A 59,972-nucleotide genomic window follows, 5' to 3' on the forward strand; every position below is an offset into this window, starting at 1 on the left:
GTCATGGGGGCACATGCCTGTAATCACAGCACTTGGGAGATAGTAGCAAGAGAATCAGAAGTTCACGATCCTTCTTGGCCACACAGTGAATTTGAGCTCAACTTGGGCTACATGAGACTCTGTCTCCAAAACTTAAAAAACAAACAAACAAGAAAATCATGTCACAAGTATACAAAGCATGTGTCACCTCCCCTCTAGCCTCAGACCTTATGAAGTGGGCTGATCATGGTGGTCCATCTGATCCTGTCCCTTGTACCTGGGGACAAGCACTCCACAGGCTCCCTTTAATAGCAATGATGACATTGTCGGTTTATACCCCCCAGGGTCACCAAAAGCAAGGTGTAGTCGGTAGTAGTTGTTCCTTTATAAGTCACAGTTGTCACTAGGTCTCCCTGGCATGCTCTTATCATTTAAGATGATACCAGAAAGGGATTGTGAGGTCCTAGGACTGGCAAGGGTTAGTGTGTGTATGTGTCTGTGTGTCTGAGTGTGTACATGAGTGCTATGGTTTTGCTATAGGAAGAGAAGTTCTGCACAGAACCTTTCTAGAATCAGAAGGTGGCAGGTTCAAGACAAAAAGTACTTAATAGGCACCAACCTAAGTACTCCTCAGAGAGACGGGATGCTGAGGTCAGAGAAGAGGTGGAATAAGACTGTCAGCAGCCCCTGGCTCCTGGCTGGCTGCCCTTCTTACAAGTGTCTGGCATCCTGAGACAGGTTTGGCTCCTTCAGTGTCCCGTGCCCTCAAATTGTTGTGTTTCTTCTGAGCATCAAAATTTATACTTAAAATTCCAGAGACTGAGTCAGCAGGATTGCTGTGAGTTCAAGGCCAAGCTGGGTCACATAGTTCTAAGCTGTCATGGCCTGCAGAGTGAACCACTATCTCAAGAAAACTAACAGCCAGGTGTGTGAGCTGGTGAGCTGGCTCAGTGGGGAAGGGTGCTTGCCGCCAAGCCTGATGACTTGAGTTTGATCTCCAGGTCTCACATGGTAGAAGAAAAGAATTGACTCCTACAAGAGGTTCTGTGACCTTCACACATGTGCTGTAGCAGGCACTTAGTACATACTAAATAAATAGCTAGGTATGGCGGCACACACCTATAATTCCAGTATTCAGGAGGTAGAGGCAGGAGAATTGCTGCAAGTTCAAGGCCAATGTGTGCTACATAAGGAATTCCAAGGCAGCCTGAGCTACACACAAAACAAAACACATTGGGCATGGTAGCACAAACCTTTAATCTGAGCATTTGGGAAGCAGAGACTATCCACTGTGAGTTGGAAGCTAACCTTGGGTACATAGTTCCAGCCAGCCAGAGCTACAAAGTAAGACTGTCTCAAAACAAAACAAAACACCAAGCCACTGCTAGAGGAAGAGACAAGAGGATCAGCAGGTCCAGGTCATTCTCAGCTAGGCAGGCAGATGGAGGTCTGTTTACACACAGCTCAGAAAGTAAACACATTGCAGTTGTTGGCCATTTTTCCATGCCTGAGTTGGGTAAAGTGAGAGCTGCAGTGAGGTAGAAGGAGCGTGGCTGAGGGCTGATTCAGCTGAAGAACTGAGGAGGAGTGGGGTTGGGGCACAGGCTGGTTTCCTGTGAGCGAGCTACTCCCTTCCCTGCAGGTGCTAAGGTACTGTTCCGCGTGGGGCTGACACTGATGCGCCTGGCACTGGGCACTGTAGAACAGCGCAGAGCGTGCCCAGGGCTCCTGGAAACACTGGGAGCCCTACGATCCATCCCCCCTACCCAGCTGCAGGAAGAGGTCTTCATGTCCCAGGTGGGTATCTCTGTTAGCAATCCTCAGTGGCCTTGCCCCATGCATAGCTGGGAAGACTAAGCCTGGGTGAGCGTAACACACAGTTCCTGTGCTCTGAGCTGCAGAAACAGTGAGAGCCCCAGGCCTCAACTGTCTTCCTTTAGGTCTCAGCAAAGCTGTGTCTCAGCCCTGAGCCACTTCCTGGGGTTGTGTACTGCCTGCCCCATGGGGACCTCAAAGCTTCCTGCTCCCTGACACACCAGTCCAGGCAAAGTTAGCATCAACTGTTCCCCACAGGTGCACAACGTAGCCCTGTCTGAGCGAGACCTGCAACGGGAAATCAGGATCCAGCTGGCCCAGCTGCCAAAGTCATCACCTGGGCCAGCCCCTCTGCCACAGGCCCGCCTTCCTGGGGCCCAAGCCATCTTTGAGTCCCAGCAGCTGGCCGGGGTGCGAGGAGACACCAAACCTGAGATACCTCGAATTGTGGTGCAGCCCCCAGAGGAGCCAAGCCCACCACGGCGGAAGCCACAGACCCGCGGCAAGACTTTCCATGGGCTCCTGATAAGGGCCAGGGGACCCCCTATTGAGGGTCCCTCCAGGTCCCACCGAGGCTCTGCCTCTTTCCTGGACACCCGATTCTAAGTGCACCATGCACTTAGTGCCACCAAATCTCAGTCATCTGAACAGTGATGCCAGCCTTAGAAATGTGTACTGTACTTTACTGCTGGGCTGTATGACCGCTGTTTCCAGCAAGGACCACCTCGGGAAGTGGAGTATCTCCCCACTTTAAGGACTGTGTCAGGCACAAATATAAAGGAAGGATACTGAGTGGAGCTTGTGGGGAGCTGTTTGGTGCCAACCATTGCCACCATCAAAACCAGTGCTGAAGGATTGTGGGAATAAAACTTCTGGCTGAGATATGGTACCCCATGGGCTTCTTGCAAGGGAATCCTCAAATAAAGCCTGACTGAGAAGATACTGGATAAAGCTGGATCAAATACTCTTCTACCCTCCACCCTGGACTTATTGCTCTCTCCTGCCTGCATCCACCCTTTCTGTCCTAGTCCCACATGGGACACACTAAGGCTGCCCATTGGCTGCCGGGTAAGGTGTTTACAGGGAAAGAGAGCTCATAGTAAGCCAGCTTGCCCCAGCCTCTAGGGTACAGGCCAGACTTTTCTACCTGCCAGAGGAAGGCTCCCCAGTGACAGCTGGGCCCCAGAGGGGCACCCTAGCCTCCCTTTGCCTCCCCTAGATGGCTCAGGGCTCCCTTCGGTGGGGGACTCTAAACCATGTTGGCCTCCCTAACCATATTCCTGCTCCCATCTGTCAAAGGGAGCCAGAGAAGAACAAAGGCCTAGTGTGCTCGGGACAAAGGAGAAAGGTCCTGCTGGCCCTCCTCCTTCCCTAAGCCCTGATGTACTCCCTTGGGACCGCCACCATAGAAACCCTCTTCCACATTCACTAATTGCCCCTGTGGGTGCCTAAGGTGCCTGGGACATGAGCCATTGTCAAGACAACAGGTCTGGATCTGATGCTGGCTTGTCTCCACCGAATTGAGTCCTAATTGCCCTGGCTCTCTGACTCCCTGGGTAGCTTCCCAGCGCTGAAGGTGGGAGCAAGGCAGGAGTTGAGAAGGAGAATGTGGAGGCCCTCTTTCCATGCAAACCGTGCGCTGGCTGTGGTGGAGGCAAGGAAGTGAGACTGAGCAGAGGAAAGGTGAAGAAGGAGATGCTCCCCTCGAGGAGAAAGGGACAGTGCTGAGTCAGAGAGGAACCAGCAACCCCACTCCTGTCTCGAATGAAGGAAGGGGCAAAGGTTACGATGTTCTGAGACAATGGGCTAAGACCTGCTATTCTTCAGGTCTCACGGGTGTGTTTTGTTTGTTTGGTTTTTTTTTTTTTTTAATAAGATTTTCCCTGTGTAAGATTTGGATCAGAGGTCAGTGTATCCTTGCAGGTATGATTACACAGCCCTGCTCAGGACACATCCCTGGTATCAGTTCCTTGAGAGACAATGTTGGGAAAGAGCCGGTGTGCAAAGGGGAAGCCACATGCCAGCATACACACTTAGCCATAATAGATGTGGGTCCTTGGTAGGAGAGTTCGATCAGCTGTGCGGGGACTTTGGCATGGTCCCCTTTCAGAATCTGGAACTGGAACGTTCTAGCCATGGGGCTATAGGAATGCATTCTGTGAGCCCAGCCAGAGGACACACATCTGCAATCCAAGCGCCCAGCAACTGGAGGTAGGAGGATCAGGAGTAGTTTGTCAAGAGCTTGTTTTGGAGGAAAGAGTTATAGGAGACCAGGCCCTTACCTGTAATTTCCCTAGGGAAATGGAGGCTTGGAAGGAGAAAAAACTTGGCCAAATTCTTACCACCACCGCAGACCAAAGGTTTACTCTCACCTCCACTCTTGGCATCCCATGAACCACTAGCACCCGACCTTGACCACCACAACCCTGGACATGCACTTTGGCCTACTCTCCTGGAGTACTCCTATGTTAAATACTTAGAAAAGCCAGGCCTGGTGCTGCATGCCTGTATTCCAAGCTACACTGGAGACCGAGCCAGGAGAGTCACAAGTTTGCCTGACCTACTAAGTTCAAGGCCAGCCTGGGTAACTTAGGGATACTGTGTCCCAAAACAAGAAAGGAAACAGGGATAGGGAATGTAGCTTAGTGGAGGAGCGCTTGTCTAGCTTGTGTGAGGCCTTGAATTCCATCCCCACTACAGAAGGAGAAGGAAAAAGACACATGAGGTCCCTGGGGCCTCCCTCCCTTCATCGTCTTCACTCACTGGGGTACCTGCAGCTTAATCATCTTTTCATTTGGGGTTCATAAGGCTGTTCCTCAGATTCCCTGCCCAGTGTCTGCACAGGTCCCAACAGCCTTACTAGAGAAAAGTTGCTTGGGAGGCTGAGCATGCAGCCCAAGGCGACAATGGGAGGCAGAGGCAGCTAGGATTGCCATGATATAATCTCAGAGGCTCTAGTCAGTGCCCAAGCCCTGGTAGGCAAAAGTGGGGAATCTTGCTAGTGGTGATGGTGCACACTCTTAATGTCAGCACTGGGGAGGCAGAGGCAGATAAATCTCTGCAAGTTCCAGGAAAGCTAGGGCTACACAGAGAAATCCTGTCTCAAACAAACACACAAAAAAGTGGGGATCTCTGGCATGCAATAGGTAGAGGAGGCCGCCCACACGCTGATTTCCCTCTACAGATAAGCTCTTCTAGGAGACCATGGGGATGGCACAAGCGTTGCTGAGCCACACACTCAGCCGGTTTCTGAAGCAGTGTCTCACTGGTAGTAGGTGCTTTCCAGCAGGACCCTGGCTGCAGCAGAGTCACTGTCATTCCTCCTCTGGGAAGCATTCTCTGGGCAGCTCTTGAGCAGGTCCTGTTGCTAGCCATCTCCATGGTAACTCTGAGAAGGCAGAGAGAGAAATAGGTTCCTCCTTGTGCAAGCACAGTTGTTTTGTTTTGTGATAGTTTCTTTATATACAGCCCAGGCTGCCCTGGAGTTTGTGAACCAGGTTAGACTCAAACTGGTAGTGATTTACCTGCCTCTACCTTCCAAGTCTGGGATTACAAGTGTGCTTGGTTTATGTGAATGGCTGCTTTTGTTTGTTTGTTTTTGTTTTGAGACAGGATCTCACTGTGTGGACGAGGCTAGCCTCAAACTCACAGAGATCCAAATGTCTCTGGTTCTGCTGGGATCAAAGGCATGTGCCTCCTTGCCCGGCTTTAATGTGAACACTTGTAGTCACACATTCTGAAGGGCCCTCATCCACAAAGTGGTGCCAATCCTTCTACACTTCTCTACTAGCTGTGAAAAGACAGCCTGCTCTAGGCAACATGGACCCATGCAATCCTGTTGGGAGATATGGTGTGAAGCAGTGGCAAGTGACTCCTCAACCAGGTGCCTTTATGCCATAAGCAACTGAGCAACTATTTCCTGTGAGCCTAGCAGCTCCTTCAGAAGCTGCCTAGGAAGGGGCTTAGAGTCAGGAAGCACGTCTAGGGCGTTCAACAGTGGACACGGAAGCTGGGACAGTGGTGTCTGCCAACCTGTATTGTCCCAAAAGATATGAGTTGAGACAGGAGAGCTCACACAGGTGAGTGGGAGTCTACATGAATCCCTACCCTAGGATGGGGGAAAGAGTACTTTTTTTTCCTTTTCTTTTCAAGACAAGAGTTTCTCTGTGTAGCCCTGGAATTTGCTTTGTAGGTCAGGCTGGCCTTGAACTCAAGAGACCCACCTGCCTCTGCCTCCTGAGTGCTAGGATTATAAGCCCACCACCCCCAGCTGGAAAGGGAGCTCTTGATCTCTATCTTTTAGTGTCTTCCACAACAAAAGTTTCCCCACAGCCTCCCAGGTTCAGAGCCAAGATGTGCTCCCCCTGCCAAGTTCTTGAATTCAAAAGACTTTCAAGATCTTTTAGACCCTCCGTTTTACCCTACAGATAATGGGCAGATTACCACTCGTATCCCAGATTTCCTCTTGGTCTCCCTGCCCATCTCACTGTCATCATAGTGACATCTGGGCAGAGTCACCTTATCTCAACCTATCCTAACTTGGCCCAGCTCAGCCTTGGGTGACATTATCTCTTTCCTGACAGAGACATTGAGTCAGCTCTGCCACATGCCTGCCCCACATCTCAGGGACCTGAGCACAAACTGAAGTTGCCCAACTTGGATTGGTCACCCATTTCACAACTCTTGAGACAGAGATTTTCATGAAATTGAACCATCACGATGATACTGGCCAGAAGACTGGACCAGTCCCGGCACCACCCAGCAGCAAAGCTGAAGAGCACCTAGAAAAATGGCTCCAGAATCTACAAAGCCAGAGTGCCTTTATCATAAAAACTGAGTGAAAGAAAGTATAAATGATTTAACTGACTATGGCTACAAAGGACTGGGCTATATATAATGGGCAAAGTCTGGGGTAAGGGAGGTCAAATGCAAAGAGACACCGACTGATGTTTTTATGTTGTTTGGGTGCATGTGTCTGTCTGTGTGTGTAGCGTCTGTGTAGAGGTCAGAGGACAACCTGCAGGGGTTGGCTCTATGGCTTCCAGGGGTTGAACTCAGGTTCTCAGGTTTGATCTCAGCCTGGCAGCAAATGTGTTTAGCAACTGAACCATCTTATCAGCCATTTTTATTTGTTTGTTTATAAGTGTTTTGCTTTTTTGTATATGTGTGCCCTGTGCTTGCCTGACATTCAAGGAGGTTAGAAGAGGATGTCAGATATCCTGGAACTGGAATTGCAGACAGTTAAGAGCTACTGTGTAGCTGGGCGGTGGTGGCGCACGCCTTTAATCCCAGCACTTGGGAGGCAGAGGCAGGTGGATTTCTGAGTTCAAGAGTTCGAGGCTAGCCTGGTCTACAGAGTGAGTTCCAGGTCAGCCAGGGCTACACAGAGAAACCCTGTCTCTAAAAAGCCAAAAAAAAAAAAAAAAGAGCTACTGTGTAGGTGCTGAGAATCGAACCTGGGGTCCTGTGGAAGAACTTAACTATTAAGCCATCTCTTCACGCATTTCACCTGTTCTGTTTTTCTTTTTCTTTTTTCTTTTTTTGAAACACGTTCTCAAATAGCTCAGGCTAATCTTGAACTTGCTATGAATCCAAGGCTGGCCTTGAGCTTCTGATTCCTGTTCCTGCCTCCATCTTTCATGTGGTAGGATTACATGTGTTTATACTATACTTGGCTCTTTTTTTTTTTTTTTCTCTTTTTCTAGAAAGGATCTTGATAGGTAGCCTAAGCTGGGCTGAAACTTGCTGTGTAGAAAAACCTAGCCACAAATATGGTGATTTTACTGCCTCAGCCTCCTGAGTGCTAGGATTACAGGTGAATGCCACCATGACTAGCTGGTTGTTTTATCAAGACAACACCTTGTCTGCTTGTGTTTTGAAACAAAATCTCTCATGTTTCAGTGTTAAGAACTGAGATACTGCATGCTCTCATACAGTGCCTGTTACAAGAATAAACATTTATAGGCCAGATGTGATGGCACATGACTTTAATCCCAGCACTTGGGAGGCAGAGGCAGACAGATTTCTGAGTTCGAGGCCAGCCTGGTCTACAGAGTGAGTTCCAGGACAGCCAGGGCTACACAGAGAAACTCTGTCTCGAAAAACAAAAAACAAAAAACAAAACAAACAAACAAAAAAAAGTGAAAATGAGAAGCCAAATCTTCAAAAGCTGCATAAGCCATCTGTACTCCACCTTGTCCTCACAGTAGGACCCCTCTGTTGCTTAGGATACACATGTGGCCAAGAAGTGGGGTTCCTGGCCTGTGCCCCTCATTGTAGGAATCAGTTAGGGTAGGGACCTCAGTTAGGGTTTTTACCTGAGGCATATGTAAACCTGGGGCAGGGGAGTCCACAGAAACTCTGGAAAGTCCAGTGGGGGTGGGGGACATGGAGAACTAGGGAACCCTAGATAAGTCACCTTCCCTTCTGAGTGGTAGAGACAGAAGTGGTCCTCTTAGACTTCTATGCATGCACTTTCCGGGAAACTATGAAAGCTGCTACCTCTGTTTTCAAGGAGTGCTTCTGGCTCCTCAATACTCTTCTTGCCTAAGATGCTCTTGAGAACAGTGGAGGTCCTGGGGAGCAAGCAGGGGGAAGGGAGGGTCAGAGCATTTGGTACATATGGGGCTAGGCGCTATGGCCGAGGGCAGAAGGAAAGTGAGCTTCAGTATTGAGACCTTAGCCCGCCAGATCCTGTAGCCCAGAGCCAGGATTGGAACCTACTAGTGTGATACACACTGGCAGACTGCATGAGCCTCCAGGTATGATTGTGTGGTTCTCAGGGAGATTGTGGGTGTAATTGCACTTACACAAATCAGGTATGCGGGCTTCTGGAAGCCCTGCTCCTGGATATTGGCCTTGCCGTTGCAAGGAGTATGTATATATTGCTGGCTTCACGCCAGCATTTTAATCAGCTGTCCTCATACTATCTAACTGGCTCTGGAAGGACACTGAGAGACTGCCTTGTAGCCAGGGGCTCCTGACTAGGACTGACAGCTGCCTGGCTGGGAGCACTGGGAGCTTTGCACCATCTAAGGGGAGGGTGGAGCCAGTGCCCCAGGCGGCTCCAGTAACATGCTGGGCACGCTCTCCCCACGATGCCTCTCCTCCCAGTCCATAGCTTTTCCTCTATTTTCCCCTGTGAATCTCACTGTAGATTTGTCTGGATAGTCCTAGGCTCTGGCTCAGGGTTGTGTCTGTTCTGTGGATTGCCTCTGTGTCGCTTATCAGATCCCAACACCCTCTGGATCACAAGTCCCTTGTCCTAAGCCTGGGTTGCGGAGGAGGCAGCCGCTGGGGAAAGGGGAAGGCGGGGCTCTGGCATGAGTCTAAGCGGCCCCGCCTGGGGCATGGCCAGGCTCACTATATAAGGACAAGCCACTTGCCATAGTGTGTTGTGCCTCCACCACTGCAGAACGCCCTTGTTCTTTGCTCACCTGCCCACCTGCCTAGCCTGGTCCAGTTGCTGCCAATAGCAGGTACCCCTGTTCCTGCCCTACCCCATGGGAGCCAGGGAGCGGGGCTGAGTGGGGACATGGGTTGGGGACCCTGTGAGCTTGTAGAACTTAACACTAATCTTACACATTCACGGGAACCCTGGTCACCCCACCTTCAACCACCACCACTGCAGGGGCTGAGCCAACACCCCAGTCCCTAGCATAGCTGGTGTAACCAGGGGTTGGAGGGCTCAGAGATGCATGGCTCTTGGGGTCCACGGAGCAAAAAATTCCTCTTTTCCCTTGAGGGTGGGGGTGGGGCAGGGATAGGACACAGGATGTATGGGCTCCTTGAAGTCTTAAGGGCTGAAAGGTCAGACAGGGACCAGGTTGCTCTGATCCCTGTTTTGTCTCTCTGTCCCCTAGTCTCTCTGCCTCTCTACCTCCAAGATGGTGAGTCTCTTGTGGTCCCTTCCCACAAAGGTCCAAGTCCCTGGATAGAGGGAGGGCAAGGACTGGCACCCAGAAACCTAGCCCTGAGGACTGTCAGCTTACACCCCATAACCGGCTCCATCACTTGACCCCCTACCCAGTGTACCAGGCACTCACCTGTGCCACATTATCCCCCAGGAGGTAGGTGCTGTCAGCCTGATAACAGTTCCTCATTCCTATGGAATACCGCCTACCTGCCCAGCACTGGGACACAAAGATGAGCCGTGAGTCCATGGCATCAGAGTACTTTCCTAGGAAAGGACACAAAGAATTCAGCCCTGGTGTCCCAAGATGCAAGTGAAGGTCTGAAGTCCAGACCTTGAATAACTGGACCATAGCTTACAGTTTTTGAGCCAACAGATGATTTCCTCTAGGCAAGATGGAACCCACGAGGTGGGACTAAGACAGGCATCAGGTAGCCAGAGAGAACTAGCAACCTGTTCAAAGTGGATGGCTCAGCCTATCTCCTGAAAGACAGGCCCAGCTGCCAGACTAGTATAGGCCGAGGCACTGACTCGAGTAATGTCCTCATTTCTATGATCCTGAGGCTCCCCACCTCAGACAGGGGACAGAGGTGTCCTCTTCCTGCAGACTTCCTGCAAAGAAAATAGTGCCAGAACTCCATACACTTGTAGACATGTTGAACCAGGTGTGGTGACACATGCTTTCAATCCGGCATTTAGGAGTCTGAAGCATAAAGACTGCCAGTTCAAGGCCACCCTCAGCCATATAGCAAACTGATCAACCAACCAAGCAGAGAGACTAATTTGTTTAGAGAATGCTTGCCTAGCATGTAGTGGGCCCTGGGTTCAATTCCCAGCTCCCTCTGAAATCAGATGTAGTGGTGCACACCTGTCATCTCATTGCTTGGGAGGTGGAATGTCTAGAGTCTGAGGTCAGCCTGATCTAAAAAGCAAAAACCTGTCTCAAAAAAGAAAAGGAAAAATGAAGAAGAAAAAGGAACAAAAGGAGGGACTGGGGTTACAAGACAGTTGGTAAAGTGCGGGCTCAGTCTACCCGGGGCTGAGTTCTCTCCCCAGCACCATGTAAACCTGCAGTGGTGGAACATGCTGATGACCCAGCACTCAGGAGATACGTGGATCAGTTCAAGGTCATTCTCTACTACACAGACGTTGGAGGCCAGCCTCAACTCATAAAACAAAACACCAATAATAAAAAGGATGCCAGCCCTCACCAGGAGGTGTTACATTGGGGTGATGAGGAAATAAAAGTCTCCTAATAAGTAACAGCAAACTCCATGATGGTAGAAGAGTCGGAGTCCCAGAGAGAACAGGGCTAGACAATGGTTGAAGTATTTCAGTTCGGAAACATCTGTGGACCAGTTACTGTGTGTCAGCACTGTGTGGAGCTGGGATTGCAGTGATAAACCCCAGGCTCCTATGATTCTAGCTAGGACCGACCCTAGGTGTGATGGGGTCAGGAGTTCAATGGAGAGTATGTCCCTTCCCATTCGCTGGCCCAAGACTGGTGTCATTTATCAGTGTACTGTACCTAGCCACAGTTCCCACTTGGTAAGCCTTCCCTCCCCTCAACTCCTTCCTCTTCTGGTCCTTTTAACTTGACCCAGGTGGGAAGACTGGGAGGCTGGCTCATACCATTGAGTGATTTAAGATACTCCTTTGCCAATCCTGCCCAAGGTGTACTGTTTCTGCCCTCTGCTCAGCTCTGCCTGGATCCACTGAGTACAGAGTCCGACTATCCCCTGGGCTCCAAGGACCTGGATGGAAAGGAAGAACCATGGAAAGGAGGTGCTGGCCTGCCACCCACAGGCTGCTTCCCTGGGCCCTGGCGCCAGGATGTTAGCCTCGATTGCAAGGGCTCCCCGGAAGAGGCTGAGGCTCGGGCCTGGACTGTGTACTACTACGGTCTCCTTCAGAGCTGTCTACAGCAAGCTGGCCTTCCTGAGACCCAGGATCGCAGCCAGGCACCCCGTACAGGTGCCTCAGGGCTCTGCAAAATGGGTCTCCCAGAGACAGGGAGGGACCTTAAGTTCAGTTGCTTCCCCTTGTCTGTCCAGGCTGGCTCCTCCCTCAGGCTCTGGTTCCATCTAAAGGCAAAACCAGAGGGCCTAGGGCAGGCAGGTCATGTCTCCAAGGACATCAGGTCAGGGCTCCCCACCATGTCCCACCCTACCCATCCTGCTCCCTGGAAATCCACGCTATCATTTGCATATTCTATGGAGCTGAAACTTCTAGAGCGATGTCTTAGGAGATGCTATGGATGCAGCTGAGCAGTTGCGATCCCAAGATGCCTCCTTGTTTCATAGATCAGGTGGGTCATGAATAATTTTGTGTGGACCAAATGATCTTCAGCTAGAATACATGAGAATCACAGACTTGTTCCCATCACAGACTGGAAAACTGAGGCTTAGAGAAACAGTGGCCTTTCTGAGGTCATGTGCAAAATCCAAACTCAGGTTAGATTCATCTTCCAGTGCCTTCTAGATCAGATGCAGATAAAACAGAGCCAGTCTCAAGGCAGGGATGTCGGGCATCTCCCCTTTCATACTCAGCTCCCTCTGTCTTCTTCTCATTTGACCCCTAAGAAGGACCTGGGAGGCCTAAGGGTGAGGGTGGTAAAGTGGAGGTAGGGAAAAGTGGGCAGAAGGGCAGCAAGAGGAGGACCCCTGGTGAACATGACAACATTCTCTTCCCCCAGGCTGCCCTGGGGCAGAGGTGACCTTGTGCATTCTGGGTTCCCCCAGCACCTTCCTATCTCTGTTGCTGGAGGGTGGGGTCCAGAGCCCTGGTGAGTGTGTGCCCAAGTTCCCCAGCCTCTCCTACAGAAAGGGCAGCCCTGCCCTAGCCCAGCCACATCCCAAAATACCCACCAACCTTGGCAACTGCCTGCATTCCACAGGACCAGCTGCCATGCTCTGAGTAGGGGTGGGTTCCGGGAGTCACTGACCCCCATGACACAGAAGCCGGGGCAGGGGGTGGAGGGTGTCGGCACTACTCCGCATTCCCTGGCCAGCCACCTTCCTCCCTTTGCCCACAGGAAACATGCTCCTTTGCCTGTCCCCTGCCTGGCTGATGAAGGTGGAAACTCCAGGCCAAGAGGGTGAGGCGGCCCTGTCCGTCTCCAAGGCTGTGAGCTTCTATCCAGGGGGCCTGACATTCCTGGATGATTTTGACCCCCCTCGGCATGCTACCTACTTCCTGGCAGGCCTGGGGCCAGAGTCCGGCCATGGCAAGGAGGCAGCAGAGCTGGCTCGGAACCTCACTTGTCCCACAGGAGCCTCATCGGAGCTGGCACGGCTGCTGGAGGACCGGCTGCTGATGAGGTGGTTGCTGTCCCAGCAGAGTGGTGTGGCCGTGCCAGCTACCCTGGCTTTCACTTATAGGCCTCCAGGGCTGCTTCGGGGAGGGGATGGCAGCCCTGGACTACGGCTGGTGGAGCTCAGTGGGAAGGAAAGCCAGGAAGCACTGGTGAAAGAGGAAGTAGAGGCCTTTGTGCACTCCGAGGCTTTGGGTGATGCTTCACAGGTAACAAGAGGCCCTTTCTGCACTGAGGTCTATGTGGGCACCTGCAGGAGGGAACCCATGCTGTGATTACCAAGTCCTGCTGGGAAATAAACCCCAACTCTTAGCTCTGCCACTGTCCCATTTCTCCATAACAGTGCCCCGTGCCTTCCTACCTCAGTGTACTTACTGGCACCTGTGGCATGAGCATCCTACCTTTCAGGCTCATGAGGTAGTGGTGGTGAGGAAGGTCCTCTCCCTTTTCTGCTGTAGGTGGCTGTGAGGCTCAGTGGCTGGCGCTGGCGGGGACAGCAGGTATTGCCTCTGCACCTGCGGGCAGAGCCATCCACAGTGGTGAGCACAGTGCTGGGATTGCTGGAGAAGCTGGAGGAGGAGGAGAGTGTCCTTGTGGAGGCCATGTGCCCACCTGTCCGGCTGCCCTTACCAGGTTCTCACCTGAGCCAGCCAGAAATTGGGGGCAGAGACTGACCTCTAGACCGCTTCTGGGCTTAGACTTCTCATGTTCCCCCAGGCAGTCCTGCACCTGGCCCTGAGCTGGCTGTGCGGATCTGTGCAGTGGTGTGTCGAATTCAGGGTGACAGGCCCCTACTGAGTAAGGTGAGAATGGCTCAGGTCTAGGACACAGTTCTGTCCACCCCAGTTCTGCCTAACCCCACTGCTCTGATGAGGGCCTTCCTGGTGCAGAGAGGATATAATTTGGGGTAGGAGGTTCTGGTTACTTCCAAGGGGACTCCTAGGGTTGACACTTTTTTCTTCCTCTTCAACCTTCCTTAACCCTTCTATATCAGGAGCCCGAGCTCTTGTGCTTAACCCCTCTTCCTTGTCCTGAGGGCCTGATTCCTTTTCCAGAATGCTTCTCCTTACAGAAGAAACTAACTCAGGGTCAGTCCCATAGGAAGGTGCCATGCTGAGGGACCCAGGAAGGCTTGGGGGGCCTCCTGGATACTCAGCAGAACTCCAGGGGAGATGATGAGAGTTTTCCAAGAGACATGCTAAGGCTAGGAAAAACCAGGGTAGCTAGAGCAGGTTAGAGCAAGCATGCGTGGAATTTTCGAGCTGGGCCTGGAAGCCAGCATAACCCTGAGGGATCTGGGCACCAGATGGCCAGTGAAGCTGAGAGTGATTTGTAAAGTTTAGGTCTGGATGGAAGAAAGGGGTTCTTGAAGTGCAGGGAAGGTGGGGCCTGGTTCTCGATGTAGGGAAGATGCACAGGCGTCAAAGGGGTACTTAGAAAGGTAAGCTTTGAGCTGGACAGTGGTGGCGCACGCCTTTAATCCCAGCACTTGGGACTGGGAGGCAGAGGCAGGCGGGTTTCTGAGTTCGAGGCTAGCCTGGTCTACAGAGTGAGTTCCAGAACAGCCAGGGCTACACAGAGAAACCCTGTCTCGAAAAAACAAACCAAAAAGAAAAAAAAAAAAAAAAAAAAAAGAAAGGTGAGCTTTGACGGGACTTCTCCCAGGCCAGCCCCTTCTGAACTGCACTGTGGTCAGGTGGTGTGTGGCGTGGGCCGTGGGGATCGACCCGTGCGGCACCACTATACCCTGCCGAGGACACTGGGGGTGGCGCTGGCCCAGTGCGGCCTGGAAGAGGAGGCGCAGGTGGCGCTTCTGGGACAGGGCATCAAAGAAGCAGCTGAAGCCGCGCTGGCCGCAGTACTGGCCCTGGAGGCCGGACTGAGTGTGGAGCAGCGTGGTGGACGCCAAGTGCACACCGACTTCCTCGGTGAGCATGGACGGCGCAGCTCGGGCTGGGCGGCTTGGGCGGTGTGGGAACCGGGTTGAGGGAAGCTCAATCCGCGCATTCTCGCCCGGCCCAGGCGTGGACTTCGTTCTCACAGTGGTCGGACGCACGCTGACTCCCGTGCTTCTTAAGCTGAACAGTGGCCTGTGTCTGGAGGCATGCGGCGCGCTTGAGGGGATGTGGGCTGCGCCACGCCTGGTACACTCAGCTGAGGAGGCAGCCGCAGCACCGCTGGTGGAGACTATGCTGCGGCGCTCAGGGCGCCACCTCATGGACGGCAAGCAGCTGCTGGTGATCGGCGCCGGCGGAGTCAGCAAGAAGTTCGTGTGGGAGGCGGCGCGGGACTACGGACTGAAGGTGGGCGGGGCAAGGCAAATACTGTTCTGATTGGTGAGGGCGGGCTATGAATGGGCGGGACTAGTTCTTCAGAAGAGAGTGGTCGCTTTCCGGAGGCGGGCCTTCCTGGCGAGGGGCGGGCCTCGCTGCCGTGAGAGAGGCCCCTCAGAAAAAACAAAGGAAAGACGAGGTGGAATAAATAGGCTGGGATGATGGGCAGGAGACTGGCGGTGTTTCACGGCAATAGAGGAGCTGACTTCTCTGTTTTATTTATTTTTGAGAAAGAGTCTCACTATATAGTCCTGATTGACTGGAATTCGCAATGTAAATCAGGCTAGCCTCAAACTCCCAGAAATCTTCTTGCCTCTTCTACCCTGGTCTAGAATTGAAGCCACACCACCACGGTCAGATTTTTTTTCTTGCTATTTTAGGGATCGAATTATGGCCTTGCACATACTATGGGGACAAGCTCTCTATCCCTGAGCTAGAGACCTGGATGCCATTATTTTTATTTATTTATTTTTAATTGTATGTATATGGGTATTTTGCCTGCAACTATGTTTGTGCACCATGTACGAGCCTGGTGTCCACAGAGGCCAGAAAAGGGCATCGATCCCCCCTAGAACCAGAATTGCAGGCTGCTGTGAGTTGCTATGTTGGTGCTGAGAATCAAACCTGGTCCTATGGAAGAGCAGCTGGGGCTCGTCACTGCTGAGCTGTCTCTCCAGCCACAATTTATTTTATTTTTTAAATTTTATGTGTTTGGCTCTGAAGTATGTATATGTACAGGTGCATGCAGGTGTCACTAGAGACCAGAAGAGGGTATTATCAGATCCAGAGTCACCTGATGTGGGTGCGAACACTCTGGTCCTCTGCAAATACAGCAAGTGCTCTTAATGCCTGAGCCATTTCTCTAGCCCTCAGTGTTTGGGGATCTTTGAGATATGTTCTCATATAACTCATGATGGCTTCAAACTCCTTATATAGCTGAAGCTTGCTTTGAATTAATCCTCCTACCTCCACCTCCAGATTCTGGGATTTCAGGAGTGTTATTTTATATTTTTTTGTTTATTTTAGTGGTTATTTATTTGTGCCAGACATGGTCTTACTCTGTGGCTCAGCCTGACCTGAAATAGAAAAATCAGGCTAGCCTTGAACTTTCTGCGCTCCTTCTGCCTCTGTCTCCTAGTGCTGGGATGGCCCTCTTGAGCTCTCACGCCACACCTTCTTCCCCAGACAGATTTTTCACTATGTAGCCCAGACTTGACATTCATAACACAATCCTCCTACTTCAGCCTCCCAGATGTTGGAAATATGTACCACCAAACCTAGTAGCTACTAGGTATTGAACATCTGGGTGAAGAAGTTTAGTCTGCCTTGGGGGAAAGATCTTTGAAGCTGAAGTTCTACAGCTTGGCACATAGGATCCTCCAGGAGTGAAATGAACACTTCATAGATTTCAAGTTAAGTTTATTGTTGGAAGAAGGCAGGGACTCATATTGTAGGATCTGGAGTTAGCCAGGCAACAGACATTACCACTCCTATTGAAACAGATAAGGACGCTGAGTCTTTCTCAGGCTGGCTCTAGTCCACCACAGTGACCTCCTTGCCTGGTTTCCACCATGCACGGTCCCTGGGGAATTCTCAACAGCCTTGGCATCACAATTCCTACCTGACAGTGTGTGTGCCAGCTGAAGGACTGACAGACTCCTGAGTTACCTGACACACAGCCACTTCTCCTCCCTCATCAGGGGCTGCTTCTGCCTTGAGTAGCAGCTGCCTTGTGTCTCTGTTCACCTGGCAAACACAAGCTTTGGGGACATGGGGCCCCTCAGGAGTCCTGCTCATCACACTGCAGTGTTAGGACATGTGGGAGGAATGATAAGCAAGCCACCTGTCTGCTGCAGCCCCGACCCTGAGGGCTGGTCTCCAAGCCCTTCGGGAAGCCACTTGTGAGCATGCTCTGATGAGCCGTCTGGTGGACTCTTCGTGCACCCTGTCCCTCTCACTCAGCTCGCCCTTTCCTCCTGAAGGTTTTTTCTGATTTTCCTCCTATCCAGGCTGACGTAGGTGTCTCACCTCTCCACGTTTATTCAAATCATCAATAAACATATATTGAGCACCTGGTGTCTACCCTGTAGAAATCCATCCTGTGTCTTCCGTGACCCAAGCCTGCTCACATGAGTGTCCCTCGGTTCGTTTCAGTTGCACTTGGTGGAATCAGACCCCAACCACTTCGCATCCCAGCTGGTGCAGACCTTTATCCACTTTGATGTGACTGAGCACCGGAGGGACGAGGAGAACGCACGGCTGCTGGCTGAGCTGGTGCGGACACGGAACCTGAGGCTAGATGGCTGTTTTTCCTTCTGGGATGACTGCTTGGTGCTTACTGCTCTGCTCTGCCGTGAGCTGGGTCTGCCCTGCAGCCCCCCAGCTGCCATGTGTTTGGCAAAGCAGAAGAGCCGCACCCAACTACATCTGTTGCGATGTCAGGGCCCACCCTGGCCTTCAACTTCCCTCCATGCCGTGGCCTGCTGCCCATTGGAGAGCGAGGCTGATGTGGAGAGGGCCATTTATCAGGTACCTCTACCAGGTGTGATGAAGCTGGAATTTGGGTCAGGAGCAGTAGGCGTGCAGCTGGTAAAGGATGGGCCACAGTGCCATGAGCACTTTTCCCGGATCCTCCATGACTTGCAGGGTGAGGCTGACCACCCAGGCATTGGGCTGGGCTGGGGCAATGCTATGTTGCTGATGGAGTTTGTTGAGGGCACAGAGCATGATGTGGACCTGGTGGTGTTCGGTGGACGATTGCTGGCTGCTTTTGTCTCTGATAATGGCCCCACAAGGCTGCCTGGCTTCACAGAGACTGCAGCCTGCATGCCCACTGGGCTAGCACCAGAGCAGGAGGCCCAGATGGTGCAGGCAGCTTTTCGCTGCTGCCTGGGCTGTGGGCTGCTGGATGGGGTTTTCAATGTGGAGCTCAAGATGACTGGGGCTGGGCCACGGCTCATCGAGATCAATCCTCGCATGGGAGGGTTCTACCTTCGAGACTGGATCCTGGAACTCTATGGTGTGGATTTGCTTCTGGCTTCTACAATGGTGGCCTGTGGCCTGCAGCCTGCCTTGCCTGCCCACCCTCGTGCCCGTGGCTACCTAGTGGGTGTCATGTGCCTGGTGTCCCAGCACCTACAGCTGCTGAGTTCCCCTAGCAGTCGGGAGACCCTTCAAGCCCTCCATGACCAGGGTCAATTGCGACTCAACCTGCTGGAGGAGGCCCTGATACCTGGCCAGTATGAGGAGCCCTACTGCAGTGTGGCTTGTGCTGGGCCCAGCCCTGCTGAGGCCCGTCACCGCCTGCTAGGCATCTGTCAGGGCTTAGGCATTGACAGGCCCAACTACCCAGTTGCTCATTTCCTGTCTCATTTCAAATAGCACTGGAGTCAAGGAGCAGCAGGGATGACGTGCTAGGGGCAGGGGCTGTGGCGCTCTGTTTTCCTGCTCCTCTCTCTGTCACTTTGCCCCAAACCTGGTTCAGCACACTCCCATGGCTCAAGTCTATTCCAGAACAGTAGAGTAATTTTGACATCAAAGTCTTCTAGATTCAAGGACCATAAACAAAGTGTCTGGAATTTGCTGGGTCCTCTTGCCTTCCTGAAAGCCTCCATATAGCCCCAGGCATCCCCAGGACTCTTAACCTTTAAAGAACTAACAAATAACAGCTTCATCACCACAGTCAGTGCCCAGGCCAGATGGGAGTGGGTGAAACCCAGGCTCCTCCTCCTTCACTCCTCCTACTCTCCAGGTCCTTTTCTTCTTGTGCCCTATACAGGAGAGAACTTCCACCGATCCCTAGCCTTGGACAAAGGCCATGAAATCTGAGATAGGCACACCAGTCTTTTGTTTTGTTTGTTTTTTTGTTTTTTCGAGACAGGGTTTCTCTGTATAGCCCTCCTGGCTGTCCTGGAACTTACTCTGTAGACCAGGCTGGGCTCGAACTCAGAAATCCACCTGCCTCTACCTCCCAAGTGCTGGGATTAAAGGTGTGTGCCACCACTGCCCAGCGGCACACCAGTCTTTACACAAGGTCCAGGACAGTTGTAGAACCTGCTGAAAATGTCTGGCAGTGTGTCACTGTGTCTGTTGGCCTGAGCAGTAAAAGCAAATGTCTGTGATCAGCACTAGGAGTAACCATTTCCCTTCACACTTTCAGGCAAACTCTAGTGCCCCCATGCTACAGATGAGGAAGCAGGCTCAGAGAGAAAAAAAATGACTGCTTCCACAGTCCTATCACAGTGGATGTGGACAGGATGCAAAGACCAGCCTTCTCTGTTTATGGTTTTACATGCTCGGTCAGCCTCCAGGTCCTCTCTTACTTTCTATCTTCATTCATAAGCAGCAGTCAGACTCCTGAACAACTCCCTCCATATACCATACATGTTCTCTACCCATTTGGTTGCTTTGGCCTCTGGCGTATCTAACTGGCTTGGCCCTTAGACTTCTGTGTACACACCTTTCCTCATTGTAGGAAGCTAGCTACTCTGAAAACACCTGCCTCTGTCCAGCACAGGAGCCATGGACAGCTCCCGAAAACATGCCTACCCAAATAAAGTCTTGTGAACTAGCGAAGTATCTGGAATCCAGTTTGTTTTAGATAGTGGCCCCACTCGGGTTCAGTAGATGGGGAGCTGGGGAGTGGGAGGAGAGGTGGAAAAGCACCCTATTGGCTGGCCCCTAGGGTTGACCTTTGCCAGGGGCTTACCTTATACCTACATGTATGTTTGAGGATTTTTTTTTTTTTTTTGGGTTTTCGAGACAGGGTTTCTCTGTATAGCCCTGGCTGTCCTAGAACTCACTCTGTAGACCAGGCTGGCCTCAAACTCAGAAATTCACCTGCCTCTGCCTCCCAAGTGTTGGGATTAAAGGAGTGCACCACCACTGCCCGGCGAGGATTTTTTTTTTTTTCTTGAATTACAATCCTAGGTCACATTCAGGTAGTGATCCCTCTGCTGACCTGGATACCCCTAAATTTTGCTCATCTGAGTTCACACTGTGCATCCAGTGGGCATCCATCCCCTATGCAATGGAAAGGCCATTCAGACAGACTCCAATTAAAATGCACAGGCTTAGTTTGGGATAGAACTCCAGCAGTCAGGTTTATGTGACAAGTGATTTTACTCCCTGCACTATCTCGCCAGTTCTCATCCATCCTTTCAACCATATTCTATTAAAGTATTTATTCTGAACTAGGCAGCAGGAATACTCGGTATGCTTAAATTAGCAAAAGTCCATATTTAGGTGTGTTGAGCCCTTCAGAACGGGAGCCTTGTAACAAAGCCCAGGCAGTCGCCCAGAAAATGTCAGACCTGCAGGGTCTGTGAGCTTCAGGGAGGTTGTAAGGAGTGTCCCTAATATAGCCTACTGTTCCCTAATACATTAGAACAGACACAGTTTTTCTTTCTAGGCAACTCACAGCTAGCTCTAAGAAGGGCTGAGGAGTTGCCATTTAAACTTAAACCTTCACGCACCTGTAATTTCTGCCCATTAAATCTTGAACTTGCCCCAGAGTCAAAATGGGAGCCTCTGTGCATGCTGCTCGGGTCGAGAGCTGACCCAGGAGAAACCGACGAGGACGATGGTCTAGTAAAGCCTATTCATAATGCTGCAGGATGGGCGGTCAAGATCTCTGGAACTACGACTCCCGAGAGGCTTTCCGACAGGCGCCATCTTTTCTTCCCACCCGACTTGAGAGTGGGTTAGGCTAGCTTGCGTCATCAGAGCGCGCGGCTACTGCTGTCGCGGAGAGATGATGTAACCCAAGTTTGGCGCTGTCAGTCAGAGCTCCGCCTGGTCGGGGCCGAGGGTCCCGCGGGACCGACGGGGCCATGGCAGCCGTGTTTGATTTAGACTTGGAGACTGAGGAAGGAAGCGAGGGCGAAGGCGAACCGGAGTTCAGCCCTGCGGTGAGTGTTTTCTTCCGGGTGCGACTGGACCCAGGAGCCCAGCTGGATAACCAAAGTCCTTGCGCTCCCCACTCTGAGTGGTTTGTGACCCCTACAAACCCAGATCCAGCCCCAGCCCCAACCCCAACCCTAGCCCCAACTCTAGCCCCTGGACCGGATCTTCCCTTTTCTATCCTTGGTCTCTCCTTCCCAAACTTTCCCCATCCCTGCTGCTGAATTCCTATCCTTGGTTCTCTCCCCTGGGCCAAGCAGTTCAGCCTAGGTTGGGAGGAGATATTCTGGCACCTTCCGTGGTTCTTATCACTTGGTTTCTCACAGGACGTGTGTCCCCTTGGCGAGTTAAGGGCTGCTGGCCTGGAGTGAGTGAGGGTCTTGCTTGGGGGATGAGGGCATGGAGTAGGGGATGGGACTTGGGGTACACTAGAGCCTTTCCCTCATTAACTTATTATGTCTTTAGGACAGTGGGACACTATGAGGAAGTGGAGCTGACAGAGAGCAGCGTGAATCTGGGTCCTGAGCGCATCGGGCCCCACTGCTTTGAGCTACTGAGTGTACTGGGCAAGGGGGGCTATGGCAAGGTACTAGCATCCCTTCCCCTCCTGGTGACCTCAGCTCTAGCCTGAAACAGCATACCATCCTTCACACCCAAGAGGCCTGTAAATCTCCTGAGTCTCTGATGGGATTCAGAGCTGAAAATCAGAGGGAGGAAAGGGCAGATCCTTTCAAAATCTGATGGAGATCTTTACAGTTCCACTCTTAAGCTGAGCTTAGACCTTTTGGTCCCAATACTAGAGCTTTAGGGTGGGGCACCTTGAAGATAGGATGTGGTCAGGGAAGTTAATCCTGTCTCCCCTGCCCTACAGGTGTTCCAGGTGAGAAAAGTGCAAGGCACCAACTTGGGCAAAATATATGCCATGAAAGTCTTGAGGAAGGTGAGTCATTTGCTCAGCCAGCAAAGACAGAGTAGCTGCCATCCCCAGCAACCTGTACCAGGTCTTGGAAAGACAGCCAGAAACAGGATGGAGATAGCCCTTAACTTGGCACTTGCTGACTTAGTATCTATTGTCATATATGCTATTTTGGAGTAATTCTTAAATGGAAACAACTTGCCTGCTAAGGCACATATGGCAAGTTTTGATTGTCAGACTCTGAGGGCAGGCAGAACTGTTGGCATTCAGTGAACAGAAGCCCAGGACGCAGCTCAGCAGGAACCCAGAACAAAGAACTGTCCGGTTCAGTGTGTCAGTAGCTTCAAGTTTAGCTGAACTTGGTAGGATACACCTATTGTCTCAGGACTTGGTGGGGTAAAGCAGGAGGATCTGAGTGGTAGCCCACCCTGGGCTACATAATGATACCTTGTCTCAACAAAACAAACGGAAAAGTATCAAGGGTGAGAAACTGAGAGGATAAACCAGTTCCAGAAAAGTTTACTGCTTTTACTATCGCTTACTCTCATGAGACAAAGTCTCACTGAGCCTGAAACTAGGCTGGTGGCTAGCAAGCCCCAGTGATTCTTCTGTCCTGGGTACAGGCTCACACAACCATCCTTGGCTTTTTATATTGGTACTGGAGATTTGAACTCGTATCTTTATGCTTTCATAGCATGCGCTTTTAACCTACGAGTCTAGTGCCGAGTCCTCCCATTGTCTTTGTCATGATCAGATCTTGTGGAGGGCAGACTGGAGAAGCTTCTAGAAAAGGGGCTATTGTGATAGTTTGGCCCTTGGTACCCTGACTCTGTGGGTTGGTTACTAGTGGGATGACAGCGATGGTCTACACAGACCTAGAGTCTAGACACTTATATACCCAAATTGTGTTTCAATGTTTACTTGAAACAAGAGTCATGACTTCCCCTTAGCTCCTCCTTTGTATAGTTGAATATTGAGGTTGAACATTCTGCGACAGTAAATCAGCAGAGCAAAAAGGAAAGCACTCTGGGTGCCTCACCTTCTAACAAACTCCTGCCATCTCTAGGCCAAGATTGTATGCAGTGCCAAGGACACAGCACATACCCGGGCTGAGCGGAACATTCTAGAATCTGTGAAGCATCCCTTCATTGTAGAACTGGCCTATGCTTTCCAGACAGGTGGCAAACTCTACCTCATCCTGGAGTGCCTCAGTGGTAGGTGTGTGGGCTAGGCCGAGTAGTGTGTGGCAGGAAGCCAGCCCAGGAGCACTGGGTGGGGACTTAGGGAATCCTGAGAGGTATGACTGGAGGATGGCTAGGAGGCTCACGCACCATGCCTGGCCATGTGTTCATCTGTCTGTCTCTCCATTTGTTCATTCATTCAGCAAACATCCATCCAGTGCCTAGTGTTTGTGGGGTGGGTGGGGCTGGTGGGAGTTTGTGTAGATGTGATGTCCAGGGAGAATTTTGTCCACTTTTGCTACCTTTCCTCCCTGTCCCCTGTGTACCAGGCACCCAGTCAGGTCTTATCTAGCTGCACCCTTCTTCTTGGAAGTCTCATGGGTGTTTACTGTTTCTATAAGGTTTTTTGGTTGTTGTTTTGTGGGGTTTTGTTTTTTTTTTTTTGAGACAGGGTCTGCTTCTGTAGCTCTAGCCTGCCTGGAACTTACTATATAGACCGTGCTGGCCTTGAACTCAGGAGATCTGCCTGTCTTTGCAGACTGAGTATGCTGCTATTAAAGGCGTGTGATATACACCTTGTTTTGTCTTTCTGAGACAGGACCTCACTATATAGCATTGGCTGGCATGGAACTCACTACATAGAACTCAAAAAACATTCCCTGCCCCTCTCTGGGATTAAAAGCATGTGCCACTACACCCAGCAGGTCCATTTCTAGACTAGCTGAGATTCTAGCTTCTCTGGGTTCTTGTATCACCTCCACTAACTGCAAAGGTCATCTTCCTAGAGCACGCATCTCTAAACACCTAAGCAAAGCCTTGATCACCAAGAGTGATTGGGACCCATTCCTTCTGCCTGTCTGCCCAGTACCAGCCAAGCCCTACAGCTTCTTCCTGCATGCTTGGCATCCTTTTCCCACCCTATCAAGACAGAGAAAGCCACACCTTCCATCATTGTATTGAGATTAGCTTCTTCTGCCCTCTATCTTGAGGCTCTGTGAAGTTCCCAGAGCTATGCCCTGCACCTGGCATTTAGAGCAGTGTCCACATGTCTGTCTTCCCATTAGACTGAGCATCCTGAGGGCAATGGCTGGGTCTTCTCAACTCTGCCCCAGCTTCACGCAGCACAGGGCCAGGCACCGAGTGAGTAGGCGCCGGTAGATGTTTGCTGATTGAATTGAGTCCCCACGGCAGCTCTGGGAGGCAGGTAGGGAGGGATCTATAAGTCCCATTTTTCTCTAGAAGAAACTGATGCTCAGACAGTAATGGGGCTGGGCCCAAGTGCACAGCTGCTAATGTGCTTATGTCACAGGTGGTGAGCTCTTCACACATCTTGAGCGAGAAGGCATCTTCCTGGAAGACACAGCCTGGTGGGTGTCTGGGGGTGCTTGTCCTCGCCTTCACTCCAGCCTTTGCCCTGCCTTTACCTTGTCCTGTCTTTGCAGCTTCTACCTGGCAGAGATCACTCTAGCCCTGGGCCATCTGCATTCCCAAGGCATCATCTACCGAGATCTCAAGCCTGAGAACATCATGCTCAACAGCCAGGGTGAGCATGTCGCATGCATTCACAGGCATTACACCCCTTGTCTGGTCAGGTCTGCAGGGCAGGGCTGAGGAGCCCACAAGTAGACCTGGCTATATGTCATCCCATGGCATCTCTTTCAACATTCTTCCTCAGGCCACATCAAACTGACAGATTTTGGACTCTGCAAAGAGTCCATTCATGAGGGTGCTATCACTCACACCTTCTGTGGCACCATTGAGTACATGTAAGTAGCACCTGGCTGGCCTGGGTCTGGGAGAATAACCAGAGAGGGCCTGCCCTTCCTGACAATTCCTCCTGCCTCCCAGGGCCCCAGAGATTCTAGTGCGCATTGGTCACAACCGGGCAGTGGACTGGTGGAGCCTGGGAGCCCTGATGTATGACATGCTCACTGGATCGGCAAGTCCAGCTTTCTTGGGAGCAGGGTGGGTGTTGGGGAGATCCCTTCCAGGTTGGGGCAAGACTGGGTGGGAGGACCCCTAGGCTGCCCTCACCTTCTGCCTTCTCCAGCCGCCCTTCACCGCAGAGAATCGGAAGAAAACTATGGATAAAATCATTAAAGGGAAGCTGGTGCTGCCCCCCTACCTCACCCCGGATGCCCGAGACCTTGCCAAAAAGGTGGGCCTCTTTCCATCCAGGGGTATGTTTCCATCTCTTCCCTAAGCCCTGTCAGAAACTCTGCACATATGATTGACTATCCCTAGGCTCTGGGGAAGGCCACTCCCCAACCCTGCCTGCCTGTCCAGTTTGTCTCTGGGGATGGCAGAAACATTGGCTTTGGGATTCAGAGCCCCAAGTGTTGGCCTGGGCTCTGAGAGCCTGCCCACTGCCCCTGAGCAGTACTGGATCTGTGTCTTTATCAGCAGGGTGTTCTTGTGGTAACGTTAGCCCTGTTCCATCAGAAAGGGAAGGGGAATACATACCATCAAGGCTTCATGAAGAAGGCACTGTTGCCCCAACTCTGAAAGTATTGAGGGGTTCAGTGGTCAGAGGCCATGGTATAGATCTTATATCCTCTTTCTGCTTGCCTTCTCCCCATTCGGGGCTGTGCAGACACCTCAGCTTCTCTCCACCCTTACCTTTTCCCTGTACAGTTTCTGAAGCGGAATCCCATTCAACGGATTGGGGGTGGCCCAGGAGATGCTGCTGATGTCCAGGTGAATCTAGTTTTGTCTCAAGGAATTGGGGCCAGAGGATGAAGTGGATTATAGCAGGGAGCTAGGCAAGGTGAATAATTGACATATTCCTGGGCACCCTCTGCCCTCAGAGGCACCCCTTCTTCAGGCACATCAATTGGGATGACCTCTTGGCCCGCCGTGTAGACCCTCCCTTCAGGCCAAGTCTGGTGAGTATATGGGGTCTTTTTGGCCACGTGGCACGTAGAGGCCCTACACTTTGGATTCCTTTAACTCCCCACTTGGATCTTCCCACAGCAATCAGAAGAGGACGTGAGCCAGTTTGACGCACGATTCACACGGCAGACACCAGTAGACAGTCCAGATGACACAGCCCTCAGTGAGAGTGCCAACCAAGCCTTCCTGGTGAGGTCCTGGGGGTTATGGGGACCAGAACAAGGATTGTAGCTAGGAATTGGAGATGCCAGCATCACCTGGCCTGGCCTCTCTCCACAGGGCTTCACATATGTGGCACCTTCTGTCCTGGACAGCATCAAAGAGGGCTTCTCCTTCCAGCCCAAGCTGCGCTCCCCCAGACGTCTTAACAGCAGTCCCCGCACCCCCATCAGGTACCTAGGTTCAGGGCAGACATGTGGCTGGGGCAGGGTTCCCTGACATAGACCAGTTCCTGTGGGCTACTCTGGCCAAGCTTTTCTTTTGTTAAAGGCTAGCCTCAGGCTCCTGCTCACTGTGGGACCTCAGTCCCTGTACATCTGTAACAGAGGCTGCTAAAGTGGTAGTTTGTGGACCTACAACTCCTGTGCCTAACCTCCGTCCCCTGCTGCCAGTATTCCTGACTAGGCCTAGGAGGCTCTGACTCGGCCTTGGTTTCTCTTGCAGCCCCCTCAAGTTCTCTCCCTTTGAGGGGTTCCGGCCCAGTCCTGGCCCACCAGAGCCCATGGAGCCATCTCTACCTCCACTCCTGCCACCACCATCATCACCACCACCCACAAGCACTGCCCCCCTTCCCATTCGTCCCCCCTCAGGAACCAAGAAGTCTAAGAAGGGACGGGGCCGCCCAAGGCGCTAGGGGACTAGAGGAAGAGAGTGGGCAGCTGTGAGCGCCCAGCTGGCTCCGACCTGTGGATGTCCAGGAGATGAGGGTGTGTGTGTGTGTGTATGTGTGTGTGTGTGTGTAAGGTGAGCCTTACAATCATGTACACAGAGGGCTGCAGGCTATAGCCACTGGTGGTGGTTCCCAACCCCCATCCCATCAGAAGGGACTTGGCCTGTCTTTGGACCTGTGCCCTTGTAGAAGTAAAGGACTGAATCATGGCAGAGTGGCTTTTGCTGGACTCCAGACACGGGAGGATCCTAAAGGACCACGGACCTCAGTGCTCACCAAGTTTTATTTTCAATGTCTGCCCAGTGCCTGTCTGGGATGGGTGCACACATTCTGGGGAACTGGTGGGGGTGTCAGTCTAAGAAGCTCATGTGAGGGTGGGGTGACAAAGGCCCAGGGCAGTTTGTGTTTCACCATGACAACATGGGAAGAGAGTCAGAGGCTGGGGCAGGAACTAGACAACAAGCTGACTCCTACAGTGCAGTGACACGGAGGCCCTGGCCCCCTGCTCTTCCAGCACTGTCATCCCAGGCAGCACTGCCTGAAAAGGCATGCAGGTCATTCAGAAGGGCCTCAGCACTGCTGCCTGAGCCCACAGGGCCCTGAGAGCTCAGGTCCAGGCCCCCCTCGCTGTCTGTGTCATGTGCATCTGGGATCTGCTCTGCTTGACACTGCTGCTCCTCTTCCTTGGCATCAGCTTCCTCAGGGCCACCATCCATCATGAAATCTTCTGCATCCTGTTCATCTTCCTGCGGCTCTCGTTCTTCTGGGGGTCCCAGCTCAGTGTGGGCTCGAAGCCAGCGCCCTGCAGGGCTGGCCCAGAGCAGGCGGCAGGTGTGGCCCCACAATGCAGCACCCAGGCGGGCTGGGTGGTAGTATCCTCCTGAGGCACGGCTGAGGCGACGCCAAGCCAAGGCTAGGCCAGTGACCAGCAGCAGTAGGAGCAAGAGCAGCAGGATGATGGTGACCATACTGGAGCCTGCACCATCCTCTGGGCCTGCCCCCGAGGCCAGCGCCCCTGGCAGGGCCAGCAGCACCCCAAGTCTGAGGGTACCAGGCAGAGCCTGTGGGAGACAGTAGGGAGGACTTGTCACCTGATGAGGCCAACTGAATTCTAACAAAGACCTCAGCTGCCTCAAGCAAAATAGGTACAGTCAAGCAGAAAATCCCCAGCCCATATTTGGTCAGGTCCTTGCTCTGGTGTGCGTACCTTAAACTCAGCTCTGTAATTCACTTCTCACTGCCTGAGGCCTGTGTCTGCCCAAGGCCTGCAGCTGTCTGAGGCCTGTGCACTGGCTTTCCCTCTGCTTAGACACTTCCTACTGCTTTGACACTTTCAAAGCCTCATGGCTACATGTTTGCCATGGGCTAGGTAGGCCTGGCTGATGAGGCCCTGCCAGACTTTTTTTTTTTTTTTTTACTTACTTTACATTCAGATCACTGTCCCTCTCCTGGTCACCCCCTCCCACACCTGCATAACTCTACAGCTAACTCGTTGGACCTCAGCCCATCCGTTCACCAACCTCAGGTCCCCTGGTTACACTTTTCCCACCAAATCCCACACTGGAGAATATGATCTGTTGATTTATTCTGTTGCCTTGCCTTTCCCACCAGAATAAGCGCCTGGATTGGGGTGGGGGGAGCACCTAAACCCTGCATGCCACACAGATGCTCAGTGGGTATTAGCTGGTGTTAAAGCGGCCTGTCCTGCAGTAGAGGGAGTTGAAGGGGCCTGAGAGGCCAGTGCCAGGTAGCTCTCTGGAGGCCATGAAGGAGATATCTAGATCAACTCAGAGGTTGGGACTGGTCCTAGAATGAGGGGTCTTTGAAGCCCCTCCTCTCAACCATGAGGCTGCCCCAGCTGCAGGGTTTCCGTTCGGTTCCCCACTCTACCCTGAAGGGCCTCAGGCGTGCAGGGCCACCCGGCATGGGGGCAGCATGTGTAGCTATCAGAGGAAGCCTGCGGTTGGAACAAAGCAGGTGGGGTTGTGTGGTAGCAGGGGGAGGGGTGCTGGGCACAAGACTCCCCTATAGTACACCAAGCTCTGGGAAAGGAGTTACACCCAAACTCAGCTCATGAGGGGATCAGATGGGAGACTATTCCAAGGGTCTTGGAATAAGGCTGTGCCTAGCATGAGGAGCTGGAGGACATACCTTTAATTCCAGAGAGCCCAGATCTGAGGTAAGAACTAAGTTCCAACTCATTCTAGGCCTGGGTCTTGCTGCCCAAGGCTATGGAAGGAGACCCTTAACTCCTGGACCCTTGATATTCCATCCCCACCCCACTGCGCCCCAAGAACCCAGAGGGTTCCACAGCTCACCATTGATCCGATGGCCTTTTCACAGGCACCCACTTCTGACTCTGGCTGTTTAGTGAGAAGTGAGCCTCGGAGCTCTCAGTACAGTAGCTAGGAGTTACTGACACTTCCGTTTCCTGCCCCAAATGCCCCACCCACTCTTGCCTATCACAGGACCCTGATGGGGTCTCAGCCTCTCAGGGTTACCCAGACCCATACCAGATCTTCCCATTCCTCCCTAGGTGAGGTGGGGACCACGGGATCTGTGACCAGAACTCAACCCAAAGCAGGAAATCCACCTATATACTATGTAGCTTTGGCGGGCCTGGAACTCAGAGATCCTTCTATTTCTGCTTCTTGGGTGCTGGGACTAAAAGTGGGTATCTGGTTAGTCTTAAAACAAAAAACCAAAACAACAAAACTAAGCATATGCCTTCCTATGTGGGGACATGTGGAGGTTAGATGCTTCTCGCCACTGTGGGTTCCAGGGATTGAATTCAGTCATCAGGCTTGCTTAGCAAGTGAATTTACCCACTAACCCATCTCCCACACCCTTTTCTAGCCCCTTTGCCTCAGTTTCTCTGTATGATGGAATTCTGGTAGGCAGGGCCTACTTTGCACATAGGTTTGCAGTTTCCCTTCCGAGCATCCATCCCTAACCCTCCACAACAGTAGGTCAAACCTGGCTTTAGAAAGAGCATTTTATTTGGAATGAAAATATAGAGCCCATCTCTGCTGCTTTTTCTGGTGAGGGGGCAGTGGGTTGGGCAGGTCATGGAGATGGTCCCTTAAAGTACTTGGGAATTTGCCTTGGTACAAAAATCTTCCAAAAGCCTGGTGGTGCTTCCAACCTGGGCCCCAGGCCGTAGAGAGGTGCAAACTGGCCATGACCTGCCACAGAGGCACTGAGCAGCAAACTGCCTGGTGTGACCTGGCCACAGAAGCTAGGTGGGGAGGGTTGGAGGAGGAGGCAGTGTTGGGAGCAGGTCCCTGGTGGTCCTATGTATCACCATTCTCCATGCGGCCCAGCTGCTCCTCCAGGGCGCTGATACGCTCCCCCTGTTCCTTGACCAGTACTCGAAGTGCCCGAAGCTCCTGCATCACCTCTTCCAGCTTCCCAGCTTCCTACAAAGACATGTGGAAGTCAGAGGCCATCAGCCATAACCCACCCCTAGGGAAGAGGTCTGAGGTCCAGCCAATGGGACAGCACTCCCAAACGTAGGGCACATACACCAGCCCCAGCAAGGTTGCCACTGGGAACATCAGTCACTGCAGTAGCTGTGGAGGCTCCGGAGCGGCTGTAACTGGCAGGCCTGCTGTCCGACAGTACATTGCGCCGGCTGACCTTCAGGTCCCGTTGTTTACTGGGCACATAAGCTTCCCGTAGTGAGATGAGGATTGGATCAGCATCCTGACCGCTCACCCAATCCTCTGCCTCAAGAGCAGCCTCAGGTCCTGCTGTGTCAGGGTACAGATCATCCTGGAAGAGGTCAGACTGCGCACCAGGTAGGGGAAGTCAGAATCAGTTGGAGGTCCCTATCGGGGTCTCACATCTGGTCTCTGAGTGGCTGTGTCCACATCCTCCCGACTTGTACTCTTGCCAACCCATCCTCCAAATGCCTGGTCCTTCCTGGCACAGCCCTTGCTGGCACCATCTGCAGCAAACCACAAGGGCCAGCTATGTGGCTCTGTGGGGTCCTGTGAGCCATATCTATGGCCCACAGATTATGAGATTTGCTGTGGGACATGGTTGGGAAACTGTAAACACCAGCTGGAGACAGTGGGACTGTGTTCCAGGCTCCTCCCCATGGGTTTCATGACCAGAGCCCGTCCTTCATACCCTTCTTCTAGCCCTTATTCCCATAAGACACCATCCCAGCCCCACAGTTAGTCTGGCCTCCTAGGGGAGGCCCTCTGTCCCCCCGATCTTGCTCTAAGAGCCTGGTCTGTCACTGCAGGGCTTCAACTTATCCTGTGCCATTCCTCCAACAATTCACTAGAACTCAGGCCACCCTGGCATTGGTACAGCCCATGGGCTCCACCCATTCATCAGCCTCACCCATTGCCCTAGTGTGGCCCTTCTGCTAGGGAAGAGAGTGAGTGGGTGGACAGGGTTACCAGCAGCCTCACCTTTCTTGGCACAGTCATGACTATGGGCTCACACTTGCGCTCATGCAGTTTGTAGAACCTAGAAAAGGGAGGGGAGCCATGGTGGAACTCCTACAGCCTTCCCGTGTCCCCTCCTGGATATTCCTACAGGTAGACCTGAGACCACACACACAGGCTGCCTTGGGAGTTGGAGCTCACGGTCTCCCTGTTTCAAGGGTCCCTAGAGCATGACCCTAGGCAACTTTATGACTGTGAGTCTTCCTCTTTCTCTTCTCTTTCTTTCTTTTTTTGTTGTTGTTTTTTGAGACAGGGTCTCACCACGTAGCCTGGAAGTCTGAAACTCACTATGTAGACCAGCCTTGTTTCAAACTCACGGAGATCAGCCTGCCTCCACAAGAAGCTGGGGTTAAAGGAGCGTGCTGCTCCCTTTATTTTTTGAAACATGGTTTCATATATTCCAGGCTGGCCTTGAGCCTACTAAACTCACTGCAAGGCTAAGGATAACCTTGAACTTCTGCTCCTCCCAGGTCTACCTCCTGAGTGAATTACAGGCATGTTACAGCTTTCCCGTTACAGTTTGGGAACCACAGGCTTTATGCTGGGCAGGTACTCCACCAACTGAGCTACATGCCCATTCCCTTCCTTGCTTTGTGTATGTTTGAGATAGGGTCTTGCTAGATAGCTCAAACTGACCTTGAACTTCTTACATGGCCCAGGCTGGCCTCTGCGCTTGCAGTCCTCATACCTCCCAAATGCTGGGATGACAGGTGTATGGCACCATGCCCAGTTTAGCCTCCATAAACTCAACTTTCGCCTTGGATGCTAGCAACCTGGCCCCTGCTATCTGACCACCCACCAGGAAGGGTCCTTGAATAAAGTCTGCCTACAGATGGCTGCCTCAGAGGACCCTCATACCTGGCAATTTCACACTTGCTGACCTCCAAGCCCCTTTTAGGCATGCTACCCATACCCCTCTGGGGTTCTTTGCTGGTAAATGTATTCAGGAAGTGGATGTAGGGGGGCTCATCTGTGATCTCAAAGTACCGGATGCTGGAGTCACCCTGTGGGAATAAGGAAGTTCAGCACTTGGCCAGGTCCTTCTCAGCCCAAGCTTGCCAGCCACCCAGCCTCACCTTGCCACAGACATAGACCACGCTGGTGTCTGGGTCGTAGAAGGGCAGTAAAGCCCCATTGCTTGAATCCAGCTCCTGCAGGGCCATGGGCTCCTCAAGGTTTTCCTAGGCACATGAGGGACAATTAGGTCAAGTCAGCATCTTCTTGTTCCAAGCACTGCTGGACTGGCCTCAGACATTCTCACACCATCAGCAGCACGTCTCAACATGCTGACGGGTTTCTCTATTTCTAGGTCCCACTTTCCCAGCCTTCTTCAGGCCTTAAGACTATTCCCAAACTAATGGCCAAGTGTTGAAGACACTGGCCACAGGAAGGGTGGGGGCCCAGGTGGTACCAGCCCAGGCTTCACAGGGGCCCTTGAACTGATTGTGCAGGTGTACTCTGCAGAGGGACAGAGTTCCCTACCCAGGGACTGGAGGCTCTAAGGAGAAGGGTAGGTACCTTTACGGTTTGTGCAAGCAGACATAAGGATGTGGGAGGCACTGGGGTAGTGCTAGGGAGAGCCAGGGAGCTGGAGACGGGGAAGGGAGGGGTTGGCAAGGTCCTGGGAAGTCTCAAGGGTCAGGCTGAGAATCTAAGCAGTACAGACAGAGGTCTCTTCCATGCTAATCTGTCTGCCTGGCCCAGGGAGGAATATGCTGGTGTGAGGCCCAGGTCTCAAGCCTGCCCGCCTTAGGTTCACTACATCACTCACTGGGTCCCAGAGTGCCAGTTGCCGTTCACTCATGCGGCTGAAACCAGTGGTGAACACCTTCCCATCAGCCAGAAAGATGGCCCGCATGGGCCGGGCTCCCTCGTGAGCCTTCTCCCGTTCCTGTAGGACGGACAAGTGGTCAGTACAGTGCAGAACAAGACCCCGAGTCTGAACATTGTTATCTCTGCCCTTTGGGGATACCTACTGCCACCAGGGTGCCCCGCCTGGGGTCAATGACTCGGACGCTCTTGTCCTTGCAAGCTGAGCAAAAGAGGCTGCCATTGTGGTTCCAGCTCACGTTGTAGATGAGGTCAGGGTGCAAGCTGTCCAGGCGGTACAGCTCCTCTGCAGTGCCCACATTCCAGATAAGCACCACATTGTCACAACCTGGGGGCATGACATCAGCTCAGGCAAGTCAGGCATCAGTCCAGTAGGCCCACTCTGTCCCTGCCTCTTGTACTGAACCGGGTCACCATCTTTGTAGGCATCACTTCTCCTGTTAGATTGGCCTGTGAGAGGCTGCTGAATACTCCAGGATCATCCTGGAGAAGGGGAGAGGGAGAGGAAGGGGTGTGGAATGGTGCAAACCTGCACTGAGAAGCACATTTCGGGCTGTGGGGTGCCAGGTGATGATGCCCACACGCTTGGTATGCCCCTCAAGCACCACTACTGGCTCTGTCAGAGGAGAGGTCAGCCCATTCTCTGGAATCTGCCACACCTGTGGTAGGGAGAGGGAGGATGGGCTCAGGCCTGTGCTTGCCCCTGCTGCCAGCATCCTTCAGCCACACCCTGAGACCCTGACTTGAACAATCCTTTGCTCACCATGACAGTGCAGTCCTCTGATCCACTGGCAATGACTTCATCGTTATGGGGACACCAGTCGATGTCCAGAACAGGTCCTGTGTGCCCACACACTGTTGGGTAGGCCTTGTCAATACGGCCTGTCTGTAGGCATGAAGGGCAATCAGAGAAGACCCCAAAGTCCTGATCTCCATTCCTCCCAGTGTCTGTGGGCCCTCCAAGGTGCAAGAATGGTGTGACTACTCTGGTTCCTGGTGGCCCAGAAGTGACTCTGCTCCACCCAGCCTCTTAGCCATACTTGGTGGCAATAAACACTTTTTCTACTTGCACCAACAATTCAGCAGTAGCCACAGGCCAAGAAGTGGCCTGCCTACAGGTGTGGCCAGTGTGTCCTCAGTTCTCCTCTCCACCCTGACCCACTGAGCCCCACCTTGTTTAGAGGAAGCACCATAAAGGCACCCCCGCCACTGGCTTCCACAATCACTGCCAGGAACTTGGGGTTGACTGCGCAGAAGGTACTGTCCCAGGTAACTCGGGACACTCGAATGTCTTCATAGCACTGGTCATTCTTGACCGGCTGACCGAATACATGCCGGAATTTGCTCTGCCGCACAACTTTTCGGAAGGACATGTCTGTGGGACAGAGATATCTGGATCAGCTCTCCCCTCCCAAAAGACACACAGAGCATGTCACCAGGGAACTGGTCATAATAACGCCGGAAGTCTCTATTTTCCCAGTTATAGAATGGGTTCATAGATGCAGACCAACAGACTGTCCTCCCACAAGCCCCTCCCTGGCTAGACTTTGTGTGTGTGTGTGTGTGTGTGTGTGTGTGTGTGTGTGCGCGCGCGCGTTGCTGAAAGGACGGAGCTTAGATCTTCTGTAGGTCCCAGATGGTTCCAAGCAGCTTTCCATGCCCAGAGTTTGAAGGCTGGGTGATGGGGAGAAGAGACAGCAAAGGAGGTTGTTTGGTCTTCCTACTAGGCCGCAGCTGAGTCCCAGGGAATGTGCAAAGAGCTGCAGGAAGTCCGGCCTAGGGACCCTAGCAGAACAGGGGTCTAGGATGCTGCCAGGTCCTCAAAGTGGCCTCGGAGCACGGTCCAAGGTGAACCAGGAACCCAACTTCCAAAGATCCCTGCCCAGAAAGGGAGAGATGGGCGGCTGGGGTGGGGGAAGGAGTTGGGAATGAGGGTGGGGCGCGGCGCTCTTCGGGCTCGCGCCCCCCGCCCCAGGCCCACGTCCGCGCCCCTAGTCCGTCCCTGCCGCTCTCACCGCTCACCGCTCACCGCTCTCTGCTCCCCAGGTGCGCCGGGGACTGCGGCGGCGATCTCGGGCGGCTCCGGATCCCGGCCTCTGGGAAGCAGGAAGCGGGAATCAGGAAGTGACAGACGGGGGCGGGGCAAGGTCACGCGCAGAAGGCGGGGCTTTGGAATGCCCCGCCCATGGGGCAAGGCCTAGTGGCAAGGCCCTGGGCAGCTTGTTGAAAGGGGCGGGTGGTTGGAGCCTCAGATACAAACTGTGAGAGTCTCTTGGGGAGGGGTGAAGCCAACCCTCTGATTTTCCTACCCAGTTTCTACCCAAAAGGATTCTCTCGCTCCGCCTCCAACGTTTTCACGTGTTTTTTGTTTTGTGTTTGAGACAGGATCACACTTGCTGGCCTGGAATTAGCAAAGAACTCATAGATGTCCGTCTCCCAAGTGCTGGGGTTAAAGGCTGTGCCACCACACCCTGCCATAGGTACAGGTTTTAAAGTTGGGGGTTCATGATGTCAGTTAGATATGTACATTGAAGAGGTGAAAGGCAATCTCATACATCTTGATGGACTCTTTTGATTCCTGCTCAGGTTTAGACAAAATCGAAGTAGAGGATGACAGTGAATCCCATGCACCTTCCTTTCTTTCCTCCATCTCATCAGAGCCTGGATTTGTCTCCTCAGATTCACCCTGTCTCCTCTCATCCTGGAGGGCTTAGATGCCCCTGTTAGGACCCACAGTAGTAATAGAACTCTATTCCTCCGAGTCCACCTCCAGTAACCAGTGGTGGTAAGAGGTTGTCTCTCCCAGAAAGAGAAGAGAGACATGGGAAGAGGCAGAGCAGAGGTAAAAGGTGCTTTGTTTAGCCTTCATGAAGCCCCAAATGTGTGAGGGAGGCTAGGTGGACCCGTGGTCACTACACTCTGAGGAAACACACCTACAGAGAACGGGTTTCTGATGGAGACCTCCCAGATGGGATTTGGTCCTAGTTTGTTATTTCCAATTCTCACTGTTCATAAACCCTGGAGCCAGACAGACAGGAACGTGGCTTGATTAGGGTGGTGGATGTTCAAAGGGAAGCCCATGTGAGGCCATGGATACAGTTCCATATCCCACCCCCAACATTTCCACATCACCCCACTTCAAATAAAATCCATAGTCCCATGTTCCTCTCTCAGAATTCCTGTCTGACCCCAAGACACCCCCCACTGTCCCTTCTCAGCATGTGTGACACCAAACCTCAATTCCCACCTCAGGCTAACACATCCTGCTCCCTTCCTCCTTCTGGAAGCTCTTCCTGGCCTTGAGAGGGCCTCATCCCTCAATGACCCCAGGCCTCAAGTGTCACTTCCCCTGTGGGGCTTTCTGAGCTCTTCTCTCACCTAGTCCCTGTTCCTTGTTCCCATTAGTTGTTCTTAGTCCCAGATGCTACACTGTGTAGTTATTTGGCACCCTGCTAAGATTCATGCCAGCAAATGAAAGACAGGGACTTTGCTTGTACACCACCACCCTACCATCCCCCACCGCCTTCCGGTGCCCAGAAGGGGACCCCAGCCAGCACCCTGCCTGAAATTAACTTCATGCTAGGTGAATGAATGAGCAGCAGGCCTGAATATAGAATTGCAAAATATTCATATTCACAGCTCTCAGAACCAACACCTGGCTCCTTTGAAGAAACACAGGGAGGGAGAAGGTGGGCATCCCCCAGAAAGCAAGAAGAACCTAGTCCCCTGCAGTGTGTTGCCTGAGCTGGGGACTGTTTTGAGACTGAGGTCTCCCTTTCTGGTGCCATCTTCTCTAACACATACCTGTTCTGTGAGGCACTAGGAAACTTCTCCTTATCTTGTAAAAACTTCAAAATTCTCCCACATGGGTAAGGCTCCCTTTGAGGACCGTGGAGGTAAGATCGCTTCACTCGGGCCTCTATTAGGAGAAGGGCTCATACATTTGAATGCCTGGTTGCCAGGAAGTGGAACTCTTTGATAAAGATTAGGAGGTGTGGCTTTGTGGGAAGAACTGTGTCACTGGGGGTGGTCTTTCAGGTTTCAAAAGCCCATGCTAGGCCCTGTTCATTCTCTCTGCCTGTGAATCAGGGGAGTATGTAGCTCTTAACTCCTCTAGCACTATGCCTGCCACCATATTTCCCTGCCATGACGATCATGAATTAAGCCTCTGAAACTACAACCCAGCTCCCAATCAAATGCTTTCTTTTATGAGAGTTGCCTTGGTCATGGTGTCTCTTCACAGCAATAGACTAATGACTAAGGCAGGGCCTATCATGCCTTCATGCTACCAGTGTGCTTTGAAACTGCTTTAGCCATTCTGTGGCCTTCTCATGTAAACCCCACACTTGTAGCCACAAGCAAGAGAACATGCCCTCCATTGTACTGTAGTGCTGGTGACTGAGCCCAGGGCCTTGAGTGTTTTAGGCAAGCATCCTACTGTTGAGCTGTATCACCAGCCCTTTCTTTTCTTTAGATTTATTTAATTTAATTTATATGTATATCTGTCTGTATGTGTGTAGGTGTCCATGGAGATCAGAAGGGGGTGTTGGATCCCCTGGAGCCGGAGTTTCACGAGTGTAAGTTGCCATATGTGGGTGCTGAGAACCAACGTTGGTCTTTCCAAGAATATCATATTCTCTTAGTTGCTAAACCATCGCTCCTGTCTCTCCAGCCCTTGTTCTTTTGATCCAGGGTCTCAGTATGTAGTCCAGGCTGGCCTTGAACTTATGAGACTCTTGCCTTGGCATCCTGAGTGCTAGGATATAGGAGTGAGGCATGCCCTACACATTCCTCCATCATATGGATCAGAAAAATTGACGTTAAAGAAGGAGTTTGCAACAATGCAGATGTGCCTCCACCCTCCTAGCTGCTGGCGCAGCCTGCAGCCTTGCCTTTTAAGATGCAAGCTTTGGGCTGGAGAGATGGCTCAGTGGTTAAGAGCATTGACTGCTCTTCCAGAGGTTCTGAGTTCAATTCCCAGCAACCACATGGTGGCTCACAACCATCTGTAATGGGATCTGATGCCCTCTTCTGGTGTGTCTGAAGACAGCTGCAATGTACTCGTATACATAAAATAAATAAATCATTCCTTCTTTAAAAAAAAAAAAGATGCGGGCGGTGGTGGCACACGCCTTTGATCCCAGCACTTGGGAGGCAGAGGCAGGCAGATTTCTCAGTTCAAGGCCAGCCTGGTCTACAGAGTGAGTTCCAGGACAGCCAGGGCTACACAGAGAAACCCTGTCTCGAAAAACCAAAAAAAAAAAAAAAAAAAAAAAAGATGCAAGCTTCACATAAACCACCACTGTGAAGACATCTGGGCCAAGGGAGGGCTTTTCGTCAGCCACTCACTCACTAACGGAGAGGACGGTGGGGTAAGGGAGGGAGGCCTGATCTGGGGACACTAGAGGCTGAGAGCAGAAAGCTGGTTGGGTGAAGAGGGGTGACTACTAGAGAGAAGCATGTGGAAAACTATCCTCAGAACTTCCTGTTATGTATTGGTTTTTCCCTTACAGCATCTGCAGCTGGAGAGCAGGCTCAGCTCTGTGACTTCCGGAGTGTTTGCCTTTCCTGGGACCATGGTGCCCAGGGCTCTCTGCCTTTGGGCAATTTCTTGTTTGTATCCTTGGGTTCAAATCCTAGTACACTCTGTACCTGCAGCTTTCCCAGATCCTGTCCAACCCTTCCTGAGGGCTAGTGGCAGGTGACATCAGTTCAGCTCTTGAATGGAGTGAGACCTTGAAGATTTCTTGAATCTTTCACCTCAAGGCATCCTCAGGACACCTGGTTGTCTGCCACACAAGCAGTCAGAGGATCTCAGGTACTCCAGTCAGATGGTGGTGCTGTCCTCCTGCCATGCAGTCCCAGCCCCTGGAGGCAATTTTTCTGTCAGTGGCATCTGCCCCAGAGGCTCACTGTGTGCCAGGCTCCAGCAAGTGCCTCGCTCACCTTCTTATGTGATCCTCAAAGGGCCTCAGAGCAAGAGCATGGTGCCTTACCAAGCCAGAGTGTGACAGAGCTGGATTTGAGTCCAGGCCTGGCTACTCCTGACTCTTGCCTGGATGCCTCATTCTTGGATACACCTTACTAGGGAAATCCTGTCCCAGGCTTTGTGTGCTGGGGGTAGGTGAGCGTCGGAGACAGCTTGGCTGTGGCAGCCTAATTGGTCCCTGCCGGAGTCTGTGGGCTCCTGGAAGCCTCTCTTCTCTACAGGAACTTTTTTTTTTGTTGTTGTTGGTTATCCAAGCCAGAAAACCAGACAGGAATGGGGAAAGTTAGGGAAAGATTAGAAGGAGATCAGATAAAGCCTAGAGAAAGTGTCTCATGCTATCTCCCACTAGGAGGATAGAGGCAATACGGGGAAGGAAACATGGATCTTGGGGGACTGGAGGATAGAATCCAGCAGGACCATCCTCAGTGTCTCAAGGACATTGGGTGATTGGGGTAGTAATGGGAAAGCCTGGTGAGACCAGGGTGGAAACATTCACAGCACCCTGCCTGAGACTTTTGGCTGACTGATTTCACTTCCCCTCAGACTTTCCAGAAGGCTCAAGGGACTCAGTGGGGTTCTCACTGCTGGGTTTCTTCATGTTTCCACCTCTGCCCAGCTGCTTCATTGGCTCCCTCTGATTCTTCTACTGCCCTGGCAGGCCTGGGCTTCCTGCCACTCAAGTAGGTCCTGCACTGGGGGCTTCTGTTGGAGGGACATTACTAGGGGTTTCTTCCTGGGGAACAGCTGGTCTGTCTAGGTTCTCAGGGGCCCCAGGAGTGGGATCTGGGAATGAGCTAGGGGAGTTTTCCTCACCAGGGTTAGAGGCTGACTCAGTCTCACATGCAGGGGTCTGGGCCTCCATGCTTGACTGTGGCTGGGCCACAGGATCCAATTGTGACTGGGTCAGGGAGTCCACTTGAGGCTGGACCACATAATTTGACTGTGGTTGGGCTGAGGGGTTCACTTGAGGTTGAGCCATGGGATCCAACTGTGGCTGGGTCAAAGGGTTCACCTCAAGTTGAACCACAGTATCCAATGGTGGCTGGATCAGGGAGTCCACCTTAGTCTGGACCACAGAATCTGACTGTGGCTGGACTGAGGGGCTCACCTCAGGCTGGACCACAGAATCTGACTGTGGCTGGACTGAGGGATTCACCTCAGGCTGGACCACAGGATTCAACCTTGACTGGCCTTCAGCTGTTGGTCCTGGCAGAGTCAAGCCCTCAGAGGCCACCTGAGTCTGTGGCTCGGCAGGCGTGAAACTTCCAGGTTGTTCCTCACAGACGGCAGCTGCAAAGGAGGAGAGCACAGTGCGCAGCAGGGCCCGGAGGTCAGCACTTGCTGCCAGGCATAGGAAGGGGCTCAGGCAGCTGTTAAGCAGGATCAGGTAGTCAGAATAGACCAGGGCTTCCCAGAGCAGGTACCCAGGGTAGACATCCCATAAGAAAGCCAGATAGAGCAACTGTGCCAGCTGGTAAGGTAGCCTCAGGACCACATAGGCTGACAAAATGGTCTTGGCCACACGGGCAAAGCCATGGCAGGCCATGCGCCTAGGCTGATGCCCACAACAGGTCCTACAAGCAGTGGCTTGGGTGAGCACGTGGCAGACCATCAGCAAGAGGAAAGGCAGGAAGCCCCCCAAGATCTCAAGCATCCGCAGAGGTAGCTCTTCAGTGTCCCAGAAGTCCAGGCAGATGACCAGATCATACCACCAGACAGCAGCCTCAGGGAAGACCAACCAGGGCACACTGAAGAGTGTGGCCAGCACCCAGACCCCAGCGCACACCCAGAGGGGCAGGCGGGCTGGACGGCGCCCTGGGTACCATCGTGGGCACAGTGCCAGCAAGCAGCGGTCCAGGCTGAGGGCTGTCAATAGGAAGAGGCCGGAGGAATAGGACACACCCCACAGGAAGTAGTAGAAGCGGCAGGCGGCAGTACCCAGTGGCCAATGCCCTCCATGCTGGATTTCCAGGATTTGGAAAGTCGCTGCTGCCAGGAATAAGAAGTCAGAGAGGGCCAGGCTGAGCAGGAGCAAGGCCAATCTTGTGCCAGCCCCGTGCCGGGCCTGTGAGCCAGCCAGCCATGCCATCAGCCCATTGGCTGGCAGTCCCAGGAGCAGCAAGGCCACCAGAAAGACTGTGTCCCAGCTGCTCTGAGGGTAGTAGTCCTCATCACTGAGCTCTGTGCGGGGACCGTGGCCAGCAGCACCCAGGTTGGCTTCCACAGCAGTGTCCATTCTGGGTCCTCAGCGTAGTGCAGGACATGGACTGCCAGTCTGCTGAATCAACAAATTCATGATGGCTTGGTATGAGAGAGATGGTGCTGTGCACTTTCAGGACAGTCATTGCCCCTCTCTGGATCAGTATTATTACCTTTTGAGTAATTAGCCTGTGCAGGGTACTTAAACAGATAACCTCATGTGGTCCCCCTATGATCAATTTTACCAGTGAGGAGATGATTGTCCACTAACTCTATGATTTGGTGAAGGTTACAGATGTGGTCAGAAATTCAGACTAAATACCATTTTGCCACAAGGAGTTCACGTGCCCAAGTGCACTTACTAGGGAGGCTATTAAATGTTGTCTTCAGACAGGATTTTGCTGTGGGACCCTGGTTGGCCTGGTACTTGCTGTATAGACCAGAATGGTCTCACATTTGAGGCAATCCTTTCGTGTTAGCCTTTTAAATGCTGGGATTACCAACTTGCACTATCAGCTTTGACTTTTTTTTTTTTAAGATTTATTTATCTGGGGCCAGGCATGGGGTCAAATGCGTTTAATCCCAGCACTCAGGAGGCGCAGAAACAGCTGACTCTCTGAATATGAGGCTGGCTTAGTCTAAGTGAGTACTGGGAACTGAACCTGGCTCCTCTGCAAGAGCAACACATGTTTTTAACAGCTGAACTGTCTTCTCTCTCCAGCCCTAATTTTAAATTTTTGAAACAAGATCTCATGTAGCCAAAACTGGCCTCAGTCTCATACAGAGCTGAGGATGGCCTTGAACTCCTGATCATCCCGTATCTACCTACCAAATGCTTGGATTACAGCCATGCACCACTATGCTCAGTTTATGCAGTATTGAGGATTGAACCCAAGGCCTTTTGCATGCCTGGCAAGCATTCTACCATCTTTGCCACATCTCCTGACCCCTGACTCTTGTTTCTTTCAGACAGGATATCACTGTGTACTCCAGGCAAATTTTAACATTGAAATGACCCTCTTGCCTCTGCTTCCACAGTGCTGGGGTCATGAGGAGTGCACTGTCATGCCCAGCTTCAGCTGTAAGTGCTGTTTTAGGATGGAGAGCTATAGTGGAACACCCGTGTGAGTCGAGAGATGTGCTCCGAGTCAGAGCTGTGGGAGCAACCCCTAGTGTTCCACAAGACAGTTTAAAACCACTCAAAGGCTGTGATGCTGGTAATATCAGTACTTGGGAGGTGGAAGCAGGAGAATTGCCATGAGTTCAAGGCCAGCTACAATACAGAGTTTTAAAAGCTTCTCTCAAACAAAACAACAGCTGGTGCACACCTGCAATGTGCCATTGGAGAAGTGGATAAGAGGGTCAGGAGTTCAAGGCTAGACTTCTCTTCTTGGGAAGTTTGAAGTCAGCCTGGGATACATATGCCAACATCCCAAAAGAGAAAGAAAGAAAAGTACAGGCTCATCCCTTCACAAGATCCTGATATTTTGTCGTTCCAAATGTTTAAAATCCCAGGAAGGAAAGTGCCATTAGCGTCTGCCTCAGGACACCAGGTGAGGGCTGTGGCTAGGAGGGTACTGCAAGCAGTTTGTGACTGCTTCAGTGTCTTGCACTGCCACCTGTGTTTCTTCCCTGCACCTCAGAGTTCAGCACAGGTGGCCCTGTTTGTCCCTGGAGGTTCTATATAAGGGAGGCAGTGGCTCTGCAGGATGATGACAATGAGGTGGCCAGGGCCCCCAGTGCCTTCTGCTGTTCTTACTCTACCTCACACAACTGGTGGAGGGACGAAAGCGTCCTTTTGAGGGTGGAGAGGGACTAGCTACTGGAACACAACTAGATCATGCCCGGAGTCCGTGGTTGCAGCCACTCTGCCAATGGCACCCCACCTCAGCCTCTTTCTTGGCAAAGTTTCTATGAATTCCAGCCCCTATGGCCTCAGAGCCTGGATGCCCTTCTCTCAGGGCCTGGCTTACCTGGGAGGTGCAGGCCAGGTAGAAGGAGCAGGGTGCTGCCTGCTTGCCCAAGGTCCAACTACCAATCGGTCCCACGATGGAGCTTGCCGCATGGCACCCAGTGTTGATATGGAGGCAGACAGGCAGGAAACCCAAGCTGAGGGAGCATCAATCATTCATGGGTCTGCTCTCCTGGAAACCCTAACCGTGGCTCCATAGGGCTAAGTTGCCAGCCAGGGCCCCCCATTCCAACAAGGTCAGACAATGGAGACCCTCTGCAAGGAGCTCCTCTGGCCTAGGGCAGGCTGTGTCATCTCCATTTCTCCATCAGCATCCAAGGCCACTGGCCAGGCCTCTTTTTAAAAGTTTCATATGCCTTATACCTCAATCAGGATGTTATACCATAGGGGACTCAACCTTTTCTAGTATGCCCCCTCCTGCCTTAGAGGCCTTCACTGGTCTTCTTGGCTACATGTAGTTCAGCTATGATACACTCTGGGATAAATGCAGCAATGTGTCTCCGTTTCACAGATGGGGAAACTGAGACTTAGAATGATGAATTAGCTGCTTCTACTAAGCAAGAAGTAGCTGAGTTTAAGTATGAGCTCCCTGAAGCTGCTGTGTCCTGGCACCTTCACTCCTGAGAACAGTTTTCAAGACCCATCCGGTGCTGCCAGGCCACACTGGGGCAGAGGGCAGGGATTAGGCTGTCTGTCTGACTCATTTACCCTAATCCCCCTCACTGTGGATCCCAGGTGATCAACTCAAGCCTGGGGGGCCATAAGCAGCTTTCTGGGCCCTGAGAAGCAAGGGCACTCCAGGGAGCTGCATCGCTGAGTCCTGTTACTGTCTACATGGCAACAGAGCACAGCACACAGCTGGTCCCCAACCCCCAGAAGATCCCTAAAGGAGTTGACTCTCCCAGGAGTGCTGCTGAGGGCCCCGCCTTCACCAGGAGAAGGAGCAAGAAGGAGAGTTGGCACCTAGGGTCCCAGAAAGCCAGTTCTGGGCAACAGTCCTCTAGCCAGGGCTCTGAGGCCTCAGGAAGCAGCAAGAACTACCCAAGGACCAAAGTGGGGCAGGAGGAGCCATCCTCAGCACCTGCTGGGCAAGCCTCTCACCGACAGTCCCACCGACACCACCGTTCTGATCCCCAGCAGGATGCTGCCCAGAGGACTTATGGGCCCCTGCTCAACCGCCTGTTTGGAAAGGTCAGGGAGCTGGGGGCGGGGGCTAAGGGTAATTCTCATCTTTATCCCTTCCTGTTCCTACAAGCCAAGGCCTCATACATCTTGTGCCTCAGATTGGGAACTACAAGAGAGGGTAGAGTTATGCTCTTTTGTATCCTAGACCAGGAGAGCCATGTGAGACAAAGTTGGCTTCAGGCCATCTGGTATAGTAAACAGAGGCTGACCTCACACTAGATATCTAGGAAAACTCATTTGAAGTTCCAAAAGCACAGGGAGAAGGTTGTTTTCTGCTTGTGGGGTCTGTAGGATTTCAACTGCCTTCAGCTGCTTTGGTGGGGTCAGCTCTGCCCAGTGCACTTGCAGAGGCTGGAGGAGCTGCGGCAAAACGGGACACATTGGCTTATTCCTTCCTAATACAGGATCGTGAACTGGGCCCTGAGGAGTTGGAGGGTGAGTGTCCCTCACTGTTGCTGGGGAGGTGGGGTTGGAAAGTGACCTAGGGCTGGCCTCCTGGCCTAACTTCTGCTAATCCCTACAGAGCTCCAGGCTGCCTTTGAGGAGTTTGACACTGACCAGGATGGCTACATTGGCTACAGGGAACTAGGTGACTGCATGCGGACGCTGGGCTACATGCCCACAGAGATGGAACTACTAGAAGTGTCCCAGCACGTGAAGATGCGCAGTCAGTGATGGAGCCCTGCTGGGTGATTGGGTTGGGAGCCAGCCTGGTTAACTAGAGGGTGGGTGGGCCATGGTCACATTATCTTTATTTTTAGTTATTATTAGTAGGGGATAGGATGTATGTGCCACAGTGTGCATTTGGTCAGAATACAGCTAGCTGTTGGTAGGAGTGAGTGCTTCTATCATGGGACTTCCAGGGATCTACTAAACTCAGGTCATTAGGAGTGGTGGCAAGCACCTTTATCCATGGAGCCATCTGCTGCAATGGCTTCTTTATTTAGTTTTACAATTTCCAAGAGGAGCATGGGATTTACCCTTGATGTACATACCCTGGTTTGCTTTCTATTGCTGTGATAAATACCATGACCAAAAGCAACTTAGAGAGAAAAGGGTTTATTTTGTATTACACTTTATAATCCATCATTGAGGGGAAGTCAGGGCAGGAACTCAAGGCAGGAACCTGGAGGCAGGAGCTGAAATGAAACTAGAAAAATGGGGCTTCCTGGCCTGCTCTCCAGGTTCCTGTTCAACTACCTTTCTTATCCCTTCCCAGACCACCTTCCCGGTGTTGTACTACTCTCAATGGAATGGGGTTGCCTACATCAATCATTAATCAAGAAAAGGTCCTGGGCCAATCTGATGGAGGCATTTCTTCAACTGAAGTTCCCTCTTCCTAGATGACCCTAGCTTATGCCAAGCTGACAAAAACAAAACAAAGCAACAACAAACAACCAAACCCGAAACAAACAAAAACAAATCCCCAAACCGAGTAGAGGCACATTTTTTTAATCTGAAAACTGGGGAGGCAGAAGCAGAGGCAGGAGGTTCTCCATGAGCTCTAGGCTAGTCAGGACTAAATAGAGAAACCCTGCCTCTAACAACAACAACAATAACAACAAACACAATGAGCATTCAGGGTTAATCATCTCTTCCCCCTCAAAGTTGTTATTTGCCTATTGGCGCGTCTTGGGGGCTGATGACGTGGCAGTGCTTTGGAAAGGTATGTAGTGCTTCCCACTCAGCTCTATAACCCTGATTTCTAGCAACCATACCCTTGTTCCATGGAGTAGCTTCTTCCAGGTTCATCCCAGGATGAGAGTAGGATGGTTGGTAAGCCACCCAAGGTCTCATACAGCAACAGGATTTGAACTTGGGCTCCCTGCTCTAAAGCCAGGTCATTTTTGGCCCACTGGCCTTCATGGAGATCAGGAGTATCTCTGAGCACCCAGTATCCAAGAAACCCCTCTATCAGCAAGGAGCTGGGTGTGCCTTTGTGGATTCAGGGCTCTGGTGGGAAGACAAGGAGTGTGGCATTGCCAACAAGCAGACTGTGATGCTCTGCCTGGGTCCACAGTGGGCGGCTTTGTGGATTTTGAAGAGTTTGTGGAGCTGATAAGCCCAAAGCTGAGGGAGGAGACAGCTCACATGCTGGGTGTGAGGGAGCTACGAATCGCCTTCCGAGAGGTAAGACATATAGAGGTGTAGCAATGGGTGGCAAGCATGGTCTACATCCTTACTAGGAAGTCTCAGCCTTCAGGAGGCCCAGAGAGGCAGGACTAGGGTCCAGGGACAGGCAGGGATGGCCTGGCCGACTCCCAGTTCAGGTCTTCAAATCAGGGAAACTTTTCACCATAGGAGGAGATGACATTGGTTTTTGAAGTTGGGGAGGGATTGACAGCAGGTGGAGAGCATCATTGCCTGGCAACAGGTAGTGTCAGGAGTAAAACCAAGAATAGGAGGTAGTTCAGTTGATAAAGTGTATAGCTAGTATATACAAAGCCCTGGGTTCAATCCCCAGCACCAAAGAAAACCAGGCATGGTGGCATACACATGTAATCCAGGACTTGGGAGGTAGAGAAGGCAGGAGGATAAGGATCCTCCCAGCACTTGGAAGGCAGAGGCAGGTGGATTTCTGAGTTCGAGGCCAGCCTGGTCTACAGAGTGAGTTCCAGGACAGCCAGGGCTACACAGAGAAACCCTGTCTCGAAAAACCAAAATAAATAAATAAATAAATAAATAAATAAATAAATAAGGAAAGAAAACAAAGCGAGTAGAGCCAAATATGCAGACAATGTGGCATACAAGTGCTTGGACGCTCTACTCAATAGTTTGACAAGGACAGGGATGGACGGATCACAGTGGCGGAGCTGCGACAGGCAGCACCAGCTCTGCTGGGGGAACCACTAGAGGGCACTGAACTGGACGAGATGTTGCGAGACATGGACCTCAATGGAGATGGCACCATAGACTTTGACGGTGAGTCACCCTTTCAGACACCTCTCCCATGCCTCTAGCACCTTGAACCTCCTACAATCCCTGACCTGGATTGGCCTTTCCCTTCCCCTCTTTCTGGCAGAGTTTGTATTGATGCTATCTACAGGCTGAGGCACCTTCAGGGACATCCTACTGCCCCTGGAGGCCAAGACACCAGCATGAACCAGACTACCACACCCTTTCTCAACTTGGGAGAGATTCCCCCCACACCTCATGCTGGTTCATCTTTGACCACACCCAACTCCAGTATCTGCCTGTGCTGTCTTCTCCTCCCACCCGGGAAAAAAATTGAAGCTGGTTGCAGTTTTCACTGGAGAACAAGATTTGAATCTCTTTAGATACTGGTGAGGTAGGGAGTTCCCCAGCACTGGCTGCATTCAAATAAATGAGGCATAGTGCATTAGGGGAATTCCTAGGACATGATGAATTGAGAGGGTAGCTAGAACACTTCCCACTGCTTGTGTACATAAAGGGTTGTTTTTGAAAAATGAACTTGTGTCTGGTAATGACTTAGTAGGTAAAAGCTTTTGCCACCAAGCCTGAATTGGATCCCTGAAGTTTGGTGTGGTGGAAGAAGAGAGCCAACTTCACAAAGTTGTTCTTTGGCAGGCTAATGCCTTGTCCACCCACCCCTACGCAACCCCTGCAATGAGTAAATAAATAAATAAGTGAGAAGTGAACTTGAATCTGGGTGTGGTAGTCCATGCTGGTAATCTCTGTACAGGAGGCCTAGGCAAGACCGGCAGAACTTTCAACTCCAGAAGAACCTGAGAGCAAGGGCTGGTGAAGAGCTCAGTATTGGGCCTCAGGAGTGAGCTGGCACGGGGAGGAGGGGGGACGGGGGGCGCGGGGGCGGGGCGTGTTTCAGTCAGGAGTGAGCTGGCATGGGGGGGGTTCAGTCAGGAGTGAGCTGGCATGGGGGGATTCAGTCCCAGACTGAGGTTCGGGCGCCTGGATTCTAACACTCACAAGGGACAGGGGAAGGCATGAGTCACCTACTTACATTCCAAAGTCTGAAAAGAAGCAGAGAAAAGACGACTCAGGCATGAGAGAGTGGCAGTGCTGAAGGTGACCGGTCAGGGCCTTGAGTGGAAAAAGTTTTCTGCAGAGACAAAGGTGACACAAAGGGAAGTGAAGGCTCAGGCCTTCCTGCACTTGTCCCTGTGACCTTCATTTAAGGTTAGCCGGGAAGGAAACAGAAGCAGAGTATACCACTGAATAATCCAAATGAAGAATTCTTATTTAAACTAGGAGAAGGCTGGGAAAGAGAAAGGGGAAAGAGAAAGGGAAAGAGCTTTTTTTTTTTGAAACAGAAAAAAGCTCATTGGTTACAATTTTAAATGATGTATACTGGAATAGAATTAGATTCGAATCTGCTCACTTAAATTTTGTTTTGTTTTGTTTTTTGAGACAGGACTTCTCTGTGTAGTCCTGGCTGTCCTGGAACTCAGTCTGTAGACCAGGCTGGCCTCGAACTCAGAAATCCACCTGCCTCTGCCTCTCAAGTGCTGGGATGAAAGCCATGCGCCACCACTGTCCAGCTTAAAAAATTTTTTTAGCCGTGGTGGCACAGACTTTAATGCCAGCCCTGTGGCAACAGAAGCAGACATATTTGAATTTGAAGCCAACCTGGTCTACATATCAAGTTCCAGGTCAGTCAGGACTACACAGTGAAGCTCTTTGTTTTTGTTTTTGTTTTGCGGGGGGCGGGGGGGACAGGCTATCTCTGTGTAGCCAAGGCTGTCCTGGAACTCATTATGGAGACCTGGCTGGCCTTGAATCCAGAGATTCACCTACCTCTGCCTCCTGAGTGCTGGGATTAAAGGTGTCTACACCTACTCCTGGTGTGAAACTGTCTTAAAAAAAAAAACAAAAACAAAATTATTGTGAGTGTGGATGCCTGCCATGGCACACATATGGAGGACAGAGGATGACTTGGGGGACTCAGTAGGATCCCCTTTCTACAGTAGGATTTAGGGTTTGAATCTAAGCTGTGAGGTATGTATAATAACTGTATTCGTCTAGGAGCCAGCTTCCTTTTTAGTTAAGTTTTGTAATTATCCTTTTTCATTCTGTTTGTTCTCATTATGTTTATCTGATTATAACTGTGTGAATGCACTGCTAATATAAACTATGGCCTTGGGTTTTGTCTTTTTCACTTTTTGGAGCGGTGGCTCAGTGGTTCTTGCAAAGGACTTTGGTTTAATTCCCACACATGGCGGCTCGACACTCCTTGGACGTGAGAACACCATAGCACACATGCAAGGTCAGAGGACAGCCTCAGCTGCTCTTCGCCTTTTGCTTTGAGACAGGCAGCGGCTTTTGCCATCTTACCACTTCTGACACTGGGCCTGTAAGTTTCTGGGGATTCTCCTGTCTCCGTCTCCATCTCTGGAGGAGTCAGGATGGCAGACATCCAGTACTGTGTCTAGCTTTATGTTGGTTCCGGAGAGTCCAACTCGGATCCTCACCATAACAAGTTTCATCTATTCACGGCCTCATCTCCAGCTCCCTCAGGTTTCCATTGATCACTTCCTTTTTCCAGACAGGGTTTCCCTGTGTGGTCCTGACTGCCCTAGAACTCCCTCGGTAGTCCAGGCTGGCCTTGAACTCAAAGATCGCCTGCTTCTGTCTCCTGAGTGCTGGGATTAAAGGTGTGCACCACCACCGACTGGTTTTTTTTTTTTAATCATCACATTTGTGTAGCTGTGCTCAAGTATCCTATGGAGCTTGTGTGGTGGTCAGGAAAGAGCCTGTGGGAGTCTTTTCTTTCCTTCATGTGGGTTTCAGGGATTGAACTCAGGCTGTCAGGCTCCACAGCAAGTGCCTTAATCCTTGTAGCCATCTCACAAGACCTCTATGGTATAGCTATATAGATAGTCCTAGCCTCAGCTACTTGCAGAGTGTCAAGTTACTTAAGGTGCTTTGATTGCAGGTCTGAGTGGGCCAAGAGAGGAGTGGGTCAAAGACTAGGTGTCCACTCATCCAATAAAGGCACAGGACTCGAAGGTGTCCAGCATCCTGTTGTTTCTCTATGGACACTCAAGCTTTGGTCTGAAAGAGGGAACACTCATTCAGCTGGTCTTCTGGTGGCCTACAGATGGTATTAGCCTGGTTTCCTTTTCTTCTCCTCCCTGAGTTTTAGAAGAGGCTTGGGTTGTATTTTTGACCTTGGTGAGTTGGTCCCTATCTACAAACTAGAGCCTTAGCTTCTCATCTATGAAACGGAGCTGAGGCCGTAAGATTCTAAGACTTGGTTTGAGGGAAGCTCTCAGCACAGCTTGTTGCCTGTGAACTACTGTGAGCTCAGATTTCCTTAAAGAGTCTGGTTTTTATTTAAGTTTCAGACATTATTAGAGGCCCTTATTTTTTAAAAATTAGATGTTTCAAACATTTGGTGGCTCTAAGCATTTCCTTGTCACTGTGCTGCCTGACAGAGATGCCGTGATCCCACATACTCTGCTCCCTGGTTCTCCCAACCGCTGGATCTAGGAAATAGGGCAGTGGGTGGGTAGAGGAGCACTGCCCTCTTTACATGACCTGCATTTAGAGACAGCTATGACAGCCTAGTGCTACAGAGCCAGGCAGGAACAAGGGTACCAGCCTCTAGGCCCCGCGCCTGCATCACCTCTCAGTGCCCTTGGCTATAACTACCAGGACCCCTGTTATGGTGTGTGTATTTTGGGGGGTGGTGGGCAGCGGTGTTGAATCTCCTCAGGGATGAAGGCAGAAAGGCTGGGACTACTTCATCCAGCTCTGCTCTGGACATAATGGTGACTTTGGACACACTTGAGATCATCCAGGTTGTCCTTGCTGCTGTGGGAAGTTGGCAGTCCTCTAGAGCTCCAGGTGCGTCCTTTACTAAACCTTGTAGAAGGGAGCTGTGGTCATTAGTGTGTTGGGCCAGGGCTGGTAGAGCAGAAAAGTGCAACTGTCCTTGCTGGAAGTAACTACTCTTTTATTAGCACAAAATTACACCAACTCGGGAATTCAGGCCCAGGAATAAGTTAAGGCACACATCAGGTAAGGGGCAATATCCCCAGGCTGGCATGCCCCAAACTTCCTGAGCAAATCCAAAGAGGCCTGGTGGTTGTGAGGGTCCCAGAGGGCCTCTGCCTTCCAGGTGAAAGGAACAGAACCCAACGTAGGTTGGAGGAATACCCGTGGACACATGGAGGTGACCTGAGGCCTTGGGTCACTGGTAAGCCACTGGCCAGCTGCGGCTCACTTCTCAAAGTAGGGCAGGTAGAAGAACTGGAAGCCCCGGTGGCCCTTGACAGCACAGTAGATGAAGGTCACATGGTAGACTGTGGGGGTGGTGTCTGTCAGTGAAGGTGCCTGGCCCCACCCCACCAAGCCCCGCCCTCATTCTTACCTCCTGGGACTAGCAGAAGGATGCCTGGCACGAAGAAGATGGCGCTGGAGACACCTATGGTAGAAAGAAACCGACAGCTCAGGGACAGGGGTCCCTGGGGATGAAGGCTGCCTGGGAAGGCCTCCCTCTCTCCTGAAAGGTGGCTAATTTGTGCTAGGAGTTGGGAGGGTTTGCTGAGGACCTAGGCAGGAGGGACACTCACCTGGAGAGGGGGCGACCTCCAGTCCCACGCCGACCAGGATGAGCACTGCACACACATGGGGTTGTGGAGGGGAAGGACAGGAGGGGTGAGGGCAGGGCCTTCCAGCCAGGCTTCAGCCTGATGCATCTCCCACCTAACCGATATTCCCTGGGCAGAATACCTCCCAGGATGCTCAGCAAGCTGTGTGTTCAGGGCAGGGTACTTGGCAGGCCCTGGGAAACAGCTATGAAGTGGGAATTTTTACTGCCATTTGGTATGACCTTTCAGTCACTCGAGAAACACTTACGGTATACCCTCCATATGGCTGGTATTGAGAATCCCACCATAAAAAGCAGATAGGGGCCTGGCATGGTGGCAAGCACCTTGAGTCCCAGCATTCAGGAGGCAGAGACAGGCAGATTTCCGTGAGTTTGAGGCCAGCCTGGTTTACATAGCAAGTTCCAGGACAACCAGAGCTATATAGAGACCCCGTATCTTCCACTTCAAAAGGCATATGGGGGACAACAAGATGGCTCAGTAGGTAAAGGAGTTTGCCACAAAGCCCAACTACTTGGGTTCAATTCCTCAGACCCAAAGGGTAGAAGCAGAGAACTGACTCTTGCAAGTTACCCTCTGGCCACATTGAGCCGTGGCATACACACACCCTCCTCCACCCACATACACACAGATGAAAGAACATGGGAAGGCCAGTAGGTCCCTGTCCCATGGCCTTTTTTAGTGGACATGAACAAGATCCTGAAAGCTATGATCTGTGTGTGGAAAGAGGTCGGTGTGGGAGCTTGAAACAACTGCCTCAAGTGAGCCCAGGGAGACAGCAACCTCTAAGCCTGGCAGGCATGGCAGGAATGATAGCACCACAGGCCCTGACCTAAGCATTACATGCAATGTCTTGATAAACTAAACCATGACTCGGTGGGACAAAGAAGCTACATATGTGACTGACCATCCAGGCAGAGAGAATTCAGCACAGAGGGAACAGCACAGCCAAGTCTCAGAGTCTGGAGGGAACCGGAAGCTTTCTAAGAGCTTCCAGCACTTGACGAGACTGAACAAGAAGAACCTGGGTTAGAGAAATCTGGGACAGCACGTTGTCCCAGGCAGGGATTTGGCCTTTGGTGGAGAGGTCATAGCTGGACTCACTGACAGGAGAGGGTGCAACCAGGGGGCCACCATGGACTTTTGTATATTTCACGTTCTACAAAAAGCACCTCAAACACAGGGTTCACACTCATTCCCTGACCCTGGTTTAAGGCTTCAGGTTCTGTTGTCTTAGAGTAAACATCTTTTTCTTAGAGTAACATTTCCTAGAGCCTTTAGTGGCTTTCTGTTGATCCCAAAGCTCGGCAGTCATGGGGTGGGTCTCAATCTCAGGCCATCAGCCTTCCAGCTGCAACCTGAGGAAGCCCACTCTCCTGCCTGCGCTTGTGTCCTTACATCCCAAGTCAGGATGCTATCGACACTTGATTTGCTGGGTTGAGGAGAAGCTAGCAGTAGGTGTCAACAATGCCTGGCCTGAAGTGGTGCTAGCAAGTGGCAGCTCTGTCTCCCACACTCAAACACCGAGAGGTGGAGATTAGGCTTTTGGCCAGTAGCCCTAGATGGCTGGGAATTCTGACTTTCCTGGAGAAGGAAGGGAAAGGGACCCAGGGAGGCAGCCACAGTTGGTCCTTCATTATGGCCCCGCATTGATTCTAACCTTGGATGCTTTGGGACTTTGCATCTCAGTCCCATAAAGAAGAAAGAAAGATGTGGCTGTGAAATCTGCCTATGCTGGACCTCAGTTTCTCTCACTGAACGATGTGGGGTGGAGAAAGGTCCTGGTAAGATCACAGACTACAGAGGAGGCAGGCCCGATGCCTGGCCTCAGGGACACTAATATCCCAAGCACCTGGCCTGCCTTCATGAACAGATTCTGGACTTTGCTTCACTCTGTAAGGTGAAATAAATGGAGCTGCAAATAGTCAACACAGAATACATGAAAACTATTACTTCTCCATCCTGTAGTAGGTTAAACAGGTTAAATTAAACAAACAAACAAACAAACAAACAACTGGGAGGGGACTAGACAGCATAAGCCTTTAATCCTAGTTTTTGGGAGGCAGAGGCAGGACCTCTGAGTTTGAAGCCATCCTAGTATACATAGCAACTTCTAGGGCTGTGTATACTAGGGCTACACAGAGCAACCCTGCCTTGAAAAACCAATAAATAAATTAGTAAATAAATAAATAAGAAAGTAAGCTGAGCATAGTGGCATATAACTGTAATCCCAAAATATGAGAGGCAGGGGCAAAAACGATCAACTGTTCCAGATCATACTTCACTGTCTGGGTTATATGAGACCCTGTCTCAAAAACACTTAAAAAGGGGGTAAGGCACTGAAGAGCTGGCTCAGAGGTTAGGAGCACATATTACTCTTCCAGAGGACCCAGGGTTGGTTCCCAGCACCCACACAGTGGCTCCCAACCTTCTACCACCCCAGCTCCAGGGGGCCCAGCTCCCTTTTCAGACTTCCCTGGAGCCTGCTCACACATGGTACATCTGCATACATAAAACAAAAACTTGAAATTATAATTTTTAAAAACTTAAAAAAAAGGCTAGGTGGTGGTGGTGGACATTTTTAATCCTAGTACTGGGAAGGCAGAGGCAGGCAGATCTCTGTGAGTTCCAGACCAGCCTGGTCTAAATAGTGAGTTCCAGGACAGCCAGGGCTACACAGAGAAACTCCTATCTCAAACAACAACAACAGAACAAAATAAAACAAACTTCACAAAAAGAAAAAAAGGAAATAATTTAAAAAGCACTGAACCAGGTTCCATTTTTCCCTCTCTTTGTGACTCTCTGGCCAGATGACCAAGACTGTGGGGCTAATCCTCTCATAGCCCCTCTTGCTCAGTTCTAGCAGGGAGGCCTAGAGTGCTAAGGGGCTTCAGAGCCTGCTCATAGGAGGGAAGAAAGTTAGACCCTTAGGACACTCACCTAGTCCCAACAGCAGAAGTAGGAAGGAGGCCAGCACTACCCGGCGGTTTTTCTGGATCAAAGGATGTTGGGTCCAGCTGAGTGGCAGGAGAGCAAGATGGAGGTCAAGGAGGTGAAGCAGGTGAAGAACCAGGGCTGGCTGGCAGGCAGAAGCAGGGGTACTTGGAAGCTGAACCCCAAATGAGGAGGCTCTCACCTGCAGCAGGCGTTGTAGGAGCGCTGGGTGCTGCTGCTGATGGTGCTGAAGGACCATTGGGAGCTACGGATAGACGTGTGCCCGGAATCTCTGAAGGACAGAAGGACGGGGGCGGGGGGGGGAAATAAAGAAAGGGACAGGGATAAACTCAGGGTATATACAGGGACTGAGGTTAACCCCTGCAGGAGAGAGGGTCCTAAAAGAGGTCAAGGGTAGGGGGTGAGAGTGAATTATAGAATGGGGTGCATGTTACAAGGAATGAAAAGGGAAGGTGGGGGCTGGGTTAAACTGAGGATCCCCAGAAGACAGAAAGCCTGGCAGTGATCAGATGGAGGCACGGGGCACTGAGGTAAGGCGTCCTAGCTAGACAGGAGATTCCATGAGGAAGTAGGGCTAGGGAGCCCTATAAGACAGATAAGTGCATTTGGTTGGGGACTGGGCAGGTTCTTGCAGACAGGAGCCTGAGACAAGGGGCCTGGGATGCAGGGTGGTCCCCACCTGGCCCTGACCTGGTGCTGACTCCCCCATCAGGCTCTGGAGAGGCCTGGGCTCCGTCCTCATCATTTTCCAGGTTCTGTTTCAAAACATAAGGTTCAGAGAGGTTTCAGGGTTTGGGCCTTTTCACTCCCCTCTGGGGTGAGGAGAAAAGCAGCCAGACAGCTCCTGCCTGGCATGTCTGGCAGCTGCTCCCCTGGCTCTCCCTGCCCTCCCAGTGTAACCGGTTTGATGATTCAGAAACCAAAACCTGGGCACAGAAGCTAGCAGGAGTGGGTGGAGGGCTGCCAGCATGGATCCCAGGAGCAGGTGACCACTCAAATGGGGCTCATAGGATTTTTCAGGGACCCAACATAGAGACTCTGGATTTGGTATAGCATAGCAGAGGCCACTGGTTCCTATGTCGCAAAGAACGATAGGGTTGGGGGAGGCTTCCTGAGACAATGATTTATGGTGTGGTTGGAATTAAGAGATGAGCAAACACATCACGTGTGGGGACCTCCACTTTTAGGGTGATTCTCAAAACAGAGAGGATGCAGATTCTCCATAGGTCATGTGGCCTGAAGCTCAAGGGATACTGCAAGAACATCTGAACAAGGTCTGGTTCAGATTGGAAGTACTCCCCAAACTCCAAGGAGTGGTATTGGGGTGTCAGTCTACAGGACAGGTGGGTTCTCCACTGTTGCTGAGGCCTGAGTTCCTTGTCCGGGTTTGTGGCTCTCCACAGCTGCACTGGGACCGAACTCGGAACTCAGAAGACAAGAACATAATTCTGGATGAGCAGACACGTCTAGGGGACAGTTTTCCGCTCCGCTGGGGTCTCAAGGCAGAGGCTCGGGAGTTAAGACTTCTCCGGGGACCGGCTTGGGGCCCCGCCCTATCCCGGACAAGAGGGTGAGACGAGCAGGGCCGTTCACCTGGTAGCGTAGCCGGGATTGCTTGTCTTCATCAGCTACCTCGAACCGGGCCCGGCGTTCGAAGTGCAGCGGCCCGAAGCGGGCGACCCCGCTGGACTCGGGCCCAGGCCCCGCGTCCTCCAGGGTCAGCTCGAAGGCGTCATCGATGCTAAACTGGGGCCGGGCAGAGCTCATGGCCCGCGCCGGCCTAGGCGCCCAGCGCCACCCCCATTTGAGCCCGCCACGGCCCCGCCCACCAAACAGGACCCGCCCCACCGGCCCCGCCCCGTCGCCCTGGGAGCGAAGATCTGCCCTCTACAACCGCCCCGCCCTGCCCGCTCCTCCTTCCCAGGCCTGAGCTGCAGAGCGCCGAGTTGATTCGGGATCACGTCAGAGTCTTGCGGGGTAGCGGGCCTCGTGGCGCCACCCAGAGGCTACCTTGGTGAGGGACATCCTCAGCTGTGACCAGGAATGATAGGCTTGTGCTTGCTTGTAAGGACGGGCATGGGGTCAGTGGGTGTGGGTGGGTATGGGGTTGCTTTCTCTGCCCAGCTCTCAAACCTCATGAGGTGGTCTGGATTCCAGCCCGCACTCCTGTGCAATCGAAACTCTTGGATCTGTTCCTGCATCCTACTCACCACAGCTTCCAACAGAGGGGTGTTTTTGTCATTTTTCAGATGTGAAAACTGAGGCTCAGAGCTTATATTTCCTCCTCCAATTCAGAATCCAGGGGCAACTAAAGTGATTTTTAAAAAATTCTTTCTCGTACTGAGTCTGCATTCCCTTCTTTTTTTGTTTTTTCTTGGAAGATGATCTCCCTATGTAGCTCAAGCTGGCCTTGAATTCCCCATCTTTTTGCCTTAGCTTCTCTAGTATTGTGATTACAGGCATATACCAACCACTATGTTGGCTTTCTCATGCTCTCTCTCTGTCTCTCTTTCTGTGTGTAGTGCAGGTTGGTCTCAAACTCAATATGTAGTGGAGAATGACCTTGGACTTTCCCCCTTGTACAACCTGGTTTATTCCAAGATGGCAATTGAACCTGGGACCTATTGAATCCTGAGCAAGCAGCCTTGTGTGTGTATGTGTTCTGGAATTTCACTCTGTACCCCAGACTGACCTCTGATTTGCAATGCTCCTGCCTCATTCCCTTCAGCACTGGGTTTATGTTTATGCGTGTGGTACATTTGTACATGTGAGTATCAACAGACTCACAGGAGTTGTGAACTGCCTGACATAGGTGCTGGAAATTGAACCTAGGTCCTCCACGAGAGCAGTACTCGCTCTTAACCCCTGAACCATTTCTCTAGTCCTGAGTTTTTGGCATTACTGCTTTCTCTTTGTTCACTGCTTTTCAGTGCACAGGATTGTTTGGAACTGAGTAGATGCTCAATAAATATCCGTGACAGAACCGAATAGGCAGTTTGCAAAAGTGGAACATCTGGGATTTGAACCCACATCTTCCTATCTTACAAAGTGTTTGTCTTCCTCCATGTCCATCCACTGTCTCATTTTATGATCTCCCATAAAGAACTGAGTCAACCCAATTTCTCAGTTTATGGTAAAGGAGGCTCCTCTCTAGTTGTGGTAATTCATCTCCCCCCCCCTTCCATCATTCTCCCTTCCCCTTCTCCCAAGACCTCGCCTCACTGTGCGTTAACAGACTCTGCCTGTCCCGTCCCACACATGCTTTAACAGACCCTGCCTATCCCGTCCCACACATGGCATTGTCTTCTGTGTGGATGTGTTTGCAATTTACAAACATGGTGTCCTGTATCAAGTGCATTCTGTTGTTTACATTTTTCCATTTTTGCACTCAGTACTAATGTTTTTCACATGCATCTTGTTTGTTGATTCTACTAGCTGTAGGCTTGACACCACTCGGGCTTCCAGCGCTCACTCAGGCTGAGGTTGGCCTCATGCACTCATCACTGCTGTCTCCTATAAATGGTGGAAGGCCTCCTCTTCCAGCAGGTGGATGTCCAGGTCGTAGGGAGTTTACCTTGGCAATTTCCTGAATTGTGGCAAGTTGACACCTACTCTAAGACTTCTGCCTTTCTCTCAGCCCCTGGTGGCATCCAGTTTCCTAAGAGCTGGAAGTTCTGATGAACACAAGGAGTTACTTCTCTCCTTCCCTGTCTTCCTTTTTTGGTTGGTTGGTGAGGTCTTTTTGACACTGGAATCTTCCTATGTGGCTCTTACCAGACTGGAAATCAGTATGTAGACAATGTTATAGGTCTCCCCCTCAGCTTAATGATGGGATTAAAGGCTTACCACTATACATGGTTTCCTTCTTCCTTCTTGCCTCCCCTCTTCCTTCCTCCCTTCCTTCCTTCCTTCTTCCCTCCCTCCCTTCCTTTCTCTTCCTTTTGTCTCCTCCATCCTGCCTTTCCATATTTATTTACTTATTGTGTGTACACACAAGTCTGTGTGTGTATGCATACACATGGCACACATGTATGTCAGAGAACTTAATGGGAGTAGGCACGTTTTGTCCACCATGTAGGTTCAGGGGCATCCAACTCAGATTGTCGGCCTGTGGCAGATGCCTTTACCAGATCTTACCTTCTCTGTTCCCTCTGCCCTTCTTTTAAAAATGTTTATTTATGTGTATGAGTGTTTCGCCTGCATGCGTGCCAGTGTATCATGTGTGTGCCTGGGACCTATAGAGGTCAGAAGATCCCCTGGAACTGGAGTTACAGGTAGTTGTGAGCAGCCATGGGGCTGCTGGGAACCAAACCCTGGTTGTCTGGAAGAGCAATAAGCACTCTACACCACAGAGCCATCTTTCCACCCTGTGTCAAGTACAACTTGAGTTCTCTCGCTGAGTAATAAGTCTATCTCATTTATGCCAGTCTTACATTGTTGGGAGAAATCCTACTTGCTCTTTAGTCTTTCTCTTCTTGCATTTGTGTGTGTGTGTGAAACAAAATTTGTTCTTGGAGTAAAACATGCATAACATTAACTTGCCATCCTCACAGTTTCAAACTGCACAGTTCAGTTATGTATTCACAGTATTGTGTGGTCAGTCTGTAGAGCTTTTTAATTTTGTAAAACAGAAACTGAGTCCTTACTTAAAAAAAAAAAACTTCCCCATTCTCACCACACCATTCTGTTTTCTGTCTC

The 59,972-nt window shown here is 51.6% G+C and overlaps 8 protein-coding genes across 26 annotated transcripts in view; 4 read left to right on the forward strand and 4 right to left on the reverse strand.

The window, feature by feature from the left end:
- Positions 1-2,745, forward strand: part of Tbc1d10c (TBC1 domain family member 10C) — a 6,807-nt gene extending 4,062 nt beyond the window's left edge. For all 4 annotated transcript variants that reach the window (XM_028771047.1, XM_028771048.1, XM_028771050.1 and 1 more), the window contains 2 exons: positions 1,622-1,776; positions 2,053-2,745. In XM_028771047.1, coding sequence (XP_028626880.1) covers positions 1,622-1,776; positions 2,053-2,400 — 503 coding nt within the window. In that variant the 3' untranslated portion in view covers positions 2,401-2,745. The remainder of the gene's footprint in view (positions 1-1,621; positions 1,777-2,052) is intronic.
- A 9,658-nt stretch (positions 2,746-12,403) lies between these two features.
- On the forward strand, positions 12,404-19,927 carry Carns1 (carnosine synthase 1). Its single transcript, XM_028771106.1, has 7 exons — positions 12,404-12,491; positions 12,741-13,228; positions 13,478-13,652; positions 13,737-13,822; positions 14,716-14,947; positions 15,042-15,322; positions 17,507-19,927. The coding sequence occupies exons 2-7, from the start codon at positions 12,746-12,748 to the stop codon at positions 18,731-18,733; spliced, it is 2,484 nt and encodes an 827-aa protein (XP_028626939.1). The 5' UTR covers positions 12,404-12,491; positions 12,741-12,745; the 3' UTR covers positions 18,734-19,927.
- Positions 19,928-21,040: 1,113 nt separating this feature from the next.
- Rps6kb2 (ribosomal protein S6 kinase B2) lies at positions 21,041-27,343 on the forward strand. Of its 3 annotated transcripts, none has more exons than XR_003711891.1 (15): positions 21,041-21,261; positions 21,580-21,620; positions 21,719-21,839; positions 22,125-22,193; positions 23,236-23,383; positions 24,415-24,554; positions 24,660-24,717; positions 24,793-24,893; positions 25,026-25,116; positions 25,199-25,508; positions 25,985-26,047; positions 26,158-26,235; positions 26,324-26,431; positions 26,522-26,634; positions 26,906-27,343. XR_003711891.1 is itself a non-coding variant. In XM_028770891.1 (15 exons), exons 1-15 carry the CDS (start codon positions 21,184-21,186, stop codon positions 27,093-27,095), a joined length of 1,458 nt encoding a protein of 485 aa, XP_028626724.1. In that variant the 5' UTR covers positions 21,041-21,183; the 3' UTR covers positions 27,096-27,343. The 3 variants fall into 3 exon arrangements, 2 of the variants coding, with proteins under 2 accessions (XP_028626724.1, XP_028626725.1); XM_028770891.1 differs by lacking the exon at positions 24,415-24,554 and having other exon boundaries at positions 25,199-25,289; positions 25,401-25,508; XM_028770892.1 differs by lacking the exons at positions 21,041-21,261; positions 24,415-24,554 and having other exon boundaries at positions 21,605-21,620; positions 21,724-21,839; positions 25,199-25,289; positions 25,401-25,508.
- Positions 27,344-27,396: 53 nt separating this feature from the next.
- On the reverse strand, positions 27,397-29,513 carry Ptprcap (protein tyrosine phosphatase receptor type C associated protein). The gene is made up of 2 exons (XM_028770909.1): positions 29,450-29,513; positions 27,397-28,192 (listed from the first exon to the last, which is right to left on the reverse strand). Exons 1-2 carry the CDS (start codon positions 29,450-29,452, stop codon positions 27,602-27,604), a joined length of 594 nt encoding a protein of 197 aa, XP_028626742.1. The 5' UTR covers positions 29,453-29,513; the 3' UTR covers positions 27,397-27,601.
- Positions 29,514-30,108: 595 nt separating this feature from the next.
- Positions 30,109-35,564, reverse strand: Coro1b (coronin 1B). Of its 5 annotated transcripts, none has more exons than XM_028770895.1 (11): positions 35,444-35,564; positions 34,594-34,796; positions 34,185-34,307; positions 33,951-34,080; positions 33,568-33,749; positions 33,363-33,482; positions 32,668-32,772; positions 32,450-32,595; positions 31,556-31,613; positions 30,657-30,920; positions 30,109-30,550 (listed from the first exon to the last, which is right to left on the reverse strand). In XM_028770895.1, the coding sequence occupies exons 2-11, from the start codon at positions 34,792-34,794 to the stop codon at positions 30,425-30,427; spliced, it is 1,455 nt and encodes a 484-aa protein (XP_028626728.1). In that variant the 5' UTR covers positions 34,795-34,796; positions 35,444-35,564; the 3' UTR covers positions 30,109-30,424. The 5 variants fall into 5 exon arrangements, with proteins under 5 accessions (XP_028626728.1, XP_028626731.1, XP_028626729.1 ...); XM_028770898.1 differs by having other exon boundaries at positions 35,437-35,519; XM_028770896.1 differs by having other exon boundaries at positions 30,425-30,550; positions 35,451-35,521.
- Positions 35,565-40,086: 4,522 nt separating this feature from the next.
- Gpr152 (G protein-coupled receptor 152) lies at positions 40,087-41,646 on the reverse strand. Its single transcript, XM_028770890.1, has one exon. The coding sequence runs from the start codon at positions 41,644-41,646 to the stop codon at positions 40,087-40,089; it is 1,560 nt and encodes a 519-aa protein (XP_028626723.1).
- Positions 41,647-44,351: 2,705 nt separating this feature from the next.
- On the forward strand, positions 44,352-48,392 carry Cabp4 (calcium binding protein 4). 2 transcript variants are annotated; one of them, XM_028770899.1, is made up of 6 exons: positions 44,352-44,772; positions 45,171-45,201; positions 45,290-45,433; positions 46,787-46,896; positions 47,541-47,688; positions 47,789-48,392. In XM_028770899.1, the coding sequence occupies exons 1-6, from the start codon at positions 44,416-44,418 to the stop codon at positions 47,815-47,817; spliced, it is 819 nt and encodes a 272-aa protein (XP_028626732.1). In that variant the 5' UTR covers positions 44,352-44,415; the 3' UTR covers positions 47,818-48,392. The 2 variants fall into 2 exon arrangements, with proteins under 2 accessions (XP_028626732.1, XP_028626733.1); XM_028770900.1 differs by having other exon boundaries at positions 45,290-45,355.
- On the reverse strand, positions 46,175-57,082 carry Tmem134 (transmembrane protein 134). 9 transcript variants are annotated; one of them, XR_003711892.1, is made up of 8 exons: positions 56,868-57,062; positions 55,965-56,029; positions 55,456-55,545; positions 55,260-55,336; positions 52,284-52,328; positions 52,082-52,135; positions 48,710-48,808; positions 46,175-47,130 (listed from the first exon to the last, which is right to left on the reverse strand). XR_003711892.1 is itself a non-coding variant. In XM_028770906.1 (7 exons), the coding sequence occupies exons 1-7, from the start codon at positions 57,039-57,041 to the stop codon at positions 48,783-48,785; spliced, it is 531 nt and encodes a 176-aa protein (XP_028626739.1). In that variant the 5' UTR covers positions 57,042-57,062; the 3' UTR covers positions 48,521-48,782. The 9 variants fall into 9 exon arrangements, 7 of the variants coding, with proteins under 7 accessions (XP_028626739.1, XP_028626734.1, XP_028626735.1 ...); XR_003711893.1 differs by lacking the exon at positions 46,175-47,130 and adding an exon at positions 47,383-48,473; XM_028770906.1 differs by lacking the exon at positions 46,175-47,130 and having other exon boundaries at positions 48,521-48,808.
- Between the last annotated feature and the right edge of the window lie 2,890 nt (positions 57,083-59,972).

This window comes from Grammomys surdaster, unplaced genomic scaffold (genome assembly GCF_004785775.1).
Source record: "Grammomys surdaster isolate TR1022 unplaced genomic scaffold, NIH_TR_1.0 205, whole genome shotgun sequence".
In the NCBI taxonomy this organism is placed as follows: domain Eukaryota; kingdom Metazoa; phylum Chordata; class Mammalia; order Rodentia; family Muridae; genus Grammomys; species Grammomys surdaster.

What these genes read in the sequence shown, in the direction of transcription:
- Carns1 (XM_028771106.1), top strand. Translation starts at nt 12,746, where the DNA reads ATGCTCCTTTGCCTGTCCCCTGCCTGGCTGATGAAGGTGGAAACTCCA. An exon ending in CTTTGGGTGATGCTTCACAG is followed by an intron (nt 13,229 to 13,477) that starts GTAACAAGAGGC and finishes TTTCTGCTGTAG; the next exon opens with GTGGCTGTGAGGCTCAGTGG. An exon ending in ACAGGCCCCTACTGAGTAAG is followed by an intron (nt 13,823 to 14,715) that starts GTGAGAATGGCT and finishes CACTGTGGTCAG; the next exon opens with GTGGTGTGTGGCGTGGGCCG.
- Rps6kb2 (XM_028770891.1), top strand. Translation starts at nt 21,184, where the DNA reads ATGGCAGCCGTGTTTGATTTAGACTTGGAGACTGAGGAAGGAAGCGAG. An exon ending in AACCGGAGTTCAGCCCTGCG is followed by an intron (nt 21,262 to 21,579) that starts GTGAGTGTTTTC and finishes GGTTTCTCACAG; the next exon opens with GACGTGTGTCCCCTTGGCGA. An exon ending in CATCATGCTCAACAGCCAGG is followed by an intron (nt 24,894 to 25,025) that starts GTGAGCATGTCG and finishes ATTCTTCCTCAG; the next exon opens with GCCACATCAAACTGACAGAT.
- Coro1b (XM_028770895.1), bottom strand. Translation starts at nt 34,794, where the DNA reads ATGTCCTTCCGAAAAGTTGTGCGGCAGAGCAAATTCCGGCATGTATTC. An exon ending in TCATGACTGTGCCAAGAAAG is followed by an intron (nt 30,921 to 31,555) that starts GTGAGGCTGCTG and finishes CCTGGTGCGCAG; the next exon opens with TCTGACCTCTTCCAGGATGA. An exon ending in GCAACCTTGCTGGGGCTGGT is followed by an intron (nt 30,551 to 30,656) that starts GTATGTGCCCTA and finishes ATGTCTTTGTAG; the next exon opens with GAAGCTGGGAAGCTGGAAGA.
- Gpr152 (XM_028770890.1), bottom strand. Translation starts at nt 41,646, where the DNA reads ATGGACACTGCTGTGGAAGCCAACCTGGGTGCTGCTGGCCACGGTCCC.
- Cabp4 (XM_028770899.1), top strand. Translation starts at nt 44,416, where the DNA reads ATGGCAACAGAGCACAGCACACAGCTGGTCCCCAACCCCCAGAAGATC. An exon ending in CCAGCACGTGAAGATGCGCA is followed by an intron (nt 45,434 to 46,786) that starts GTCAGTGATGGA and finishes CTGGGTCCACAG; the next exon opens with TGGGCGGCTTTGTGGATTTT. An exon ending in TACGAATCGCCTTCCGAGAG is followed by an intron (nt 46,897 to 47,540) that starts GTAAGACATATA and finishes TCTACTCAATAG; the next exon opens with TTTGACAAGGACAGGGATGG.
- Tmem134 (XM_028770901.1), bottom strand. Translation starts at nt 57,041, where the DNA reads ATGAGCTCTGCCCGGCCCCAGTTTAGCATCGATGACGCCTTCGAGCTG. An exon ending in GATGGGGGAGTCAGCACCAG is followed by an intron (nt 55,546 to 55,964) that starts GTCAGGGCCAGG and finishes TCTGTCCTTCAG; the next exon opens with AGATTCCGGGCACACGTCTA. An exon ending in GGAGGTCGCCCCCTCTCCAG is followed by an intron (nt 52,136 to 52,283) that starts GTGAGTGTCCCT and finishes TTTCTACCATAG; the next exon opens with GTGTCTCCAGCGCCATCTTC.